Raw genomic sequence first — 72089 nt, forward strand, 5'->3', positions numbered from 1 at the left:
ATCAGACAGACAACTATACACATACAGAAAAACTCACATTTTTGCTAAAAAATTTTAAATTGTAATAAAATTATATATCATATAATACTTTAATAAAAAAAATGGTAAACATATACATAAAGTACATTACATTGAATTGACAAATAATTTTTCAATCCAATCAAAATCAATTAACGTAATAGATAATATGTTTACATTAATTTTTATTATAGCTATTATTTTTATTGATATATAGCTAACTAACTAACTAATAATAATACTGTTTTTTTAATAGACAATTTAATATTAATAATATTCAATAGTCATCATCAATGTGTTAATGAAAATGCATTTATATATTATTAATGTTTTAATTATTATAAATCACATTTTATTTTGAATGGAAAAATTATTTTTCATTACAAATTTACATAATTTCTTTTCAAAGTGTATAAAACAATAATTTTATAAATTTATTGAGTGATATTTATATAAAAAAAAATATTATTATTAAAGCCTATCAATAACTTATGACTACTCAGTTATAAATTGTTTTTTAAAACTATAAAAATATAATTTCAATATTAAATATCAGAGAAAAAATAATTAATATATATATATATATATATATATAAGGATATCATTTAAATAATAAATATAAACTTATTATAATGTTATTGTAATGAGAGAGTTGTTATTTAAAATTAATGTTTTGTAAAGTATGTAATTGTTTATAACATAATAATAATTATTATTATTACACAATGCATATCCTAATTGGCATTGTATCAAATATGTTGTGTGTTTGTTATAATTTAAATTAAATCATAACCCCAAAAAAATAATGTCAATATTTATTTTCAATAAACATGATATATATATATATATACACTAGAATTATCTATTTTCTAATATATATTTGTTATTATTATTATTAGCTAACATAAATAAAAAACATAAAATTGTTTTAACAAAAAATTTTAAGCTAATGTGATATCAAAATTTTATTTTTATAATGAAAATATTTAAAAATTTTATATATGCAACGTGTACTTAAACTAGTAGAGTAATGTACAAATATGGACATGTACAATTTATTATACACACAACAAAAATTTGTAATTGTAACTAATTTTTTATGAATAACTGTATTATAATTGTATTAAAAACTTGGGTGAAAAATTGCAAACAATTTTAATAATAACAACAAAATACAATTTGTTGTTTGTTAGTCTAATAATAAATAATCTAAATAAATATACTATTATTGCAATTTTTAATTTATATAAAATATAGCGCCATTTTTTAAGCCCATAAAATAACTTTTCTAAATATGTATTACATATACAGTATATTTTCCCCATTATTATACTATATATCTATGATTTTAAAGGGTTAGGGGGCTATGTGTTGTCTATCTCACTGGACATGTATGCATATTAACCGGCAATAACCGGTCAATGTATTTAAGAGAAAGAGATAAAAGGGTTGTCTCCCTAAACACACATACCATACATGAGTTTCTCAACTAAACTAAAATAATTTATTTCTAGTTTTTATTTCACAACACATTGTATATGTAGTGTTGAATAAAACTAATTATAAAAAAAACAAAAAAAAATTCAAGTTTCATAATATTAAAAATAATAATATAAATATATTCACATAAACCTAACTGAGCCGATGTATTAATAAATATACATTTATATCATATATATATATATATATATATATATATATATATATAAATTTATATAGTTGTTTACCATAAAATAATGTTTTTAAAAAAATGTTTAATTGCATTATAACATGAATAATAATAATACAGTAGATTATATGATAATAAATTAATAATAATAAACATATAGTCTATAGAAAAACATGTTTATATGGGTATAATAATAGACAATACTGTATCTATTTAAATGCATTAGAAAATAACAAACAAATATATAATTCATTGTGTTATTAATAATATATATGTATATTATTATTATAAAAAAAGACAATACATTTATCATGTTATCTAACTATATATATATATATAAATAATATATGATAAACATTTATATACAATGTATTGTATGTGTTTATATGCATTTACATTAATATATCCTATATATGGTATAACAATCCTTTTATATCATATATATATATATATATATAAATATACATTATATATATCAATAAAATCGGGTCTCAACTTAAACAGTCGGTGTCAAACCATTTACGTCAATAGATCCGCGAAGTGTCCACCAAATAGATAGACATACATACAGTATATTACAGTATGTGTATTACATAACCATTTTTATACCATTAAAATATATATATAGCAAAAAATATATAAGCATTTGATTATAACTTATATACAGTACATGTATATTGAAAACTGTTGGGCTATTTATTAAAAACTATAATCAAGAATAAAATAAATAGCCTATGGATGGCCTCAATAGACATCATATATATATATATATATATATATATGATATGATATATAACCTAATAGTTATGTTATATAATAATAATTTAGTAATTTTTATATAGCATATATGGGTTTTAATATACAACTGTATATTGTGTTGTCAATTATGTCAGTTATTATTATTATATAATATAATAAAAAATCATTAATAGGATAGCAAGCAAGCAAACAAACAATCAATCAATTAATATATAATAATATGTTTTTTCCATGCATTTAGCGACAACAACAACAAAAAATACCAATAAAATAATAGATTATATATGATAGGTATATATCATATATAAAATATTTAGATAGATATCATCAATACATATGTTAAATAATAATATGATATATCATTAAAACAATATGTTATTACTTATACATTATAATAATAAAAAATCAATTAAGTTATAATAATGCAATCAAATGCATACATACCTTTAAAAATAGTTTTTACAAAAAAAAAATTAATAAAATAAAATTTTGATGACAACGAAAATTAATTAAAAAAAAATTGGTCTCAAAAAAAACTAATTATTAATTATAAATATAATTTGGACTTCAAATTGGTTTGTAGTTTTCATTTGGTTGTTATTGTTGTTGTCGTCGATGACAATGGCATTCAAAAAGATGATGAAGAATAACAAGAAGTCATATTAAACCACATATCAAGAGACAAATTGTTTCCAATTGTCGCCACAATTGTCGACATATATTACCAGCAGATGTTTAGTCCGTTGATTAGTAGCCATTCATTCAGTTATTTTTGTCACCAAAAAAAATTTATAATAAAATAAAGAGTCAAAAATCACATTCAAAATTGTTGACAGACAGACAGTCAGACAGACAATTAGATAACAATTAATAATAAATCTTAAGTGATTTAAATACAAAAATTATTAACTACTAAATCAATGAAAACGTTGCCTACAATTAATGGTACGGTATTATGAAAAGCACACCTTTCCCTCTCTACTAATAATAATAATAATAATACAGTACTAAAACACAATGCCTTTCCCTCCTCTATAGTACAACAATATAAAGAGCACCAATAGTTTAGCAATAGTAGTAGGTTTGGCTGTTGTAATACCAGTGCAATGCCTTTTCCTCTACAGTACTACTACTACTTGTAGTTAAACATACTTCAAGCGCATAGGCTTGCATTCACTACTCATATTTGGTATATATTAAAAACATTGTATTATATATATATATTATAGTTTTATAGTGCTATTGACTATTTTTACTGCAGTGCATAACACACACACACACTAGCATTTACTGTATGATTGTGAGTGTGATGTATTGCACGCACACACACACATACACACACAAACAGTACGTGTGTTTCACTGTACGACAGACCATACACTGTATAAGTTTATTATTATTATTACTATTACTATATAACTGTCCTCTGGTGTGTCAATATATTATGATATAATTTTTTAAAAAAAAACAGAATATTCTGTGATGTTATTGATAGTAGTAATAGTAGTATTGATATATATTGTATATAAATGTATGTATAAGTAATTTATTGAAAAAATTCATTTATCTATTCAATTGTATTACTACTGTATTTATATATATATATATAATAAAATCGATTAATTTATTATTTGTTTTTGTTTTTTCTCTACTTTTGTTTGTTTGGTTAATAAAGTTTAATACTTTATATATATACATAAATGTAATTTTTATTTATTTATTTAATCATAATTTATTATTTGAAAATAAATTGAGTTCATAAAATATTATAAAATAAAAGTTTTATCTAAATAAATATTTTTTGTGTATACTTAAGTGTATGATTAAGTTTTTTTTAAAAAAAAATTATTACTATTACTAATTTAGGTAATAATTTATTATTAATATTTTTTTCAATTATTAGTTTCGATCATTTTGATACATGTTTTATAATATACCTATAAATTAAATTTGTATTTATTTTTTTAGTAAACAATATAATTATAATTAGCTTTTGAATATTATTTTTAGATTTTTCAGTATAACTGTTATAAATATTTGATTTTTAATTATAATTATATAACTATTTTTTTATTCATTTAGTAGCATCAACTTAGAAAATTAATTATCTGTTTGAATAATTAAATATAATATTAGATATAATTGATTAAAAAAAATTAATGAATTTTTAATGCATGAAAAACATTGTGATATATTCAATATAAATTGTCAATTAAATTACTAAAAATCATTATTAAATTGTATTGAAAACCAAAAACAAAAAATCATTGCACGGATAACGTGACAAATAAGTGTATTAAATATTATCAATAATTTTAGACAATAGGATAATATATTTGAGTTAAATTTATATAAATACATAGACACACACACACACACACCCACACACACACACACACAGTAACTATAAATAGAAATATATTTATTTATATGATAATTATTTAAATTTCTTAGAAAATTTCATAAAAATTTTATTATTAGAAATTATCTAAGTAAATGGTTTATAATGAAATTAATAATATGATTAGCATGATGATTTTTCTAATGAAAATTGCATAGATAAATAAATAATATTAAAGTAAATAAATAATTAATATTTAAAAGATAAATAACCTTGCTAATAATATTTTTAAGCAAGAAATTTCCAATTAATTATTTTGTATTTTATAAATAATACAGTAAATATGTATATCTATAGTGTGTATGTGTGTGTGTGTGAGTGAGTGTGTGTGTAAAAGTGATTATAGTCTATCATTTGATGTCAACTTAACTATATTTGTTTCTTATGCTTAATATTTTTTTTGGTAAGACATATCATAAATTAAATATGAAATCAATGTGACTTATTTATTAAACAATTTACTATAGTTTTATTACTATTAACGTTATAAATAACTTATTTTGGGCTTCACATCATTAGCCATATATATATATATGATATATACTGTATATATTATTTGTTTAGTTTCTTATGATTTATATTTTTTAGTCTATTTAGTATCATTATTACGCAACACTTAAATTTACAAAAAAACTTACTTATTATACACACTTATTGTATTAACTTTGTGTGTGTGTGTGTGTGTGTATGACATTTGTTTGTTTACTAAAGTTTTAAACGATTAAAAAACTTTTATTTTTAAAAAAAAATGTGTTAAAGCTATGCTAACTATTTTTAATTTTTAATAAAAAATATTAGTGCATTAAATATATACTGTATGTAGATTGTGTTGTTGATTATTTGCACTAAATATATGTACAAATAAACTAAAAATACAGTAATTAAACTGATTTAATGGCATATATATATATATATATATATATATATATTAGTATCTCATATGTATTGAATAGTATTTGTATAAATATATAGGACACTAGCAATTGTATAGTAAATTATTATAATAATGATTAAAAATAAAATTTAAATGGAAAAACTAAATTTGTCAATAATGTTATTCAAACAATAATATTAATAGTAATGCTAACAACTATAAGTTATTATTTATTATATATATATACATTTATTTGATGAAAACATAAAATCATCACATATTAAATATAAATATATTATACAGTATTATATCTATATATCAAATATATATATTATTTATAATATCACAACATTTAATATCCAATGGTATCCAGTAGTGACATAATGACAACATAGATATATATATAAATATAATTATATATATATATATATATATAATTTTTTTAACAACAATTATTCTCATATATGTCAAAATAAATATGTGTGAGTGTATGTGTGTGTAAAATGTATGGAAATAAAATTATGTAATATTTTTGAATAATATAAAATCTATAGATGTATATTGAATATTGTTTATAAAAAAATTAAATAATCAAAATTTTTATAAATTAACCACAAAAAAATGTTTATTTAAATCAAACTGTATTATATACTCAGTTATTATTATTATTTTTATATATTATAAAGTTAATTATATACTATAAAGTTATTTGAATGTTTAATGATTACTGAATGTTAATACTTTAATAATAATTATTATTCAAAAAAATATGTGCGTGAATATATGATATTAAATGTAACATTATAATTATGTTATAAACTAATAATATTAATAATAATGATAATATTAAAAATATTATCAATGTTATAGACATCATGAAGTTATGGGCTGTCAATTGGGTAAACCATCAAAAATAGTGGCCATAGAAGAAATAACAAGTAATTACATACACATAATAAAAATGTTTTTTTTATAAATAATATAATTATTATTTTATAATAATTGTATATATAATAATAATAAAAAAATAATAATATTTTTGGATTAATTTGATTGTCTAGACTCTAGAAATCAAAGTGAGATCAGCAACACTGGGAATGATATTGTAATTATTGATATTATTATTATTATAATATTTTTTAATTTATTATATTTTATTGCATATAATTATTAAATATGTTTATTATTATTATTATTGTATATAATATACAAACCAATATTGTTTATATTATATTAAATATTAAATTATATGAGATTTTCTTTTTTTCATTTTTTGATATAATAAAAATATATTATTATATTATTAAGATTTTTTAATTAACTTAAAAGTAAAATTCTAGTTTCAATGTCCAATAAATTAATTAGTTTTATACAAAACAAAACAAAATTTAATTTACTTTTAGCTTTTTTTAATCATATATTTTTTTAAAAAACAATCTATAGTATAGATTCTATACTAGCATTTGTATGTATGTATGTATGTATTAAAATCAATTTTTAATGACACTAGTTGTACAAATGTAACAAATAAATGTCACTGTATTTCCATATAAATTATTATAAAAAAACATTAGTAATAAATTAAAATATGATAGCTTAGGGATTTAGGGTTTAATTCAATCAAATTTTTATGTTATAGTATAAGTTAAAAAAAATTGTTGTATAATAACTAAAGCATGAAAAAATATTTAACATAAACTTTGATAATATTCAATAAAATATTTAGATTTACTAAAAAACTATATATTTATAATTTAATAGAAATTGCATAATAATTTTCAAAACACTAGTTAGTGTGTGTGTGTGTATTACATGCTTGTTAAACAATTAATACAACAACAAAAAATAGTAATTTATAAATAGTAATACATTAAAAAAAATACAAAATAATACTAATAATATGTAAATTAATGTATAATTAATTTTTGTTTTCAATAATTTATTTTATATAGACTAAAAATGGTCAGGGTACTAATATAACTTTGAATGGTAGCACAACTATTAATAATGGTAATAAACGTAGGTATGTAATAATAATAATAATAATAATAATACATTAAAAATAATAATTTTATAGCTTTTTAAAAATTAAATTTAATAAATATCAACACAAATACATCAGCAATTTATATAATTAAATGTGTATTTATAAAGATAAAAATTTAATTATCCTAAAAGTATTTATTCAATAATATTAATAATATATAGTATTACATAATTATTCGTATAAATTACTATATGATATAAATTAATTTACTGTAAATTTAATTTTATCTAATAATTAAATCTTGTTTTTTAAAAAATTTATTATTAAATTTATTAGAGAAAGTGCTCGCATAGCTTGGAGAGAGAAATCTAATGGTAATAATAATAATAATAATAAAACTATTGGTGTCACCAATAAAAATAATAGTAATAATGATGGTATCGGTGCTACCGGTGCTGGCGGTGACCGCAAGTTACGCACAATTACTCCAATCTTTAAGAACGTGCCATCAATTGTATTGTAAGGAAAAAAATAATTGTTGTATTTATTTTGAAAAAAATATATAATTAATTAAATTAATAAATTTTTTCAATACTAGGTATAGAAGTAAAAGTCAAATTGAATTTTTTGAACGTTTGGATAATAAAATAAATGATGTAATTATTATTATTATTATTATTATTTGTTTTGATGTTATTGCTAATATAATTAATATAAATTGTATATATTTTTTATGTCATAAATTAGGTCAAAATTGATAATTGTGAAAAAAACAAATGATTTTTTTAAATCAGAAAAATTGTGATATAATTTGTATAATAATTTCATTGAACTCTCACTGGTCTCTCTCTCTCTCTCTCTCTCTCTCTCTCTCTCTCTTTCATCATTGGATTATACATTATTACAGTAGATATCAATTTGGTTTTTATAACAAACAAAATCTAAGTAAATATTTATTTAAATCATATATTAAATTAAAAATTAAAAATTTAAATTTATTATTATTATTATTGAATAGATTTGCCGCTTATTAACTGAATCCGATGCAAATAATCATAACCTACAGTATTGTACAATATATTAAAATTTTTATTAAAAAAAATGTTTTAATCAGTAAACTAAAAGTTTGTATTTTGTATTATATTTTTTATATATATATTTTTAAAAATTAAATAAAATTTAATAAAAATTGTTAAATATGTATATATATATTAAATCTACTGCATAACTAAATTTATTTAGTTATTATTATATCTAACAAAAATTATTGATAAAATAATTATATCATAATCATAATAAATTTTTTTTAACAAAATTATATCATAAAAATTATAATCTAGCTAAATATATATATACTGTATATATATAAAAAAATAAATTAATAGGTCAAACATTTGAACACACCTAAAAATAAATTGACGTTTTATTGGATTATTATTTTTTTTAACGATACAATCATGATTTATAATGATAATGAAAATATTTTTACTATCATTTATTTTAGGTCTTTACTCTTAATATATTTTATATACAGTGTATATACAGTGAATATACAGTGTATATACTGTATATACATATATTTGATAACACATTTTTTTATTGGTAATAGATTTGTCCTAAAAATAGAGATATCATTATTAGGTTTGAACCACAAAACATAAATCCTGGTTTGGTTTTGTTTGGTTATAACTGGCAATAATTATATATATTATATTTATATAGATAAATATAAATATTTATAAATTATATTTTAAAAATCTTGATAATTTACTCCGAAAAAATTTCCTAATTTTTATTTATAAATCAATATAAAATTTATATATATATATAATTTATATTATAATATTTTAGTTATTGAATTACATTACTATTGAATTACTAGTTATTTTTTTAAATAATAAAACAATGGCACTAATTAAGTTGAAATTGTTAAATATGATGTATTTTGTTATATAATAATTGTTTTTGCATTAAAAAAATTAATTACAAAAAAATTAAGTTAATGATTGCTAAATACTATATAATTATTAATATTCAATATAATATATATACTGTATATACAGTATATTTATATATTGATGCCTCTTTGGTACAAATATTGTCCAATTAATTAGTATTATAGTAGTAGTAGTAAATAGTTTTGTTTGTAATCCGTAATATAATTATTATATAATATGTATGTTTAAAACACAGTTACATAATATTCATACGACTAACCAAAAAAAATTATTTTTTTTAAATATTACAAATTTTGTTACACATTTCAAAATAAAAGATTTAATGCTATGATAGTAAATAGCTGTTAGTTTTTTCAAAAATTATTATTTTTTTTATAAATTATAACAAAATATGGCAATCGCTTACAACTTTTTTTTAGATGACATACATATATGTTTGTGTAGATAATACACTAATTATTAAATTATCATTAAATATAGATAGAGAGAAACATTTAAAAAAATAAAATAAAAATTAGTTATTTCAATAACAACATGCAAATGATTTTTTCATAAATACATTTTTTATACTTTTAAACGACAAATATTTTAAGTTTTGTAATTTTTTTTATTAATTTATTCATTTGATTATTATTTGATTAATTAATTAAAAAAAATTGAGAAAATTAGTTGTGACTGACATATATAAAATGTTTTTTAAGTATGTTTTTTATGTGTGTATATATATATGTGTGTTTGATATAATTAATTATATATATATATATTTGAAATTATGAACAAACAAAAATAGTTGTCAATAAAATTAAAATAATAATAATAATATAATTTATGTGAAAAAAATTAACAATTAATATATATATATATTCAATATATATATATATATAATCAATCGATGGTATGATTTATTTTATTTTTTATTATTATTAATTTTTTTTGTTAGTTGCGTCCGCCGTCTCTCTGAAGTTTTTTCACTTGTTTTGAGTCAAGATCTCCGTAATATTTTTCACTAATAAATTAAACAAAACAAAAATTAAACAAAAATTAGCTAGATAAATTATAAATGGGGGTGGGTGGGGGTTAGAGTAACATACCATCCAGGTACGTTTTCGGGATCGTCACATTGTAGGGACTCGACATTGAATACAGTTCCTATACTACAACCTATTTATATAGAAAATAATTTTTTGTATTAGTTATATAAAAACTTTTTTTTTAAACAAAAATTATTTATAGTGTAATCAGTAATCAATGTATACCATAGGGACGGGCGACTCCTTCAATGCAGACATAAAATTTGCGACAATCAGTTGGGTGGGCGTGACGGGTGTAATGGCCTGGTTGGTCAGTTTCTGTGGGGTCTTAATCAAAATAAGACTGTTATTTAGTAATAAAATCATTTAAATAAATATCATAAACATAGTTGTATTGATAATATGCGGTTACATACCGGGGCAGACAAATCCATCGCTAATTTCTAGAATAAAAAAAAATAAATACAATTTAAATGTTAAAAAAATTATACAATTGGTATTTTTGTTTAAATTACATAATAATGTGTATCTAAACTAATCTATAATTTATGTATTAATTAATTAATTTTGTTTGAGGGGTACCAATATATCAAATAATATATGATATCAATATATATTATGTAATTTATATTTATGTAATACATATTAACGACAAATTAGTACATCATTTTTTTCAAAACATTATAATCTAGTTTTTTTCATATATTAGATAATTTCAAATAATTTTATTTTATAATTAATTCAACAGATTATTTGGTATATATATTATTTCCTAAGGGCTCTAAAGTAAAAGTTAGAGATAAATATATATTGAAATATACAGTATATATATATATATATATATATATATCATTATAACTGTATATTTACACTAATTTTTTGTTGTTGAAAGAATGTCAGATAAAAAAAAGTTTATATAAAAAAAATTTAAATTTTTGTTGAAAATCTAAGCTAATGTTTTGTGTGTGTGTGTGTCGTGTAATAGTCAATGGGAGGAGAGGTTATACTGTATATCAAAAAAACTATGGGATCGCCTAAAAGCAAATTATTATTTTATTTATTTATTTTAAATCAACACAAAAAAGTCAGTCAAAGTTTTCTCTTCCCTCGAGAAAATAGTTTTTCTCAAAAAAGCCATTAAAATATATATATGTGTTTCAAATAAAATTAAAAAATTATATTTATTTTATTGTATATACTGTATATCTTTTTTTATTTATATTGAAAAATGTCTTATTTTAAAATTAAATAAATTTATATATACTGTATATGTATAGCAAAAAAACTACTTGTTGTTTAAGTAATGGCACAAATTGCATAAATTGTAAATTATTATTATGGGGGGAAACTTCCGTAAACTTTTTTTTTATTTGAATTTTTTGTTGTTTGATGTGTGAAACAAATTAATGGACAATTTGTTGTTTTTATTTATTTATTTAATTATTTTATTTATTAGTATAGCTATAATTGTTATATAATTTTTTGTTATTTGTTTGGTTAACAACAACAACAACAACACTTACCCGATGAGTCGCATCGGTCGACATGATCGGCCCAAACGCATACACGTTGGTCGGCATCGTAGGCCAGGCCGGGCGGGCACTCGTATTTGGATGCCTCACCGTTCCAGCATGAATAAAACACCCGGCAATTGGTCGGGTCGCTAAAGATACCGTACAATCGGGGACAGTGAGGTGTCGATATGGGTGGCTCTGATATATATATATTTTTTTGATAGACAAACCATACAATTATTAATTTAATTAATTTTAAATAATTTTGAATTACATAAACACATAATAATAGTAATACAATAACATTGTATAGTAATTGTCTAATAAAAATTAATTTTTTTTATCACCTAAATTTAATATACAAAACATTGTACTGTATGTTATAATTTTTTTAGACTAATTTTTTTTATTGGGAAAAAATTTTGTATAATTTTTATATTAAGATATCTCTAATGAACTCTAAAATAATAAATTGAGGTTTCATTTCACAACTTCATTAGTACTGTATATATATTTATTATATTTAATATATATATATATATATATTAAATATAATAAATCAAATGCATCACTGAATTATGTGTGCAATCAATAGATTTATTTTTCAATATATATATGCATTTTAAAGCTATTAAACTAATTAGTAGTTTTAGTTTAAATGATAACTACATTTTTATTGTTATTACTATTGTTACGACAAAAAAGTCGCGAAAATTGCTATTATTATTATTATTATCGTAAAAATTATTTATTTATTTTTTATATTTAAGTCATCAGACAAACAACTGTTTCTCACAGACACTCAATCAGATGACATTGTATTGTACTGTATATTAATTGATTTGATTATACGATTCAATACAATTATATATAAATATTTATACAGTATATATATATTATAAATAAATAAAACACTATATACTGTATTATAATATGTATAGTAAGTGACATACTTTTTGTTTAAAGAATTTTTTTTGGTTGTTATTAAATATTTATATATATTATCATCATTTCAATCAATTTAAGTAACAAAAAAAATTGTTTTAAAGCAATTAATTTTCATTAAACAAAAAATATTAAAATTATTTTTTATTTGTTTGTTTGTTTTTTTTGAAAGACAAACCTAAATCAGCTCTTTCTCCACAATCAACTGAGAAAGGATAGGCACAGTTCTCTCGTTTGGCATCCGAGTCGTCAAATACCAGTCCATTGCCGCATGTCTTCAGACTACTGGTGCCTAAGAATACAACAAAAAATGTTTGTATTGATAGGGAGCACAGGTAGCCAACAAACAACAACCAAAAAAAAACACTTACCATTATCGCAGGCCCAGTACTTGTCGCAGCTTTTGCCGTGCGGATAGAAACCGAAATCCTGGGGACAAATAAAACTGCCGGCATAGGTGGCCGCCGGTCGCGGTGCGGCCTGCTGGGCCGGTTGCTGTGGCTGCGGCTGTGCCGGCTGATAGTTAGGGTTGGCATTTGAACTGAACGAAAATTGTGGCGACTGTCGCTGCGACCATACTGTCCCCATACAAACAAACAAACAAAAATTATTATTGTTGCAATATTAGTAATCACATACAGTGTATGTGTATATATATAAAAAAATTTGTTAATTGTTTGTAATGTATTGTATGTTTGTCTGTTTGTTAATTAGTTTTATTTAATTAACCAAATATTAATAATATTTATAAATTATTGTATATATATTTTTTTTAATTAGAAAGTTTAATAAGTACTTTAAAATTATAGGTTTATTTTTTTAAATAAAAAAGTCATTACTTATAATATTATAGTAAAATAATTTGTATATAATTTCGCCATCAATTAGGACTCTCTTATAGTTAGGGGGAGAGAGAGAGATAAATATTTTATATTTCACTTTAATATTATTAATAATTAATTTAAATCAAAAACGAGATCTGAATAATTAATTAAGCAATAATAACACATATTTCTTATTTTCATTTATTTAAAACTATTAAATCTACATTTCCTAACATTTTATTTACAAAATTAAATTTGATTGAGAGAGAGAAAAAAAATGGTTATCAATTTAACCTAATGGTCAAACAAACAAAAATGTTAAGTAATTTTTTTTATTACATGTAAATGTTTGATATTTAACACCGTTTTTCTAGTGATGTATTTAAAAAACACTTATTATTATTATTAATAATAATATGACCTCAAGACCTATAAAAGTCATAACTAATTATTGTCTAATAAATAAACTTTTATATAATATATATATATTTAGTGTATATATAAATAAATATGGCATTAATTTCTCATCAAAAAAATTAAAAGGTTATTATAAAGTAAAACAAAACTAAATATATTACATAAAATCAAGGCTATAGGGATATGGGATGTATATGTAGTGATCCTATCGGTCTATGTGTTTAAGGATTTAATTTTAATATTATTATCAAATAAAAAGCTTATATATGATGGGCTTAAATATATCCATAGAAATTATTTTTTTATATATTTATTTATTAAAAAAATATTAACAAAATTGATGCTAATTTTGTATCAGTTTTGATGACCCATTTCAAGCTCTCTCTCTCTCTCTCTCTCTCTCTCTCTCTCTCTCTCTCTCTCTCTCTCTCTCTCTCTCTCTCTCTCTCTCTCTCTCTCTCTCTCTCTCTCTCTCTCTCTCTCTCTAGGATTGGGTCATCAACCTGTGAACCAATAAACTTAAGTCTTAATAAACATTTTGAGGTTTTTTATATAAAAAAAAGTTTTTTAATATTTAATAATAAAACTCATAATATTTTGTTAATAATATTCAAAAAATTTCTAAATAAACTTTTCAACATAAAAATATTTATATACTTTATATATAAGTTTTTGTAATAAAACTTTTAAACTTAGGTATAGGAAAAATAATCGTAAGAAAAATTTTGTAATATAATATAAATTTTAGTTAATTAATTAATTGAAATAATATATAGTTAATTAATTATTGAAAATTATTTATGATATTAATTATTGAAAATTTATTTATGATATTAATTAGTTAATAATAAATTATATTATGTAAAAAACAAATTAATTACATGTTTTTTTAGTAAATTAAAAATATAAACAAACAAACAAAAAAAAGTTTCATACCTTGTAATATAAATAGCGTTGAAATAATTAACTGTAAATGTTGTCTAAAGGAATTCATATTTATTTATTTATTATATAATAATAATAATAATTTATTGACTAATATTATTATTATTATTAAAAACCAATTCACAACAAACAAACAAACAAAAAAACACTGAATCAAAAAACTTTTATTTAGTTTTTTATTATTATATATATATATATATTTTTCGCCAACAATTAAATAGTAGGAAAAAAACTACTATCTCTTTCAGCGCGTGTTTATATATATATATAAATAATGATTAATCTCTACTAAAAAATTTTTATGACGGTTACAGTTGACGGACTACTAACTAAAGTGCAACTAAAATCATATTATTATCCGATATCACTATTATATATATAGTTTATTAAGTCTATGTAAAAGTTGAATCAATTGAGTGCAAGCATTAGATCCCGAAGCCTGTGGTGGTCTCTCTCTCTCTCTCTCTCTCTCTCTCTCTCTCTCTCTCTCTCATATTTTCTCATACATGAGCTGCTGTTGGGAGCCTCCATGTGCCCAAACTTCATGCCCCTGACCTAAAACATGTCTCGAAAGCAGCCAACCAGCGCTCAACAGTCGCTACCACGGCTATGAAAAGAGAGACACCTAACACACACACACACACACACACACACACACACACACACACACACACACACACACATACATACATTCACAAAAAAAACATACCATTCCTCTCCAATTGTAATATACTTAAGGAATTACTGATGAATGAATGTCTAAATCAATTATCATATATATATTGCCTAATATATACAGGTATTATATATATATATAATATATAACACCTGTTTTGTCGGCTATTTGTCGTTAGCATTGACTTATCATCATCACCAGCACAGGCCTAAAATTTGATGACAGGTCTAACAGGACAAACAATTTATATTACAGTACAGTATAGTACTGTATATGTCAAACACAATTGATAACTGTAGCTAAAAAAATAAATTGATTTTATGATATTTTTTCCTTTTATTATTTAAAAAAAATGTGGCAAATATTTATTATTTTTATTAGGGACTAAAATTAAAAAATATATTAAAGAAAACTTAATTTATTTTAAAAAAACGATTTTCAAATTCTACTCAAAACATTCACGTTTTTTCCTAAAATAAAAAAAAATAATTTTTTACAAACAAAAAACATTACATGTAATACAAGTGTTAACCCGAAAATTAATTGCCAACAATAACAACAATACTAATAATAATAATACGATAATGGGTTCAACAGTTATATGATAATAAACTTATGAAATAAATGTTTTTTTTAAAAAAGATAAATATAAATTGTTTGACTAACTGACTGATACAGTACTACTACTATAAGTCACGTCTAATTATAGTTTAGTTAAAATAAATTAATAATAATAATAATAATTAAAAAAAAGTTACGATGAGTTTAGTTGTGTGTTTGAAAAGCGATTTTCGACCTGATTTTCGGTGCGGTTTATAATCTTATTTAGTTATATATATATATACAGTATATATACAGTATATATACAGTTATATATACGGTAAATATATATACAGAGTATGTATGTCCTTGACATTCACAGACTAACCTATTTTATAAAACGGTTGGACCAAACAATGCGTGTATAATACTTGTATATAATATTATATAATACTGTAATAATATAATATATGTATAATATTGGCGCTGATCTTATCAATAAGTTTTTTATAGCTCTCTCTCTCTCTCTCTCTCTCTCTCTCTCTCTCTTTCTCTCTTAATTAAATACAATTTTTTTTATTGGAAATCCTATATAACTATAAAAAATTATAATATAAACTTAATTTCTAAATAAAGTTAAAATTTTTTGAAATAAATTCACAAACGGATTTAATGTAATTTAATGGGCACTCATTTTTAATTTATGTTATTCTGTTTTTTATTATTTAAAAAAAATAGTTTTAATTTTAATTTTATTATTATTGTTTGTAAAAATTAGCAATAAAAAAGTATATAATAAATAATAAAAATAAAAATTACAATTTATTTAATTTATTTGGGCAGTAAAATAATTGTTATTTTATTATTATTATTATTATTATTTAATAATAATAAATATCGCCCATATATTTGCTAAATTTCCAAATTTGTTTTAAAATGCAAAATTCATATTTTTATAATATTATTAACAACAAAAAGTTTTATTATAAATTTTCCATATTTTTTAAGCTAAAAAATATTATTATTATTAAAAAATTGAATATATATATATATTTTTTACTTTTTATTTTCAGTAAAAGTTTTGGTGGCAAAATGAAAGCATAAAAATATGAATTTAAATAAATAAATAAATAAAATTATTATATATTGTTTGCATAGATAAGAGAAATAAAATTAAAAAGTCGTCAAACTTTTTATGTTTCACATAAAATATATATTAATATAAAAATTATATTAATAAATGTCTTACACTTATTTGGGGGAAAAAGGGTAGAGAAAAATGTGCCGATAATTAATGTTAACGCCTGTTGACTATCACTAGTAAACCAACACTTTTTTTTAGGTATGTGCTTATAATGTAATAATAATAACAATAATAATAATAGTAAAAAATAATAATGTATTATAAATTACAAATTGAAAATAAACCATAAATGTGTTGTTGAAATTAAATTATATATATATATATCACATATAAAACACATATATGATAGTAAATGGTATTTTTACTAAATAAAGTATTTCTATATAATAATTATAAAGAAAAAGTTATTAAATAACCCAATAATACACAAATGATCGCCTATTTCGATGATATCATACTTATCATTAGTTAGGGTTGGGATTTAAAAAAAACAATGTTTCCTATTATTTATATAGAATTTAACATAAATTCCGGTAGAATTTAATAATATTAATAGTTTATATATTTTTGAGACAATTTGATATATTTTCTATTATAACTATTATAGCATTTTTTAAAAATAATTTTATGTTAATAATTTATTTGTCCGAGGACAATTTTTAATAACTATAATCATCAAAAAATACAATACGGTATGTACAGATACCAACCATATTACATAACAACTACACCAACAAAACACATAGTTTTTAATTACATTTCAAACCTATTTTCTTAGTGTTTTATATAAACTAATAAATACATTAAAGGCTTTCATATAATTCATTAGAAAAATAAGGGCTAACGACCTGTTATTTTTAAAAAATACAGTTAAATATTTTTAATATTTTATAAATAAATATATATATAATTATAGCTATTTATATTTTCACAAATAAAATAACCTTGCATATATATATATGGTCAAAATAAATTACTCATAATAATCTATAATCTAGTTAAAAAATTATCTATTTCCATGATCAAGGCTATTTCCTAGTAATAATAATAAATTTTTAACTAAATTAATAAATATTTGGCATATATATCACATTTTTATACAATATAAAAAATAATTAAAAACATTTCTATGATCAAAAAAAAAACTTATTGATTAATTTATATATACTTTATATAATTAATTAACTGTTGTACAGTAATATTGTAGAAATTTAATTATAGTTTTAAATTAAATATTGGCTACTAATAGTTAAATTTCTAAGTAATAAAATTATTATAGAGTAGATAATTAATTAAGTAATTGATTAAATTTATAAAGTAAATAAATTTTTTATTTTTAAATTTGTTTAAATTAATATAACCTTTAATAAGTAAAAATTTAGTAAAATTTTTTTTCTTGTTATAAAACAAACAAACTTTTTAAATTTAATTATTGAACTTTTATTAAATCAATTTTGTTGTTTAAAAAAATAATAAACCCATGTTAATTTACATTATAATTTTACATTATTTGCTTTACAATCCAAAAAATATTATACTACAGTAAAAATCAATTTGTTATACAACAACAACAACAACAACAACAAAATTAGTGATAATTAGCACAAATAAATTTAATGATAAAAATCAAGTCCAAATCGATGTTTATTATTATTATTTTTTAATCTATTAATAACTCAATAATTATAATAAGTGATATATTATGAAATACTAGTATATAAAGTATTTAAATACATAAAATAGGAAATTATAAAAAGTTTCTATTAAAATAAAAAAATATTATAAAATATAGTTTTTTTTAAAAACTTTAATTTAGATTTTACTTGAATATTGTCGATATATTTTTACAATTGCCTACGCAATTGACTGTTTGTATGTGTGTGTGTGTGTGTGTGTGTGTGTGTGTGTGTGTGTGTGTGTGTGTGTGTGTGTGTGTGTGTGTGTGTGAAAATATAATTAGATTAATCGAGTTATTTATTATTATTATTTTTTTTATAAATATAACTATATTTTTAAATATATATATATATATATTTATTATTTGACAGTTGGTTTCCGGTGACACCCCATCTCAACCGTAATGGTTGTGAAATAAAATTTAAAAAAAACTTAAAAACACTTACTGTGTGTGACATTACTTTTACCCCTAATTTTCTCTCTCTCTCTCTCTCTCTCTCTCTCTCTCTCTCTCTTTCTATGATTATAGACCCCATAGGCGTTACCCGTGAGCACCCAAAATATAACCCATTTTTTCATTAAATAATAAAAATATTTTATTAACAACATTTATATATTGAATACATAAATATAATATATTTTTTTTTTAAAATAAATGATTATTATTATAGATAAAAACTTGAAATGCCCAATTAATGTTTTCGCATTTTATTATTATTATTATTATTATTAATTTACCGGTAGACTATTTTCTAAAAAGCTAAATATAGTTTTTTCCTATGTGTAGTATTAAAATAATAAAAAATTAATTTTATTATTATAATTATTTTTAATATATATATATATATAGTATACAGTATAACTAGTTTATTATTATTATTATTATTCAAAACACATCTATTGATAGTTTTAAAACACACAAACATTAGAAAACCAACAAAAAAATGTGTGATAAGCCTTCAAAATATTTAAATTTCCTCAAGTAATACAATAAAAAAATAACAAAACAAAAAATATATTATATTATATATATATTTAATATTAACTTTATTCAAATACATATCAAATGATAAAACTTTTAAAAAAACATATTTCTAACTTTTTGTTTTGTTTTTATTTTTAATAAATATATACTATTATACAGTATATCTTTATAATAAGTTTTAAAAAATTTTGTTTAAAATCACGTTATAAAAATAAAATTATTATAACTTATTTTTATGTTTAGAGTATACAATATTAAGTAAAAATTCGGTAAAAATATGTATTTAATAATATAACAAATATTTAAAATTTAAAATTTATGCAAACAAAATGTTACTACTAATTGTATAATAAATTACAGTGTGTTTCCATACAATGACTATTTGATTAAAAAATGGTATATATTATAGTTTTTATGTATGCTATGATATAATTCATTAAAAAAAATTTTTAATAAAGTTACATATAGTATTTTTTCAAAATATTTATTTAAATAAAGCATTAATAATTTTTTTCATTAAATAAATAGTATATACTGTTTATATAAATGACAGAAACTAAACAAAAAATAAACTAAAGTATTAGTTAATAATTACATCATTTTATGTTAATATTATATGAAATTTTTATATTATTATTAATATTACTGTATATATTTGTTTTATAATTATTTATAAGTTATATATATTATATATATATATAGTGAATATAATTCTATGTAATTATTATTTATACAATACAATAATAATAATAATATTGATTAATATTATTATTAAATATTCATTACTAAGCCACAAATTATCATAAATTAATTAATATATACTATATGTACTGCATATTAGAATTTATTTATTATTTTTGTTTATTTTGCTAACAAACACACAATCACATTATATGGTACTATAATAATACCTGTATTATTATATGATAAATAAGTCAAACATTTTTCCATATTTTTATTTAAATTTAAAAAAAATAAAATCTAAATTGTATTTTATATGTAATTGTATAGACATGAATCTGATGACAAAAAATAAATAAATAAAATTTTACTAATAATTTGTAGTAATGCCTATATGATGACTAATACAGACATTAATAATAATTTCCATAATATTATTAATTTATATTTATTTGATTCACTAAATGTTTTATTACCAGTTATAGTATATCGCATAATAATATTAATAATAATTTATTTAGTTATATATCTACTGTTTTTTTAAAACCTATAGTACTTTTGGTTGTTGTTGTTATTGAATAATATCCAATAATTAATTAATAATTCAATTTAAATACTAATTCATAATTCTACGAAAATAATAATAATAATAATTAATTGCTAAATTATTTTACATTGAAATTTTTTTTAAAAAATTATTCAAAAAATGATACCCAGTGTTAATGTCTTTAAAAATATATAATTTTAAAAAAATCTACCGGTAGTGCAAAAACTTAAATTGATTTTTTTTATCCATTTAATTATAAAGTATTATTATTTAAAACAAACAAAAATAGTTTCAACTATTTTGTGACTTATTTTTTTATAAATATATTTTATTTAATAATATTTCCGTAAATTTACCAAAAAATACGATTTTTGAAAAGAAAATATCATATATTATAGTATAAAATTTATCAAGTGATCGAAAAATAAATCATTTATTTATTTAATTATTTTTTTTTGCTTAAATATTTCAAATTACAAAATATAATTTTATTGAAAAAAATGTTTAAATAATAATATTTGTTTTATATTACCAGTTATTAAAATCCTAAATAACTTTTTTTGTACTAAAGTATAATTTTTAAAAAAAATCAAATTACATATCATTTTAAACCCCTAAAAATAATGATAATAACATTTAAAAATATTAATTTTTTTGATATTAATAGCTAACTAACAACTCATTTAAGACTTGTCTTCAAATCATTGATTATTTGTTCAGCTTTTTCCAGTGTTTCGTCTTTTTTGATAAAACAAAATCTGTAATTCATTTTATAATTAATAATAATTAATTAATTATTATTATTATTATTATAGAGTAATTACTAAATTAAATTTTTAAATCAATAAAATATATATATTTTAAAATCATAGCAAACCTAATCAAATTTTCTGCCAGATGTTTGTGCTCTTCTGAATAGAAAGCACTGGTAGGTATGCCCTGAAGTTTCTATAGTTTAAAAAAATAAATATTTATATATATATTATTAATTACCCGTAATTACCGATAATTTGAATATATAATAAGTATATTATATATATATACTGTATATATACAAACATACCTTATTTTTTGACAACCATCTGGCAAACTTGTAGTCCCGGGTTCCCGTTTCGGACGACAAGTCCAGCTTATCGGCCAATTTGGAAAAGTCGGCAATCATAAAATAGCCGCCCTCGGGAACGGTCGGATTCATCGATACTGATGACAAAAACTTGGCCATTCGGTTGCGTTTCGGTTCCAACATATCCGGCAATTCTTGCCAATAGGACTCGGGTTTACCGAATCGTTGTAATTCTAGTTCAAAACCGGCGGCCACTGCCTCCTGAATGGGTGTCGCACAGGTATAGACACTGTTTTGGTGAACCATACGCAACGGCTGTAGTAGATGTTCGGGTCCTTCAAATAATAAACATTTTTATAATCAAAAAACTATTACATAACTATTTTGTGTGATCTATAACTATCAAACAGACAAAAAATGTTGACTTACCGTAAGCCCAGCCCAACTTCCAACCGGTCACACTAAATGTCTTACCGGCGCTTCCTTTATATATTATTGATTGATAAAAAATACATAATTTTTATAATAATTAGTTAAAATTAATTTCTCCTAAAAAATTTCCTAAACCTATAGTTATGGTTCGGTCCCACATATCTGGCAATGATGCTAATGATTGAAACAAAAAAAATGTATATTAAAAATAAAATCAATTATTAAATAATTAGGTGTAATGTCTCGCCAAAAAAAACCTACCCATCCGTAAGTGTTGTTCTCCTTTATAGGAAATCCATTCGTAGACTTCGTCCATAACGGCTATTGTATTGTATTTTTTGCACAAATTACCGATCATTTGGAGCTCATCTTTCGTATAGATCTTAATAATAATTTTTTTTTTAAAAACAAGTCATTCAAACAAACTGATCCATAAAATCTAACTGTCCTCATAAAATCTCATATCTACAGTATACCAGTATAGATTGACAGTACATACCTTTCCTAATGGATTGTTAGGTGTATTGACAACAATCAGTTTGGTTTTCGGGCTAAACTTTGACTCCAATTCTTTGGCATCCAGAAGCCAATCTTTGCTGGACAACGGCCGGTCGGTTATCGGTTGCGGCCTTAACGGTATGAATACCGGTTTACCGCCAGCCAAACGGGTCATCGGTTCGTAACAATCGAAAAACGGTTCAATGATAATAACTTCGTCGCCCGGATTGATTAGCGACATAAATGTACAAAACAAGGCCTCGTAGGCGCCAACCGTTACCAGTACTTCCTTTTGGGCATTCAGGTCCCGGCCTAACAATTGGGAGTACAGTTTACTCAGTGCATTGACCAGTCGAGGATGACCCTATAAATATAAAAACAATATATATACCGGGGGGGGGATGTTATTGATTTGAAAAAATAATATACTGTATATTATAGCTTACAAATCCACGGGTATATTGATTTAGTAGGACATTGTCATCGTTGAGTGTGGCCTCGGATAGTGCGGTACAGACATGTCTCGGGGCAGCAAAATCGGGAAATCCTTGTCCTAAATTCAGTGGCTTATAATCGATCGCCAATTGTATGAATTCAACCCTTAATTTATTATTATTATTTTGAAATTATTAGTACATTATTATTAGATAACAATTAGATATATTTTATGCTAATTTTTTTAGTTATATATTTGTATTCATTTTTTTTGTAATTACTGTCTATATATTTATGAAGTGTTAAATATTTATTGATATTATCTATAATTATAGTATTGACAGTAATTTTGTTAAGTATTACCATATACTGTATATAAAATATATTAATATTATACATAAAATATATACATTTAAATTCAGCATAAAATTTTATCCATAAGTTTATTTAAATTTTTTGACACTTAAAGTAATAGCAATTTATAATTAAGTGTAACATTACATAAATTAACTAATTTGTAACAACTATTATGACACAACTAATTAACACATTTTTTAGACATTCAATAAAAATAATTATATTATACAGGTATAAAAAATTCAAAAAAGACCTATTATTTTATTTATTTCTATAATTAAAATCATATCATATAATTTGTGTAAAATTACATACAATTTACACTAATTAATAGTTAATAATAATAATAATAATAATTAAAAAAATACTAACCAAACACTTTCTTGACTACCTTTGATACGGTCGGCGGCAATATCTTGAGTGGCCATCGATGACGACATGACTGCTAACTACAGATATAATTTTAAAAAAATTAACAATTTTTTTAAAAAACTATTATTTTATCGATAATTGAAAAAACATATATTTAAAAAAACTTTATACTATATTTATTTTTTATAAAATATTTTATACATGATATGTGTAAAAGTTATTTTTATATTTAAGTAAATTATTAAAAACAAAAAAATAATTTATTTATTTACATATAAATAATTTGAAAAATATAATTATAAAAACCTGTGATATTTTTGGCGATAATTTCAATAAACTATTATTAAATGAATTATTGATGAAATGAGATCTACTAATGATGTCTACAGTTGTCTTAAACAGTCTATTCATTGAATGGTTTTTAAAAATAAAAACTATTTTATATATATATTTGAGTATTTTAATAGTAAATTATTATTATTATTAACACTGGGTTTAATATTTTTAGGTACAAAAAAAATGTTATAATATGGTGTGTGATATCAGTTAAAAAAAAAAAATTTTTTTGATGAATAAATTGATTAAAAAAAATATTTAAACAATTTTTTTTATTTAGGGGTCACTTAATGTATTGATAGCTATGGGGTCTATAATATATCACACAATCATATGGCAAGTAATAGATATTTAAATTTAATATTTATTTATTAAAATCTAATATTAAATATCTGTATAAAAATCATGTGTTTTTTGTTGTTGTTGTTGTGTTGTATTGTTTATAACAGTCAATACATTAATATAAAGATAATTTAATATATAAATATAAATAATTATATTGTTAAATATAGATTTAAAATATTTTTTTTTAAAAAGTAAAATTACTTAATTTTTTCTAGTAACTCACCTTGATCAATTTGTTTTTAAATACTACAATACAATTTTTTTTTCTCAATAAAATGGTATCCTATAGCGATAGTATACTGTATTGTATATGATATGATAATATTTGATAATTCCCATACATATAAAACATAGACATTTTTAAAAATTTTATGAATTTAAAAAAAACTATTTTTAACTATTAGTTAATTTTTGAAAATATTTGAAAACTAACATTATTAAATGGTAACTTTTTAGCTAGATACATTTTTTTAAAAATATTCAAATTCACATTTATATATATATATTTTTTAAACAATGTATTTATAGCGTATATATACAGTAATAGGATATGACTTTCCGGAACACTTAAAAAATTTAAGTTTTAATTTTTAAAATGTCATTGATACTTTTTTTTAAAAATAAATTTATAAACAAAATTTATGGTAAATATATATATAATTATTTATTTTTCTTTTGACAATAATTATTATATAATAATAAAAAATAAAATACCGATAATTGATTTATTAATTTAGAGACACAAACATAGCAGTGAATGAATGATAAGTAATAAAATTAAATTTAAAAAAAAAACTAATAATAAATTATTTACAAAATGATTGACAAACTATAATGATATGAAATAGAAATTCAATGAAAACAAATCAATTGATTGTTTTTTTAAGGAAACAGTTTAAACCAAACATAAGTGACAAAACAAAGAGTAAAACTTATTTTTTTTTGTATAAATATGATAATAAATGTTTGAAAAAAGCAATTTCTTCATCAATTTTTTTTGGCCCATCAATCGTCATCGTCGTCGTCATCATCAGCCGTCTTAAGACTTCCGAACACTTCTTTGGGAACCATTTTTTGTTGAATTTCTGTTTAACAAAATATAAAACAATATATATATATATATATATTATAATCATTGAAATAATAAACAAAAAAAATATTCTAACCTTTTTGCGGTTCCTTTTTCCGGGAACCACTTTCGTCGTCGCCATCGTCATCCTCTTCATCATCGACCTCCTCGTCGTCGTCGTCTTCATCGATATCAATTTCGTCGGGATTAGCCGTTTTCTGTAACGCAATAACAGCGGCCTCACTGTCATCCGGAACCAGTTTAGCAGTTGTTTGGGACTTAACAAACAGTACGGAACTCTTGTTGGCGCCTATTATCGGCGCTTTCAGATTAGACTCTTCGTTCGTAAGCTTCAAGTCTGTCTCCAATTGGCTCATAGAAGTCGGTTCCAGTGCTTCATTACTACGGCCGCCACCGTTGACTGCGGCCAACATCTGTGCGGTCATATAGTTGACTTGTGTGTTGAAAGTCGCGGCCACCGATCGCTTAATACGTAACATTTCTCGTATGGTGTCTTCGTTTCCGTGTTTAACCTCAAACTCTTTCCAAACGTTCCAGAAGTTGGCCGAAGTTCGCGGATCACACATTTGACTGCAGTGGCCATAGATGGCTCGGGCTCTGTCTATTTCGCCCAACTTTCTCTCCAATTCGGCAAACTTTAGACACATATCCTGGGCCTGGCTATCGTTCAGGACATCGATAGCCTTCTCGTAGATTTGTCGCGTATGAGTAACGCCAAACATTTCGGCCGCTTTTCGGACAAATATGCTAAACAATTCATATCGTTCTTCAGGTAGAACTGCTTGTACGGCCCGATCATAGATAGTCATCGCGTGTTTAGCTAATCCGTAATCTTCTTCGCATTTGGCGTACAATAGATAAAAATTTTTGGCAAATTTTTCCGGACAATTGGCCAAACATTGTTCAAATAGATCTCTGGCTCTTTCGAGTTTCGAGCCTTTATAACGTCTCAAAAATTTCGTTAAATAGGTGTTCCAAATATCGTAAACATTTGGCCACCGAAACAGTGATATACCTTTTTCGTAGGCTTTGAACGCCTCCTCATAATAGTTAAGTTCTTCGAGAAACAGACCGTAATTCATGATTGTTTGAGGTGTGGCTATCCTTAACTCAATAATACGGTCGTAGACGGCTTTGGTTGTGGTAAACGTACCGAAACTTTCTTCTAGGTCGGCATACATGGACCAAATCTTCAGAGATTTGAATAATCGATTTTGTACCGGTTCCGTGTGGTCATGATAGGACACTTTCTTGGCCGACGGCGGCGGTGCTGCCGTAGCCCTGTACATAAGCTGTAGGGCCTGTTTCCAGTTGTCGTGTCGGAGCTCCATCTCAACCCATTCGCACCAAACAGCGGCCAAATCATCAACTTTGGTAAACGCCGCTGTAGTCGCCTTTTCGAATATCACTCGGGCGTCCTCTAACTGGCCATTTTGGTCGTAAAATTTACCAAAATTAATCCACAGTGTATGTACTTTGCCGACAGCCAACTTTGGATCTACGGTTTGTACGGCTTCGGTATAGACTTCGACCACTTGTTCGGGTTTTGACTCTAACAGTCCGACTCGTTTGTGCCATTCATCGACATTATGCGGATTCTGTCTCAAGGCTACACTATTCAACAGCAGTGGTCGCCTATCGATTAGATCCTCGTAACGGGCTATTCGTAATTCAAGATCAATATCGTCGTCATCGCTCAGATTCGTCATATCCATCGTTGCTTTGATCAGCTGTTCCTCACTCTGTGCGTAGGCGTCAAAAACTTGCGAAAAATCTTTGATCGTCGTTACCGACAGTAAGGCTTCTTCATAGATATCGCGTGACTTTTCAAACAAACCGCTGCGGATGTAGTACTCGGCCAACGATATCCACAGTATTCCCTGTTCATCGGCATATCGTTTGATACCTTCGCGTATAATGGCGTTGACGTTAAGCGAGTGTACTTTATCGGGATTCTTGCAAATCAATTCACTCAATTCGGTCCACAACTGGTGCTTAGATTTGCCGGCTTTCGATAGAAAGTCGTCTCTGTTGACAATATCGGCCAATTTGATGGCCGCTTCGTCCAAACGATCGGCAGTAATCAAATACTGAATAAATTCTTCTGCCTGTTCCGGCTGTAACTTCAAATATCGTTTGTATACCCGAACGGCTGTCTCCGGAATATCATAGGTCTTAATGAGTGTCAAATATATCGGCCAAATACGGTTGTGTTGTGTAATGGGCAGAGCCTGTAGGGCCCGATCCAGTGTACGGCGGCATTTGGTGATAGCATTTTGTGTCAATAAAAACTGGCAAAACTCTAACCAAATTCTGGGCATTTTCTGCATGAAAACCAACGAACGCTCGAAACAGTTGTTCACATCGCTGACCTGCGGATCGATCATCGGATGGCCAGTAATTTGTTTGACCCGAAGCCGAAGATAGGCGATCCATAGTTTATAACTACCGGGAAGCTCTTTGAGCGCCCGCTCGTAGACCATGTTTACCGCTGCAGCTGATGATGTCGACACCAATGGCGCCGATGATGATGACGACGACGACTGTTTGGTCTGCGGCGGTAGCGATTGTTGTTTCTTATGGTCAATATATCGGAGCCAGTGTTTTACCGAAAACGGATTTCGGAGAATGTCCTCTTCGAAGGGCAAGTCTTCGGTACTCTGGATTTGGTTTATAAAAAGGTATTATTCGGTAAATTTTTTCGGATCAAACTTATTTTACGGGTAATATATATATATACTAACGGTAACAAAGTATGCGCTGATGTCCATCGTATCCATCGTGGCGTAGGTCAACAACAACGGCAATATCACCCGTCAATTGATCCGTTAGTTAGTTTAGACAATACAGTAGACTGTCTTATAATATACGGTATAATAATAATAATAATAAAAAGCAAACGTTTTGTTTACACACATAACACACGTGTTTATTGTGGACGTCATTGATGAACAGTTAATTCAAATATAATGATTGTTACCAAATGCATACATTGATGATTCACCTGGACATTGGTTGTGAAAATTTAATCTAGGTTAGTTTTTTGTTGTTGATATGATTATAAAATAAAATTTACTAATTAAATAGTTTTCATAATAAAATGTATTTGTATTAGAAATTGTTTTTTTAAAAAATTATTTTTTTATAATAATAATAATAATAATGTACAGGATTTATCTGATTATATTTGTGTGTTAGTGTTTGGTCACACTATACATGTAGAACACAATACATGTATTTAAAACAGTAATAAAACTATTCAATGATATTATTATTGTAAAGCCAAACAATAATGAGAGCTGTCTTATTGGTATATAAATATAAATTTGTATTTAATTATGTATTTAATTTATTACATAATTTTTTAAACTAGTATAATCAGTAGTAGTAGTAGTAGTAGTAATTAATTAATTAATTTTATTATTTTTTTGTAGAATTTATAATATTCTAATTAATAATAAATAAAAAATAAATAATAATTATAAAAACTTATTACATATTATTTCTCTATTGCCATAACATAACATACATTTAGTGGTGATATCTAATGGACAGCTTTTATTGGTGTTTATATAATACTATAGAAATAAAAATATGTTGTTATGGTTTGTATTGAATATAACAACAATAATATTAATAACAATAACAACGAGTGTATTGTACTATCAATTACACAATGAGTGGCTATTATTATAATAATAATTGTGGCCAACATTTTATCGGGTAATAGTCGGCAAGTGTGTGACTGTAGTCAAATATATATGATTTTGTGGATCAGATTACCAGTGACTGAGAGAGAATTGCCGCCAATTGGTGACCATCATTGCGATGACCACACCGCCGACGGCCAACAACAACAACAACGGCAGCGCCAACAACAACAACACCATGGCTTACATGCCGTCCATATCGGGCGTACCGCCGTCGGTAATGTGTTCGCTACCACCCCCTGCAGCTGCTGTTGGTGCTGACCAATGGTCGGCCGCAGCCGCCGGTATTTTGGCGACACCGCATGCGGCCGCCATTTATCATCATCATTATGGTTATCATCAGTCGATGACACCATACATGATGAATGGTTTCAATGGTATGCCAATGATTGGCGGTCCGCCGCAAATGAGTCCATACTTTACCGCTCCCGCACCCGCCACTGCTGACATCAATGGTATGGTTAACGGACATCAACAACAACAACAGCAACAACAGTCAGTTGTGCCATCAAGTCATCAACGATACGGTTCAAACAATTGTGATATTAATGGTGGTATCAGTGGTTCCCAACAACAACAACACCAACAAAGTAGTCAACAATACAACAGTAATAATAATAATAATGTCTTCAGAGGTAGTGGTAATAGTAGTGGTAATAGTAGTAGTAGTCATCACTCGACTAAGTCTTCTTCACGTCATAACAAGTCATACACTAATGGCAAAAGTAGTCAAACAATTAATAATAATAATAATAATAATAGCTCTCAACGACATCACGATCGACATCATAATCATCAACAACAACAGCATTATCAACACAATAGTAATAATTATAAAAATAATGATAACAATAGAAGATATACTAATAATAATAATAGACATCGAAATGATAGCCGAATTGGATCAAAGTATAATAATAATAATACTAATAAGTCAATCGATAGAAACAACGATAAAAACGAGAGATATAGAGAATCAGTGGATCAGTTGTCTGAAATACATCCACCGTTGAAGAGACAACGAGTCAGCAATAATACTAAGACGACGACAAAAGAAAAGGATGAAGAAATTGGCGAAAATTCTGGTAAAACAACTCAGAAACAAGAAACAACTCATCCCGTTGTCAGTACCGGCAGCAGCGGTAATGTTACCACAGCAACAACCGAACAGGTATTGACACAACCGGTCGAATGGATGCGCTGTTCGCCGGCCGATCTGTTTTACGAACCTCAACGTACTGCTGATGGTAACGATTGTTCTGTTGGAACCAAACGTATGCAAGATTTGAGAGACAAGTTTCGCTACGATCTGTTGGAAAGATCGCGACGGGCTATTCAACTGAAGCCTAAAGTGGAACTACCGGCCCGTACTTTGAAGTTAAAACCTTCGAAAACATGTTTAGGTTTGCAATTGAATTGTGTTTTAATGTCTTATTTATATTTTTATTTGGTTACACAGCGTCGAGCAGTGATTCATCTTCATGTTGTGACAGCGATTCCAACGATGATGATGACGACGACGATGATTGTGAAGATACGGCATTTGAAGAATTGCAACGAAAGAAAAGACATCCACTAAGACTTCACGAAGAGCTGTGGTATAACGATCCGGGAGAGGTATGTTGTGTTTATATTCGTATCTTCTCTATTGATGTCATTTCTGATTATTATTATTATTGTAATTGTTTTGATTGTATTGGTTGTGAAAGTATTTGTGAGCGAAAGAAAAAAAAATTAATTATTTTTTTGAGACCAGACTTTGATGTATGATGTGATGTAAAAGCCGTTTATTGAATATCGCAATCAAAAGTGTTTTCAAGTTATTTGTTATTTGAAAGATTGTGATTTGAAATCTCCTTTTGTTTGCGTACTATACTATTATCTACACATTTGTATGTATAAACAGATGAACGACGGCCCACTGTGTCGGTGCAGTTCAAAGGCACGCAAGACGGGCATCAGGCACGGCATATATCCGGGCGAACAATATCTACCCGGGTGTAACCCGAACAGTAACAATCGTCATCGGCTACATCACTATCGTATATCAATAACACCGCAAACAAATTTTCTAACAAAATTTCCGACAACCATCGGACACGATGGACACGATTTTATATTTGAAGGCTACTCACTATTGTCTCACTGGCCACTGACCAATCCGATTGCTTGCAAAGTTATACGATTTAATATTGAATATACCGTAACGTTTGTTGAAGAAAAATTTCCCGACAATTTCAATGTCTTGGATTTGGATTATTTCCAGCGATACGTGTTCTTCGAGATACTCGAATTGGTTGATCTTGACTTCAAGGCCTACAACAACGAGTCCACTGCCGACAGCAGCGGCAATGATTGTCCGCGGTTTCACTTTATGCCACGTTTTGCGCGTCTACTTCAAGATAATGGCAAAGAGCTATTGTCGATGAATGTTGTACTTCAGTATCTGCTGAATCAAAGCAATCTGGTCATCGATGACAATCGACTAGAAGAGTACAAACAGATGGCGGATGACCAGTGGACAGATTATGCTAAACAATTGAAAGGTATGATAGTTACCTGTCCGGGAATGAAGCCATCATCGCTAAGAGTCGATCAAATAGATCGCGAATCCGATGATTTGATCGATAATACTAATAATAACAATCAGAAATCTAATGATAAGGACAGCAACAGTTGCAGCGATGGTGACAACGATGAAGACAAGAACAATAACGACAGTGACACCGACGGTGTAGTCGACGACGACGGCTATCCTGTTATTGTTCACTTTGGTATACGTCCGCCTCAGTTGAGTTACGCCGGTAATCCTAAATACCAGAAAGCGTGGCGCGATTACGTAAAATTTCGTCACCTATTGGCCAACAAGAAGAAGGTTTCCTATACTGATAAGCAGACACTACTTCAGAAAGAAGAAAAACTCCAAGAGATGCGTATGAAAAGTGATCTGAAACGTGATGTTACGGTTGTCCTCAACAGTAAAGGTTTCTATACGACTGGTCTTCAGTGTGATATTATTCAACATTCGCTACTACTTCCAGTACTTGTATGTCATTTACGGTTTCATCAATCGCTTCAGTACTTGGAATCCATTATCGGCTATACATTTGCCGATAGATATCTACTACAGCTGGCGCTAACACATCCATCATATCGTGAGAATTTCGGTACAAATCCTGATCACGCCCGCAATGCACTGACCAATTGCGGCATTCGGCAGCCACAGTACGGCGACCGACGCGTCCATTTTATGAATACCCGCAAACGCGGTATCAATATGTTAATCAATATTATGTCCCGATTCGGTTGCAATGAGGAAACTGTTTCCAATATCAATCACAACGAACGACTAGAATTTTTAGGCGATGCCGTAGTCGAGTTCATGTCGTCCATACACTTGTACTTTATGTTTCCCGATCTGGAAGAAGGCGGTCTGGCCACCTATCGGGCAGCGCTGGTCCAGAATCAACAGTTGGCTGTATTGGCCAAAAAATTACAATTGGAAAAGTTTATGCTCTACGCTCACGGCTCGGATCTGTGCCATGATCTGGAACTCAGGCACGCAATGGCCAACTGTTTCGAAGCACTAATGGGTGCCCTGTTTCTGGACGGCGGTATCGAAGTGGCCGACCGAGTATTTTCCAATACATTGTTTGCCGATGAAAACCAGTTACTAGATATTTGGATCAACTATCCCCGACATCCGCTTCAGCGACAAGAAGTGAACGGCGATCGGCAGTACATCGAAACAATTCCCCGACTAAAGGAGTTGACCAAATTTGAAGACATAACGGGAATCGAATTTACACATATCAGACTATTGGCCCGTGCGTTCACCCACCGGTCAGTCGGATTCAACAATTTAACTTTGGGGTCCAATCAGCGTATGGAGTTTCTCGGCGATACCGTACTCCAGTTAGTGGCCTCAGAGTATCTGTACAAATATTTTCCCGAACATCACGAAGGTCATCTATCGCTGCTGCGTAGTTCATTGGTCAACAATAAGACCCAGGCAGTGGTATGCGATGATCTGGCCATGACCTCCATTGCCATCTATAACTTTGCCAAAGGCGAGCTCAAAACTAAAGATCGGGCCGATCTGTTGGAAGCATTTCTCGGGGCACTCTATGTCGATAAAGGACTGCCGTATTGTCGACTGTTTTGTGAGGTTTGTTTTTTCCCCCGTTTGGAGCACTTCATTATGAACCAGGACTGGAACGACCCGAAGTCTAAACTACAACAATGTTGTCTAACTCTGCGATCGGTCGATGGCGGAGAACCCGACATTCCTATCTATAAGTATGTGATGTATTTTTAATCAAAAAAAAATATATAATAATTTATTATTTATAGTTTCAATTATAACTGTCTATTGCTATCCTATACACCTGTTATAAAAATAGACTGTTTTTTTGTCATTTCATTCAAATAACATATCATATATACAATATATATGTATATATCTACCGGTAGTTTGTTATATACAGTATATATTAATGATTGATTGATACAAATATTTTATTTTTTATTATAATCGATATTTAATATAATTTTTTCTTTTGTTTGTTGAGATATATTTAGCAAAAAAAATATTGTGTATTATTTTTTATACAATTACTGGTACTATAGTATACTGTACACCGGTTTATATAATTTATATCATCAATAGTTTGGTATTTAGCTATTACTACCATATACTGTATGAATAATAACCTATTATATTAGTATTAAAAGCACTGTTTGCTTATTATTATTATTATAGCTAATAATGTTAATACTATAGTATAAGTTATAATACTTATCGTAATATAAATTACTAATATAATTGGTTTGGATTTCTTGAAATTAAAATGATTTTTTTTGTTTTGTTTCCAGTGATTAGTTTTTGTATTTTCATTGTCAACGATATTCACTACAGTATATATAATTAATTTGTAATAAGATTTCTAATTAGAGTCAAAATAATTTATATATATATATATATATATATATATATATATATATATATATATATATATATATATTATTTCATTGTTGAGATTATTAATTTTCTTTATACAATAATATGTTTTGTGATTTACTTGTTATGTTTAGACAGTATAAGACAACTAATAATCTCAAGAATATTCTATTATATTATTAGTATTATTATTATTATTGAGAAAAAATTCTTTAAATTCCTATATAAATATTTTTTTCTAACTTATTATACAACAAGAGGTTTCCATAAAATATTTATTATTATATTAAGTATATTGTTATGCCTTATACTTTATACCGTATATAAAATATGCCCGAAATTTAGCTAATTTAATATCAATATAATACATATACTTTTTTTGTATATAATAATAATCAGAGAATAGATTTATAGTTATTTGTTTTGTTTTTCTTATCTAAATATTCACTACATAACAAAAAAATGGATAAATTTTTAAATCATATTTAAAAAGTTAGCCCAAAAAATATGTTTCAAATAGGAATTGAAGTTAATAACAGTGTATTTACTTAATTACCTACTAATGTAAACATATTATCAAAAATAATTATTGAATAATATTTTTGTCGTATTTATTGTTTATATTTTCTACATTATTTTTACTTCAAAACTAATATTTGTTTTATTACGTTAATACTATGTAAATACAGTAATATACTTTTTTTTGGTATTTAAATTATTATAATAATTAGCAAACATTATGTGACAATTATTTATGAAAGTTTTAAATCAACAATATGTGTGTTATTCAAAACAAATAATATATAATATTTAAACTGATTATTTAGTTTAAGTAATTTAGCCTGACAATAAATGCATAGTTAAATCAATATATAATTTATTAATTTAAGTTAAATAACTATCAAACTATTCTCTAATAATAATAATACGGTATAATATCTATACCTAATCAACAACAAAAATACCTCAAAAAAATATTTGTTTGATATGTTTTATGGCTTGTAGTAGTAGTTATTGCACATAAATTTTTCACATACACTAAATGTCTGCCTCGTGTTGTTATAAATTATATATAATTTATAACATATTTATGAATAAAAATATTTTTATGTAAAATAATTTTATACAAATTTTTTATAATATATCATAAATAATATAACATATAATATAATCATATAATATTAAATTTATTTACAGTACAATGACTTATATTTTTTTTATTTAGTAAAACTATGCTAGAGTTTAGGTATTTTTTATTTATTTAATATATATTACTAAAAATTGAGAATCTATTTTTGATACTAAAAAAAAATGATAACTATTTTTCCAACAAAAACAAAATTTTTTGGAAATATTTTTTTTAATAGTGTGGAATATTACACTGAATAATTATATTTTAGAAAATTGCTTACTGTATTATAAAAGTTATTTATTTGATTTGTTTTGTTTTTTATTACTTACTATTGAACCCATACTGTATGATACTATTACATAGCGCCTATAGTTTTTTTTTGCACAGTTAGCTTAATATGAATTTGTTTTTGTTGTTGTTGGTGTCTCTTATGTATTGAAGTGGGTGTTATTTTTTTGTAGTGAGAGATTATTATGAATATTTTAAATTTTTAAATGTATTTTTGTTGGAAATGTTTTAAATTAGATTTTTTTTTTAAATTTTGTTTTTTATTTAAAATCCGTAATAAAATATTCATATACTATATATATATATTTTTATCTAAAAATGTTTTTCAATTTTAAAGGGTCATTGAATGCAGAGGTCCGACAAATACCAGAGTCTATGTGGTGGCCGTCTATTTTCGCGACCAACGATTGGCCACCGGTACCGGTCATAGTATACAAGAGGCCGAAATGAGTGCCGCATCCAATGCATTGGAATCATCGAGAGGTTTGTTTTTTTTACTAATTAATTAAAATATTATTTATTAAAAAATAATAATAATAATTAATTTTTGTTATTTTTTTCTCCCCTCAGAATTATTCCCCCAATTGAATCACCAGAAGAAAGTGATTGAACGAAGTGTCAAATCATCGATTAAAACGCAGACAACAAAGTCATCGACAAAAGACAACCACAACAAACACAGAAGACATCATAAATATAGAGGAAATCATTGTAAACGCGAATCAATTGAAGACATTTGAAGATATATTATATATCATATTATATAGAAAACAAAAGACACACAAAATTTAAAAAAAAATGATTTATTTTTTGTGATTAGTTTAATATATAATTATTTATTTACAATTTGTCTTTCAAATATACATTATTATATCATGTATTTATGTGTTGATAATAATCATAATTACAAAATCGAAAAAAAAGTTTTGACTATAATTTTTATTTAATTATTTAATTAATTATTTACAAATTAATATAAAAAAAAATCTATTTGAAGATAATAATAATAATAATGCTATTTATTGATTATTAACCCTATTTTGTATTTTGTGACCTATTTTGACTATCAATGATTGATTGACTAACTAAAGTAATTAACTAAACAAACAATATATGATTTTTTAGTCTAATTTTTTATATGCATTATTAGTATTACGATGATGATGATGACCCTGATTAGTCTTAAAAATTATACAAAAACAATAACAAAAAATGCAATACTAATCAAGACAAACAAACAAATAAATTGTTGATAATTTTCTATTGAATCACACAAATATTGTAATGAATTGATTATAATTTTTTTGTTGTTGAAAATATTTTAATAAAGTCCTAATTAATGTCTTATATAATAATAATATTATTATGTTTTTGTTGTTAATAACTTGTGTGATTGAAATTGTCATTTATTTATGATTTTTAAAAGTTATTTTTGATGGACAGTTATATATATGTTTAGATAGGGGTTTGAATATATAAATATATTGTAAAAATAATATTATTTTTAATAACCGTATGATAAGCTCTCCGTATGAGATGACATCCCAATCCAAATACTGAACAACAATGGGTATTGTATTTTGAGATTCTTGTCGTGTATTTTCTATTGAATATATATACTGTATATATATATAAAGGATGTAATATTCAGTGAGATATATATTGAATAAATATATTGTATATAAAAATTTTTTTATATACATTTCTATCATTGAAAACGCAAGTGTATAACAACAACCACTGTAATGTTTAGAGACAATTGACGTCAATATCCACTTTTCTATGTGTATCCCTATGTTACCAAAACTATAGCAAAAATTACAGCTAAAGCGCAACCGTTTTCCAACACAGAAAATAAAACCACCAGCAAAATGATGGCTATGAAAGGCAAAATCCAATGGAAAATAATAGTGTAATAATCAAAATGTTAAACTATAACCAACTCTCTCTATATAGTATATCTCTCATTGAATAAAATACAAATATATATACATATATATATATATATACTTTTTTTAGGTGATAAAAATGGTGGCGCAAATTGATTGAAAGAACTGGTAGTTTAAAAAAAAAGTAACTGTGCAATGTCATCATCAACAGTTAAATACCAGTCTAAATAGTTGGTTAAACTGATCCCAATCATATCAATCAATTTTTTTCAGCGGACAATGATTTGCCAATTTCTATTAATTTTGTTGGCCATAACTTTTTTATTGTGTCCATACGCTTACAGTCAGCCACTACAGCAACAACAACAGCAATGTATGTTTGATTATATAATAATTTATATAATATATAATTTATATTTTTTTTATTAACCTAATTATTCCTAACCATATTATTATTATTATTATTATTAATATTTTACATACATATGGCTAATATATATACTATATATATTATATATGATAGCTCCAAATCATAACTATGATATTTATTCAAATATTATACCATATTTTTTAAAGTTATTATTGTTGTTATTATTATTGCAATTAAAGTAATTGTCTCATTAATATTAAATGACATTTTATTTGTTGAGTTAATAATATTTGTTTGAAAACAAATACTATATATAAAAAAAATTTTGTTGTTTGTTTTATTTTAATTATAACTAATTGACAGGTGTTTATATACAGTATATAATTTTATTTTTGAGTATTAGCTTAATTATTACAGTATTATTGAAAACAATAGCAAAAACCAAAATAAAAATCTCATTAAGTTTTTTTTGTTATTAAAAAAATACGAAATCTTATATATATTTATTATTATGTGTTGAAATGATATTGAAATAGGATATCTTAATAATTATATGGTATATAATATATTTTATGATAAAAAGTATTATATATATATATAATATATACGATAATATCATATAATTTATATATAGGTAGATATGGTTTGATAATTATATTGTACATTATTTTTTCACACTATTATTAATTATGTGTAAATGATATATGGATATAATGTTATTTACCCTAAATAAATATATTACAAAAATTTTTATTTTTCATTATTATATATATATTTATTTATTAACTCATATATACATTATATAGTAAATTAAATACACACTCCATATATATATATATATATGATGATTACATATGACATTTAATAAAACAATTTAATAGTATAGTGTAAATGTATAATATATTAATTTAGAAATTTGTTTATCAAATATGTTAATTTGAGTGCAATTTCTTTAATTAAGGACACAAAATAATAATTATTATTAATTAATAATAAATTTTTATTTTCAATGTCAGATATTAAATCATAATTATATCATTTGAATTAAAACACTTTTATGTAATAATATTTATATTATTATTTATATAAATTTTTGAATATATTTGATATAATAATAAGTACGATATTTTTATTTCTATACTCTATAATTAATTTTTCTAGATTTACAGTACTTTTTGTTATTTATATCAATATATATATATATATATATATATATATATATTATTTTTTATTTAATTATATTAAAAGAAAAATCATTTTTATTGTTAATATTGATCTATAATCACACAATTTATGACATTTTTATTATCATTTAGAGAGTTTCCAAGAGATTTAAAAAATTTTCTACTATTGTTAACTTAAAAAAAATAAAATATTAAATATTATTGTGTTATATACTGTATATAATATTTAGAAAAAGATTTATTAATCAAAATATAAAATTATTAATATTATTTAAGTACATAAATCTTGAATTAAATTTCAACAACAAAAAAATCTTCTAAATTTTATTACTGTATTATTTCATTATATTATTTCATTTATACTATATTTATATATAATTTATATAAAAATCTCATTAATTTATTACTAATGCTATTCAAATGTTAATTTAATATAAAATTATATATAAACTATAATATAATACAATGAGTGACTCCTTATATTATATATATATATATATATATATATATAAATTTTATTATTAGATTATCAATAATTACATTGCTGCAACTATAATATAAAAAACCTTTTATTATATTTTATTTAGTTAATAAAATAAATAAAAATTATTTACTAATTTTTCTGAATACTAAACTAAACTTTTTTTTCAAAAAAATAAAATTTAAATTTGATTTTTCAATTGAATTATTCAACTATAATATGATGTATATTGTTATAATGTAAATATGTGTTTATCAGAGCATATAATTTTTGTCAAAAAATTATAATATAATATTTAGCTATTTTTTGAAATACATTTATATAACTTATATAACAGGAGATTATTTGAGTTTATTTTAATTTAATCTAAAATTTTACGCTAGTATTCCCTATATATCTATTGTATATCATATTTACATTTGACATCAAAAATGTTTTTAAAATCTTATTATTATTATTATTGTTTAGATGAGAGCAAACAATTTGTTAGCTTTTAAATAACAAACAAAAAGAAATACATTATCTATGATAAATAATATTAAATCATATAAAATTCATGATAAATTATATAAATAGTTATATACATATAAATTACTGTATATTATACTATAAATTATTATTATAAGATTTTATGGGACTTAAGTCGACCCGATTTCTATATATATATATTGTAGACACCATTTAGTTTGTTATTTGTTAAAATTAATTGTTTTATTACAAGATTTATACATTAGGATATTATATATATATATATATATATATATATAGGTATAGGTATTATTAGGACTTTCAATACTTAAGACTATATGACTATCGATTGATTTAAAGGTTGGTTTCTTATATAAACGTCTTATTTATCTATATATATGGCATAAATGAAAATAAAAGTCTATGTATTTACCGGAAAATAAATGTTATTTGTAACCATATATCACAATTAAATTTGATTTATATATATATATGTATATACAGTATACCGTATTTTTAATATAATACTGTATCCAACGTTTTCTATTGAAATCCATTAAATTGTTACTAAATTTAGATTTTATTTTAGACGACACTATTGAAGTTTTTCATATAAAAATTTGAGATATATTTTTAAATACTTTTATAAGAAAATGTCTACATTAATACCATTTAGATATATGATATATAAGTAAAAAAATTTTTAATCCAATACTAATACTACTAATAATAATAATACTAAAATCACATATTGATAACAACAAAAATAAAGTGTAAATAAAATCTATAAAAATATAATAAATATGATAAATAAATTTTATTATATAATAATACATTGATTGTAATCTCAAATAAAATCTTATGTAAAAGTTATTATTATTATTATTAAGTTAAGATAATCAGATTTTACGTCCAAATTATATAATAATGGATTAATTTTTTTGTTTGTTTGTTATTTTCTCAATTAAGATATAATAATAATATTATTATTATATACTATACCAACATTTCGTTAGTGTTTTAAGTTTTTTAGGCCATAGTTGACATACAATTGACACAAATTTAATTACTTTTTTCTACATCAACCTAAAAATTTGTTGAAACAATTTTCTAAATGTTTTATATTAAATTTCAACAATAAAATTGCAATAATAATAATAATAATGAAAATTATTTTATTTTATTTTTTTACTTATTATTATTACTTATATAGTTATCTGAAAATAAAAATCATGATTAATTAAATTATATTATCATTTATTGCCGAAATCACACATTCAATTGTATTCAATTACTTATGAGTTAGTTATATCTTATATGTTATATATTAAACTATAAATCAATATATCTTATATAACTTTATACTGTATATACAGCAATATTTATACACTTACATACAGTATATGATTGTCATTTAATAAATATAAGTTAATATCAAATATTTATATATATATAAATGCCAATAACTTTTTTATTTTTCTTATATTAAATATAATATAATTTATTTATTTGTTTGCCAATATAACTACATAAGTATATATACAATACTGTATATACTATATACCAATGTTACACAATAAGTAAGAGTACTTTAATTTACTGTAATATTCAGTTACTAGTAATATATATATATATATATATATATAGTAATTGTATATTTATTTATTGTATTTGCACTCAAACACAGTGTATTGTGTGTCAAGAATATATAAATGTATGAATATATTTAATATATGAAATATAGATCAATATAAAAAACTCAATTATCATAGTATTAGTAAATACAATGTTTATATATATATATACTTGTACTACAAGTTTAATAATTATGAATATGTATATTTGACCATGTTAATTTTTTTTTTGTTATTCATCCATCAATTATTATTAATATTTACTATACAGTACTAGATCCTGGTTAGAAATTATTGTTTTCTAAGTATAACTATACTTAAGTCATAATGATAATTAAATTATATATATATAAATATATATATATATATATAATTATATTAGTATTGATTAAGTATACTGTAACTCAAGTAAGTACATGTGTGAACACCAAAGGCTTAAGTGTACAAATTAATGAATGTAACTATACTTTAAACTATACTTAAGTCATAATGATAATTAAATTATATATATATAAATATATATATATATATATAATTATATTAGTATTGATTAAGTATACTGTAAATGTACAAATTATAAATGACATAACACTGTGTATAAATTATATATATATATATACAGTATATATAATATATAATTAAGTGTTTTTATAATTAAATTTTTATCAAATAATATTAATTACAAATTAAATATTTTTTTATATGGTTAATATAAGAAATAAATTATGTGTTTTTATTTTTTTTTAAAAAACTAATTCATAATAATTATTGTATATTTAAAAAAAGACATAACATATAAAAGACAAATTAGTTTTTTGAATGTTTTTACAAACGCCTACTGAATATTAAAATTATTATTTATATAGTATTTAGTGTTTAAAAAATCGTAATTTATATTATATAACGACAAAAAATTATATACAATTACATAATACTGTATAAATACTGCTAATATTAAAAAAGCATTACATTTATAATTATTAAATAAAAAAAACTATGAGTTTATTGACTACCAAAATATCATATCCTTTAGGGAATTAGAAAAATATTAATTTTCTCAATAAAAACTATAGGATTTATTTAATAATGAAAATATAAATTAATATGAATTTATATTATTTTTGCTTAACATGACATTTGCAATTATACTAAAAAAATTTTTTAATTACAAGTTAGTAATAATTTTTAATTAAATTTGATTAAAAAAATGAAATATTAAGTATATGTATTTATATATACATGTATATATAAATGTATAAATCGATATTAAAAAATTTTTAATTAATTTTTAAAAAAATCTTTAATTTTTTAAAAAATAATTTTAATTATCATTAATTATCAATTAATATAGTTAATAATAATAATCAACAACAACAACAACACGATAATAACGATAAAGTTACTAACAATAATAATAAAGATAATAAGCCGGCAAACAATGTTAGGACTGGTAGTCGATCAGCAGCTTATGTAGGCGGAGGCCAACGGGAGTACTATATTCCCACTTATAATAATCCTCAACCATATGAAAGATTAGTAGAAGAGGCAGAAGAACCAGAAGTTTTATATAATACTAACAATTTTGGGAATTCATATCAATATAATACCGCCGCCACCGCTGCCGACTATAATGTAGCCGACAATAGACAACAACAACAACGGCAACCGCAATGGCATTTGACGCCAACGTTAGGCCACTATAGTAGACAACAACAACAACAACTGACAACAACCCGTCAAACATCAAATAATAACCGACTGAATAATAATAATAATTACGATAATAGTAATGATAATAGTTTTAATAATTATAATAATCCCGACATAACTACTAGTAGTAATAGTCAACCAATTATTATTAAAAGTCAACCAAAACTAAGTCACAAGTCTTCTTCTTCTTCTTCATCATCGGCGTCGTCGTTAGCTAATGACTACAAACACCGACGGCCATCACAATACCCGATCGGACCAAATGATGAGATACAGACACCATCACCACCAGCTGCTGCTGCTGTTGGTGTTGATGCTAATGATGGCACAGTCGACGATAATAGTCGACAACGATTACGATCCATAACTAATAAATTGATTCAATTCAATGACGAACAGCAACAGATAGCCAACAGACACGGCGCCGGTGGACAACATCACCATCGAAACACTGGTGGTGGTGACATCCAAACCGCTGATGATAATAGCCATCACCAGCAACAACAACAACAACCAGAACAGCCGACGACACCAAACTTTTATGTTATGAGGCGTAAGTCTGCCAACAGTGGCGGCGGTGGCGGCGATTCGGCATTGCAGGTGTCGGCAAATCACCGAAACATACCGGTACCGATGGCCAGACAACAGGAGGCCACGTCTATCAATGAATCGGCTAATGGCGGCTCGTTGGGTGATGTCTATTTTGTCGGTAAGTGTGTGTGTATGTGTTTATCTACGTGTGGGTGTGTGTGTGTGTGTTATTTATAAGTTTTTTTGTTTAGTAAATATCATTTAATGATCACTCTATCGATCTCTATAATTAACGATTAACTTTGATTATAAATTTTAGTTACAATTTATTCAAACTAGTTAATTGACTGTTTGTTTGTTTGAATGTTTTTTTATTTCAATTAATCCAGGTATACTAATTAAAAAGGTTAAAAACATTGGCGATAATTTTGTTTACTTAATTTATTATAACTAAATAGGATAAATAGGAAACTAATAATAAGATATTATATATGTATATTATTCTGTAAATTATTTAACAAATCTATTGATTATTTTTTTGTGAAACTTAACTTAAATATTTTATAGCATTTTTCCAGCCTATAGTGAAATGCATTTATGGCACTATACAGTATATCTACCTGCTTATAAATTACATACCAGTGCCAGTACAGTATACTATTGATATAAATAGGTGTTTGTCTATAGTGTGTGTGTATATACTGTACTATATAGATATAAATTTTTAGATATTTATAAAACAATTTATAAATATATATATATATATATATATCTAAAAACAACAATAAAATTTTTATTAACATAATAAAACAACACAATTTTTTTTGGACATTACTGTAAATATTATTATATAAATTGTTTATAAAATTATTTCCAGTAGTATTAGTAGTAAAAAATAAAAAATGTTTTTAAATTGTTTTTACTTAAAATTAGTCACAACAACAAAAATGATAATAATTGAGGAAAAACAACATTTTCATTACAAATTTAATTTGAGATTTTCTTATTTATTTTATTTTATTTTTTTGGTATTTTATTTTCCATTTTATTTTGTGTGTTTGTTTTATATATTAAGTTTTATACTTATCTACTAATGTTAGTATTATATATAGTTAGGTATTATTTCTGCTACTAAAATATTTTCTATTGACGACTAAATGATACATAAAAAAAAATTTGTAAAGAAAACTCAATATAACTATTAAAAACTATTGTATAGTAGTATTCTGTGCAGAATATTCTGTATATCTATTGTGTTGTTATGTGAATGAATGGCATCTCTCTCTCTCTCTCTCTCTCTCTCTCTCTCTTTCTTTCTCGTTGTAGTCAAGAGAGCATACGAGTAGGTCTTCCAGTCAACCAACCAATCCCTTTAAGTTTGAAAATGGTTTTCACATTGATTTTCCGATCAATGAAAATAAAAACCTGAAACACACTGAATACTGAAAGAGAGTGAGTGTTGACTATACTAACAGAGAATATGGCTATGAGTTGTTAACCTTGAAATTCTGTGTGTGTGTATGAGTGCTAATATGTTTGACTGACTAATACAACAGTATAGTATACCTTTCCTCTCCAATATATAACCAATAACCTAACGGGTTATATATGTATATATATCAATATATTCTGTATGTTTCTATATAGCATTGGTCGCCTGTGTCAGCTCTGTCGCCATATTTGGCGTAATCGGCGCCGGTATTTGTGTCTACAAAGTTCAACAAAGTAACAAAGCAGCCGCCGATGTCGACTATCCGGCCTACGGTGTAGTCGGACCGGCCAGCAAAAAAGAGACCAATTCGACCGGTGGTAGCGGTGGCGGCGGCGGTGGTGGTGGTGGCACTGGTGGTGGCGGTAATGTATCGCCCAGTGGCGACCGAAAACTGGCCCAATCGGCCCAAATGTATCACTATCACCATCAGAAACAGCAGATGATTGCATCGGAAAAGTTAGTTTTTTAATATATATATATATATACAGTAGACTATTGGCTAAACAATTATTAATACATACCGTTCCCCTCCCTTATAGAGCTGTTACCACTAATCGACGCAATTCGGCCTCAGATGTCGAATCCGATGAAGAGAACGAAGAAGGAGAGTATACTGTCTACGAGTGTCCCGGATTGGCGCCGACCGGCGAAATGGAGGTCAAGAATCCCCTGTTTCACGACGATATTACACCAGTATCGTCACCGCCGGTGGTCACCGGCGGCGGCGGTAATAACTCAAAGGACAAGTAGTTCTTATAATAAATGACAGACAATTCAACCAAACAAACAAACAAATAAATAAATGTACCGACGATTAAAATCAATGATATTGAATGACAAATATAATAATAATAATAAAACACAAAACTAAAACACACACAAAATTAATCTCTTTTAGCAAAACAAACAAACATTATTATTAACTAATATTAACTAATAATTAATTAACTATAATTAATTATAATTAACAGCTGATTATAATATTAAAAATACCAAATTGAATGTAAAATCTAAAAAAACATTCCCCGATATCTCTCTAGTCATTTGAGACCAAATAATTAATATAAGTAATTAACTGACAATTATTTTTTGTGATTTTATAATTTTTTTAAAGTTATTATAATTAATTTTTATTAATTTTTTTTATTAATTATTTTTTATTAATTAATTTAATTATTAATTATGTGATTAGGCTTTAAATTTTGTTGTTGATTTAAATAGTTAATTAATTAAAATGTTATGAATATTTATTTTAAATAATTATTAATTTAGATTAATTATAATCAAATGAAAACTGCATTTATTAATTAAATAGCAAAAATTATTAATTATTAAATTATTAATTTAATTAAGTTTAATAATATTAAATTAGGCACACAATGCTTAATGTGTGCGAAAAAATAATTTAATTTTTTAATTAATTAATTAACTCAAAAAAATTATTTGTTTAATTAATTAATTAAATTAATTAAATTATAAATTTTTTATTAAAAAATACAAATTTCTAGTTAATTTTATATTGCTTATTTTATACGAAATTTTAGTTAATTTAGTTTAAATTTATTTTTGATAGCCAAGAAAAATGATAAAGTTTTCTAAGTGAGAAAAATTGTTATTAAAAATATTAATACTAATGATAAATAGTAATCCTTAAAAATTTTAAGCAAAAAAAAGTTAAAAATATTTTAATTATAAATTATGTTTAAATTTATGTTTTTGTTAAATAATTATAATAAAAGTAAATTATATACAGTATATATAAATTACTGGTAAATACAATATAATTTATGTTATTATTTATAATTTATATATATATATTAGTTATATATTTATGATATGCATTTAAATTACAGTATTATTTTTAAATTAAAATTACTTAAAAAATGTTATTTATTTTTTTAATTTTTTTTTGTTTATAGAAAATAATAATTTAAATATCAATATATATATACACCCAGATATAAATTATCATTTTAAATAAATTGTTACTGATAAAAAAAAACAACAAACAGTACATTAGATTAATGTCAATCAAAATTAATAGATACAATTACTAACTACTAAACTACAACCTGATAATTAAAAATTAATAATAAAATTTTATATATTAATATATATATATATATACAGGTATATAGCATTTTGTGCAAAATTAAAAATCAAAAAATATAGAAAATTTTTATTAAACGGAATAATTAAAATCCAATTTTTGTAATAATAACACACACTTATATTTTTCAGTAATTAATAAACACACAAACATTTTATTGTTTTTTTAACAAATTTAATTTAATTAATTAATTGTACAAAAATTTTGCGAAATGTTTAATATCCTAATAACTAACCAAAAAAAACCTAACCAACCAATCAATCCAAATGAGACACTCATTTATATGATGCATATACTTCATGTGTATATCAATAAAACAAACAAAAAATATTAATATTAATTAATATTACGATATTATAAATACTGTAATACATTATGTTATTAATTATTAATATATATATATAGATAAGTAACACAAAAAAACCCCTTAATTTAGATATTTATTTGTTATTATTATATATTAAAAGCGTATAATTATTATTTTATAACAAAATTATAGAAATGCTTAAATTTAATTTAATTTATCTATATATTAATATATTGATATATAAATAATTTATAAATAAATGTTGTTATATATTTTTTGTTGCTTTCCCCAATAATTTATTATTATTATAAATAGTGTATTTATAAATGGTGTGAAATATTGTAAAATTTATTTATTTATTTATTTATTATTATTGTTATAAATTGTGTAAATTTTATTACAAATTGCTGTAAAAAATAAACTTATAATTTTGTTGAATAAACCAAATGTTTAATTGTATTTTTGTTGTAGTATTTTATTTATTATAGAAATAAATTTTTATTATTATTTTAGGTAATATAACAATATTATTTTTTTTGTTTTTAATTAATAAAATGCAATAAATTATATATTGCATCAATATCAATTAATAGTATGCAATTAAATTTTTATCAAATAATAATAATCATAAATTTTAGTTTTTTAATTGACGTTATAATACGTGTGCATTGAATACCAATGTTCTGCTAAAATAACAGTTAAAATATAATATTTATTTAAAAACTTTTTTTTAAAAAACAAAATATGTTTTAGGATTTATATACTTAATATAAATTAATACTGTATTAAAATACATTTTATATCACAAGTCATAAATCAATTTGAAACTATCATACTATTAATAACTATTGAATTTGATATTATTATTAATACTAACAAACAAACAAAATTAATTGTTATTGACAATATAATATCAAATTATTTATTAACATTTAAACATATCAAAAATAACTAATATACATTATAAATATATAATTTTATTATTATCGCTAATATAATATATACTGGGTATATTCAATATAATGTAAATTCAAATAATATAATTTATTTTCACATAACTTAACATATGATGATATACTGTAAATTACCTAGGTCATATATGTTTTTAAAAATATTATTATATTTTAGTCAATATCCATATCACTTATAATAAATTTATAAATTGCAATAAATGATAATTATATATAATAATAATATTACTAAATAATAATAATAATAATGATAAAACACTTTAACTAAAACATCCTGTTGTTGATTATTACACAAAATAGTTAAACATATCATAAGTAGTCTTATCTACAAAAAAATATGAAATATATATTAATATATAAATAGTTTTATCATGCTCATTTTTGTTATTTTGTCTAAATGCAATAGTATGAATCATCCATCAAGATTATCATCATCACCATCATCATTGACATAGACATCAGGTGTTATATTATATTATTTATTTCAAGGTTTATATAAATACATATATATATGATATAATAGTTAAGTCTATCTAATATTTATTTATTTGTACAAATTTATCACATTTCAAATGAGTCATTGAAATTCTTAATAATTGAATCAAAAAATGATAATAAAATAAAATAATTATTTAAGTAAGCATTTAATTTTGAAACCAGAAAAAAACTTATTTATTTATTATGTAATTTATAAATATGAAAGTTAAACAACAATGTTGATAATCTAATTTATAATTATCCAGTAATGTTTAATTAATTAAATGTTTAATTTGTATTACTGTGAATTGTATCGAATTAGTACAAGTAGTTTTTTTAATTAATTTTATTTTTTACAAAATTTTTTTAATTAATATAGAGCTTTATAAAAATATGATTTTTTCTAAGTTATGTCAAATATTATGCTTACACATAACTTATGTAAATAGTGAGCTAGCTTATTTTTTAAATATTTGAGTAAACATAATAATTGTTAACTAAATTATAATGTTTATATACATTATCAATAACTAATTATAAATATATCTATTTATAATAATATATAATTTATTCGGCAATACCCGATTTATTTGAATATTTAATTACAGGTAGTACTAATTTTATTTATTTAAAAAAATAGACTAACCAAATTATCATGGATTCAAATATCCTTGAAAATAATATTATCATCACCTTTAAAAATCAATCAAAATTATCAGGGCAATAAAAATAATAATAATTAGCCCAGAGTCATTTTTATACCATATAATTAATAAAAATAGTTATTAACTAATATATATATATATATACCGGTAATATATATATATAAGAAAATTAAGATATATATAATATTAAAAATTATGTATTTTAATCAAATTATTTTTATTTTAATAATCAATAGTTAAAAGATAATTACAATAGAAAAATAATATTTATTATTATTATTATATAGTAATAACTTAATTACGTTAATGCATAATGAAATGAATTAAAAATTGTGTTTTTATTAATGAAATTATTGTATTAATTAATTAATTAATCAAAAAAACAGACACACATATATATGATAGACAGCAACAACAATGTGGATCAATTGAGTCCAAGAAAGTCGTCCATCAGTGTTCCGATGGCAAAGATATCGGTTGCGTCGATACGGGTGCCGACAATCTTAAGACGAATCTCGTCGTCCTGTTGTATCACAACATCTTCATCCTGTGTCTTATAGCACGGAGGCGTTGAATTGGCATCGAAGGTCATATCGGCCGGAATCGAGTGTCGGCTAATGAAACACGAAAGCGGACCGATTTCGGTAAATATCCCCACTTTGTTAACCTGTGTGACCACACCGTCGAGGACTTCGCCTTTGAACGGCCTGAAGACAATAGCTTTGTATTTGATCGGATAGGTAACAAATCCGGTACCCGATTGTATTAGGCCGGCACCGATGTTGTCGATAGTGGTCACGGCAATGACAAAACCGTGTTTTCCCGTACAGGTGCCCTCAACTTCGTTGAACAGTTTCTGGCGGACAGTGTCCAGTAGTTGCGAACCGAAATATCGCGGATGTAATTGGATTTCATGTTCGAGACTCATATGAAAAAACATTTTTTTTATCGATGTTGTCGGTGATGATCACCAGTAGCTGATCCACACACTAATACACACGTGATATATGATATCAACTGTTTATTTGTTTGTTTGTTTTGTTTGTAATATTAATCGATTGGTTATTATGTTTATGATTAGTATCACTGGTTTTAATGCAGTGTTTATTACTGTAATGTTGTTTATTGCGCGCGCATAGAGTGTCCAACTGTCTCTCTCAATGGAGTTAATCGGTATTTTTTGCAAACAATATGTTATTTTATGTTATTATAGAATTTAAGATTTTCAAAAAATATAATTTAACTAATTTTGTTATTTTGTCAATAATTGTCATGAAAAAAAATTGTTATTTTTAATGTATATATATATTGTTTTTATTATTTAAGTCTACTATTTATATATGCATGCATAATGCTGTTATATAGCAAACTTTAGATCAGTGATCAAAATTAAACTTTATAAAACTAAATTGTACAAATAACCTAGTACATATTAAATGAGTAAGTGTTTGTTTAACTTACTCATTGTTTGTTATAAATTATGAAAATTACTATTAAATATCTGTTAAATTATATGTTATGTTATATATGTATCACAAAGTTATCATGATAACACTTAATTGTGATCACTGCTTTAGATTGTCCTGAATTATTTAATAAATAAATCTGGTCACACTATACAATTTTTTGAAACATACATACAATACATTACATTACTAGAGAGGTACCCCCACCCCCACCCCCCATTTCAATACAAAAATTAGTATTAATAATAATAAAATTTAAATTATTAAAAAAAACAAATAACAATATATAGATATATAAATGTAGATAGATTATTTTTATTTATTAGAATATTTTTAAAAATAAATTAAGCATGCTGGAAATATTTTTTGACTTTTTTAACTTAACACTATTATTATTATTATAATAAATTATATCGAATATATATAAAAAAAATGTAACGACATATTTGAACGATTTGTTTGCAAAATTTCTATGCAATAATACATTAAAATAAAATATAAAAAATACAGTATACACTGCATATATAGTGTGACGTCAAGTACAGTATGTATTAAATATACAGTATATCTCTAGTATTAATATGTAAGGCTCTGGTTATACTGTATGTACAGTATATACGATTAAATCAAACCAAACATATAATTGCAGTAAAAATATATATCTATTTTATTTTTTTGGGTAATCTATTACTACATTAATATTATTACTGTTTAAATGCAATTGTGTTTACTATACGCTGCTTATAGTCTATCGAGTACTGTATTGACACTGTATTTACTGATTATATATTAATTTATATATTAATTATTATTATTATTTCCACACTATATATATACAGTATATATACTATGAGATAATGTATTTAATTAATTATTAGTTTAGTTTTTAAAAACAAATTATTATATATTTTGTATTATTTTTGTATTATTTAGTTGTATTAATAATTAAATAAATAATTTTCATGTATTGATTGATTAATAATAATAATATCAACGAAAAAAACTAATAATTAATTTACTATACAATGTCTACACAATTATTATATATTGAAATGCAATTCAATAATTGAATCGTTGTTTTGATTAATAATCACTTAATATAATTGAAAACCCATTTGTATTGTTATTATACAGTATTTTCATTGAATAATAATAATAATAATATGATAACAATAATAGTTAATAATAATTAATAATAATTAAATCAATCAATTGATCCAATCATTGATTGATTGATTGTTGTGTTGTTGACCACAAACAACAACAACAACAACAAGTGTGACGACAACAGCCATCACAACAACCCGTCTCTTCACGCGTGTTGTCTCTTAGTGTGTGTATTGTCCACAACATCGGTGAAGATCACATCCAACTGTCTGTGTGTGTGATCATCACCTAAATTGGATCCCGTCGTCAAAATGATGGCATCCATTGAAAAACAATTGCAAAGCCTAAGACAGCGGCTAAATATGGAGAACGAGACGGCCAGCAGCGGCGGCGGCGGTGGTGGTAGTAGTAGTAGCGGTGGCGGCGGCAGTGGTGGTCAAAACGGGTCCCAAAGCGGCGGACCGAACAGCCAAAAACAGTCGCCATCGTCTGCATCATCGTCACCGCAAGCAGGAACTGGTGGTTCTCCAGGCGGGTTTCGGGCGCCACCAGCCTTGGCCACTGCCAGCCATCATCATCGCCAGTGGACACCACAACCGGTCCAACAGTTTCCGAGAAGACAGTATTCGTTGAGCGCTACTCAACGTCAGAGTAATACTAATTTACAATTGAATTTAAATCAAGACGTTTCGGCAGCCGTCGCCGCCGCCAACCGTAATAATAATAATAATAATATTCGCCAAAATGGATCCCAATCGCAGTCACTTAACGCTCAATGTCTTAGTCCACGGCCTCGTCCGCGAAATTGTCCGCTTTGTTCCTCACTTTTTATTCATTTTTTCTAATAATTGCTGTCAAAAAAAACTAATTTATAACTTTCTTTCTCTTTTGTCTTCTATTGTCAACTTTATAGTACTGATTGGCAGCAACTTTGGCGGTGATGGTAGACCTGCATCGCCGTCGCGTAGTGTCAAACCGCTAAATCTTGGTCAGCCCAGCGGTGGTGACCATCGAAATCAATGTCCGCCAATGCAGGTGATCAACGATTCAAAGTTTAACAATACTAACGACGACCAGAAGCTCAATGAGATGTTCAGGCAAAACAACTTTGTGCTTACCATCGATGGCAAAGTATATATATATATATATATATATATTTATTTGATTGAATTGATTTGTTATTTTAACTGATCTCTCATTTGTCTATTATTTATATAAACAAACACAGAAATATGCCGCACAAGACACTGAACTCGACTATCTTGACGAACTCGGCTCAGGTAGTTGTGGTCATGTCGTCAAAATGAGTCACAGACCGTCTGGCAAAGTGATTGCCGTTAAGGTCAGTAACTTTGTTGTTGTAGTTGTCTTCAAATTACTTGAAATTAAAAATATATATATATTTTGCACCAAAAAACAACAGCAAATGAGAAGAAGTGGTAACAAAGAAGAGAACAAACGAATTACAATGGATTTGGATATACTGCTCGCCTGTCACGACTGTTCCAATATTGTCCAATGTTATGGCTATTTCATCAAAGACACTGAAGTCTGGATCTGTATGGAACTGATGACCACTTGTTTCGATAAGATGTTGAAGAAGTTTAAGTCGCCGATACCCGAACCGATTTTGGGTAAAATATCAGTAGCTGTAAGTGATGCCTAAAAATGCATTTATTTCGTTAAATGTCTGTATTATATATCAATACTTATTTATCGGTAAATTACTGAATCGGTTATATATATAGACTGTAAAAGCGTTAAACTATTTGAAAGATAATCACGGAGTCATCCATAGAGACGTTAAGCCATCAAATATATTGATCAATGAAAAAGGTGTCGTCAAGCTGTGCGACTTCGGTATCAGCGGTCGTCTTGTCGACAGTAAAGCCAAAACCCGATCGGCCGGTTGTGCCGCTTATATGGCCGTATGTGTTCAGATAGGATATGTTTTGTTAATATACCTATTAATGACTTTACAATTGTTTACTTTTATTTTAAATATACAGCCCGAGCGTATTGATCCACCCGACACATCAAACCCATCATATGATATCCGAGCCGATGTAAGGCCACACAAATGTGGTGTTTATGTTAAATGATTTTTTTAACCAATTTGTTTGTTTGATTTGGTGTTAAATATATAGGTCTGGAGTTTAGGCATAACATTAGTAGAGTTAGCGACCGGTAAATTTCCATATCACGAATGTATTACCGATTTTGAAGTACTAACAAAAGTGATCCAAGAGGATCCGCCAACACTTCCAGCCGATAGAGGATTTTCACCAAACTTTTGTAGTTTTGTTAAGTCATGGTATGTAATACTTTTACCGGTAAAACGGATGTATGATATATGACTGTATGTGTGTGTGTGTGTGTGTGTGTTTGACTATGATTTTGATTGATTCCCTATATATTTTATAAGATATTTATATAAAAAAAAATTATAATTTTTTTGTATTTAGTCTAACAAAGGACTATAAAAAGAGACCCAAATATAAGAAACTATTGGTAAGTAAATGAAAATCAAATTATATCTCGGAAACCAACTCTCGGCGAATCTAATTGAGTGAACATTATATTTTTGATTTGATTGATAGGAACATCCATTTATCAAGTATTACGAAAAAGTTGAGGTCGATGTCGAGCAATGGTTTACTAATTTGATTCGCATTGAAAAACTAATTGAATCGGAATTGAGTCCAATGATTGACAATTGATTGACTGACTGACAGATACAGACAGACACACACACACACACACACACACACACACGCAAAGCATTATGTAATTAATAATTAATTAAATAAATTAATGATTTGGTTTTATAAATTTAAAAAAAATGTTTGTTTGAATTGATAGATAAAATCCATATATTATTGAAATTAATTACCGTAATTATTATTATTATAAAAATATTTTTTTTAAATATAAATGTTTTCATCGCTCAATTTTTATGTGTTTAATATCGATATTATGATATATATATTTTTACCGGTAATTTTAAAATTTGTTTTATTTTATCTCTATAATAATAATAATAACAACAAAATTATTATTTTTTAATTTTCTATTCTATGATATATATTTAAATTTTCCAAAAAAATTATTTATACTATTTTATCCATTTTTWAAAAAATAATTAATTTCTAGTTTTTAAATAATATTTTACCGTAACACCTAATAATACGCGGTACTATTAATAACTTAATTTAATCTTTATTTTTAAATTAATAATTTTAATCTTCAATTTTTTTTTAATTTATGAAATTGTATAGAATTTATGTGCAATTTTTTGTGTGGGTTTTGAAGTAATTTTTAAAACTTTATTTTAAACAAATTCACATCTAATATGATATTTACAATAGTTTTAGATATAAAATAGGTTTAAAAGCAAATTTCAATGGTGTGAATATCAATTTTATATTGTTTTTAATATATATTTATATATAAACTAAAGTAGTTGTAGTAATAATTTTATTTTAAAAACAAAAATTTTGATCAAATATTTTATTTACTTTAAGATTCAGATATATTTTTCAAAATCTTTTTTATTATTTATATTTTTTTGTAGACAACTCTATATTGTTGTTTAGTTAGTTGTTTTGACTATTTAATTATTACATTAGTTTATTTCAAGTGTTTTAGATACACACTCACGCTTTGCATCATTTAATTTAATTATAAGTATATTTTATAAGTAAATTTCATGGATTTTCCCATTAATTATCGTTTAATAGTCATTTTTGATGTTATCTTTCAAAAAAAAACTTTTTAATGACTTTCAATATATATATATATTTAATCTTTAATTTTTTAAAAACATTATCACAGTTTTCATATTATTAGTTATTTTTTGTTTAAATTAAATTTTAAAAAAATTAAATTACTCTAAATTTATTAATTATATTTAAGTGAGATATAAAATATTATCAAATGATAGGTTTAATACAAACAATGATAAATAATAATAATAATAATTGCTTTCAATTAAAATGTGATTTGTTTTTTATTAATAATTTAATTTTTAAACTAGCAAACAAATATAATTTATTTATAATTATGACATAAAATTTGATATTTAAGTTTAATTGAATTATATTTATTATTTTATATTTAAATGTCATCATGGTAAAAAATTTAAGTGATCTATAATACTTTTTTTTAAATATATAAAAAATTGTTTTTATTATTTATAATAGATTTGATTTTTTTGTCTGTATTTATTGAGAGACACTTTAAAACAAACAATTGTTTTTGTTTTGTGTATTACTGTAAAAAACATAAAACAATTGAATGGCCACTCAAAGCACATATAGATTATGCCGTCCTTTAAAAATTAAATAATAAATAAAATATATGTAATATTTAAAAAAAATAAATAAATATGATATAATAATAATAATAATTCAATGTTTGTGCTAGGCACTTTTATTAAAAACACATACATACACACACACAATGATGTAAATATTGTATTAAAATAATTAATTAATTAATTATTTTATTATTATTATTGTAATTTGTTTTTATAATAATAATTATTATTTTTGATTATAAATTTATTTTTACATCAATAGATATGTTTTACACACACTTATACATACATAAAATTAAATGTAAGATAAATCATTTGAATGTATATATAAATCTATAATTTTCAAAATAATAGAATATTCTGTAAAATAAATTTATTTTCATTAACTAAAGTTTATGATTATTATTCCACAATTATATATATATATATATATATATATAGATTTATATATTATATAATATGTATAGTAAAATATACATAAATTGAAGTGTGATATTAGTAATTAAAAAAATAATATTATTATTATAATAAAATAAAAAATAAATGCAATCATTGTCTAACTTGCCTTAACTTTGATTGTGTAAGTAATATAAAGAGACAGAGCATAAAGTTTTTTATTTAATTTTATTTTTCATACAATAATTGTTTAGATAAATTGTTTTCAATGTTAGAGAGTGTATGTATGTATGTATGTGTGGTATAACTTGATTTACACGTCAATGATTTACAAGTCCGGAATCGGTGTGTATGTATCTATGTGTGTGTGTGTGTGTGAGTCTATGATGCAATTATTATTTCAATTACTTGGGAGAGCCTCTGAATGGATGATAATATAATCACTTATATGTATATAACAACAACAACAACAAAAAAAACAATAATAATTTGTTGTACTATTTAATAGCGTTATATACTAAACATATTAAGCTATCTCTCTCTCTCTCTTTCTTTCTTTCTCTCTCTCTCTCTCTCTCTCTCTCTCTCTCTCCATTCACTTACTCACTCACTCACTCACACATTCATTGATTGACTCATTGAATCAATCACTTCATTCACTCCCTTCAATAATATCCGCCAATTCTTCTACTTATATATTATTATTATTATTATTATTTGTGATTTCAACGGCCAATTCTCTCTCCATTTTTGTCTTTACTTTTTTATATTTATTTAATGTCTCACTGAATGGTAGTTATAGTGACCGCGCATTACATCTGTGTGGCGGAGAGGACACACACACACATACATACATACATACACACACATACATACACACACACACWYACACACACACACACACACACACACACACATACACACACACACACACACACACTTACACACACACACACACACACACACACACATACATACATACACACACACACACACACTTACACACACACACACATACACACTATCGCAGTCTCACACCAACTAATCAATAGATTTGATTGTCAGCACTGCCAGAGAGTGAGTAAGTAAGTAAAGAGAGAGAGAGAGAGAGAGAGAGAGAGAGAGAGAGAGAGAGAGAGAGAGAGAGAGAGAGAGAGAGAGAGAGAGAGAGAGAGTACTGGGTTTTTTGGTCACAAAATGCTGAATAAAAAGCTGCTAAGAGATGGGAAAAAGGTCTGCCATCAAGAGTACAGACTCGAAGTATACGTTACGCCACAACATATATATACTGTACTCATAGATACACACATATATAGATAGATAGATACCGTATATATATACTCACTCACACACACACATAGAGAATATGCTATATATACACAGAATATTCTTATATACGTATAGTAAATATATATATATTTAATGATATATATATTGTATATATATGTATATTTCTGGTATATATATATATATATTTATAAATATATATATGTGTATATGATATCTGTTGGCGATTGACTGTAGGAAAGCGCGATTCAAATATGAGTCGCCTTTAGATCTCATTTTTTTAAAGGACTTATATATATATATAATATTAATATATATATTATATATATATTAAACAACACATATATATATATAAACGATTATTAATATTATTATAAGTTTAATAATAAAAACGTTAATATTAAAAATTAAAAAAAAATCCAAATATATTTTGTAGTTATAATATTAATAATTATTATATATTGATAGATGTTTTTGTGTACTACTAATACTACTAATAATAATAATAATCATTGTTTTTTTGCTACCAAATTGTTGTTGTTGTTGTTGTTGTTAATGTTGTTGATGTTTTTGTTATATTTATAATGATTATTAATACTACTAATTAATAATAATAATAATAATAATAATGATTATAATGAATTTAAAAAAAATTAATTTATATTATCACTGATTGATTTTTATACATACACAGAAAAATTTGATTTAGTTATGGCATAATTGATTAGAAAAATTGTGGAAAATATTTTTTTTATCCAATTTTTTTTATTAAAAAATAAAATAATTTTTTTCAATAAATTATTATTTGTCTATAAGAAAATAGAAACAATTTTCATAATTTTTTTTATATATTAATTGTTTAATTGTTGTCTTCAATTGTTTGAAAAGTGCAGCGATTGTGTGTATATGTTTGCTAAACAGTATATATATATATATATATATATATATATATATTTCGTATCTTACTATCCAAATGGTTGGATCCAATGGTTAATTCATATGATGGCCATCAACAACAACAACAACAAAATATAAGATATCTCTATTAACAACAACAACAACAACAATACCGATGAGTGACCACTAAATATTTGAAAGCCATGTTCAGCAACAACAACAACAACAACAATAGATTCTTAAGCCAACAACAATATACTGATTATTATTATTATTATAATTGTCACCAAAAAAAATAAATTAACTGATAATTAGCTGCTGTTGTGATGAAGTGTTTGCCATCAACTTTGAACAACTCTTTTAAATGTGATTTGTCTTCAGTTATATACATATATATATATATATTTGATGAGTGATATCTATTTTTCTTCTTCTACTTCTTTTACTTCTTCTACTTCTTCTTATTCTTCTTCAGTACCAATAGTGGAGGCCTTTTAGCTTAAAAACAAAACAAAAAAAAAAAATAAATTCAAAAATTATATAATATTAAAAATTATTGCAATTATTTAGTTTATATAAATTATATATATATATATATCTATACATATATATATCACATCACGAAATCGCATCTAATGTTTTGTCTTCCAATTAATTGGCATCACTTACGGACAGCAATTGATTTAATTATAATAATAATATATAATAAAAATACTACTAATAAAATAAATTACAAATGCATCGATAATACTAATACTACTACTAATAGTAATAATAATAAATCACACAATTTATTATTGTGTACAACAATTATTATTATTATTATTATTAATTTAATAATATTATACCACTAAATGACCGATTTGGCCGCCACTATGATGGCACCGACAATGGGTGGCCACCAACAGCAGCAGCAATCGGCGTCGCCGTCGGCCGATATGCCCGATCTGAGCCATCTGACCGAAGAGGAGCGACTGATCATCGAATCAGTTATGATGAGACAGAAGAAAGAAGAGGAAGAAGAAGCCGTTGTCTTGAAGTGAGTTGTTGTTGTCGTCGTCGGACAGCAGATAATAGCAAACAATTATTGCAGTCTTTATCATCACATTATGTTTTTTTGTTTGTTTGTTTGTTAATAGCTTATTGAATAATTTAAATTCAATTATTTTTTTTAGATGATATAAATCAAAAGATATTGAAATACAATTAATAATTGTTACAAAAATAATCATTATTTTTAATATTTTTTAAATTTCATTAATTAATTGTATCCAAACTGATTGATTGATTGATTAGGAAAAAACAGGACGAAGTAATGATATTAGAGAACGCCATTCGTAAGCGAAATGAAGAACAAAAGAAATTGGGTTTAGAAATGGAGGCCACGTGTCAGATATGCCTGAAGACCAAGTTTGCCGACGGTATTGGACACGTTTGTAACTATTGCAACACCCGATGCTGTGCCCGATGTGGTGGCAAAGTCACTCTCAGATCAAACAAAGTATTAGTTATTTATTTATTTTACTAAATAATAGTTTTAATTAATTAATTAATTATAAACCACAGAATATATGGGTTTGCATATTGTGTCGGAAAAAACAAGAGTTGCTTATAAAAACTGGCCAATGGATCCATTCATCGATGGCCAATCGTCTACAACAATTAGAAGCTGAAGCCGAGACACCGCTCATGGAACGAATGGGCAGATTCGGTGTCGGTGGCGGCGGCAAAGAAAACTATATGAACTCTGTCTATCAGTCCGGCATTGGTGGTGGTGGTAGTGGTGGCCGCCGAAGTTCACTGAGCGGACTGCCCCAGAATCCGCTAACACAGCAGCCGAACAAAGAGTTGCGGCGACAGTATTCGCACGAGAATCAGTCGTCAACTGTCCATCACCATCACCACCATCAGCAGCATCACCAGCAGTCGCCAATCGTATGGGACGGTCGATCAGCAGCTGCACAGCCTTTAGTTGAACACATATTGCCATTTAATTCAATAATGCAGTCAAAGATGATGATGAAGACAGGGTCTGCTGCCATCACTAGTCAGCAGCAGCGGCTGATGCCCGAGATTCCTATTATCGGCAGCAGAAAGTTGGACCAATCGACAGATATTTCCATATTCCGCAACAACCATAGTCGCAGTGTCGAACCGCCGATGATGCCATCGTCGGTGGTGACCACTATCGGCGGCGGCGGTGGTGGTACTGGTCGCAAACTGCCGCCTCAAAGACAACGAAGCAACGAATCCAATTGGACGAGTGGCGTATCGGACGTGTCTTTCGGTACACTATCCGATTCAACAGTTCACGCCGAGACTACAACATCATCGATGACCGCCACTACCACTACTACCCATAGTAGTGGCCAACAACACCAACAACTGCCGGCCAGCAAACAGTTGCCCCGTATAACAGCACAACAGCAGGCAATCCTAAGGGAACGGACGACAACTACGGCGACCACCGCCTCGACGACTCATATGGGCTTAGTTAGCAATTTTAATACCGGTGTGCCTTGTATTACAAACTCACAGCAACAACAACTAATAGACGCCATACCTCTCAATAATCAACTATATTCTTCAAATAATGGTTTTTCTAATCAACAACAACTACAACAACAACAACAACAAATGACCACTCATTTAGTAGATCCGACATCTGTCACATCACACCTGTACTCCACCAACACCGGCGGCGGCGGCACTGTCATCGGCGTCGACATTAACCAACAGCGACAGTCATTTCATTACCATCAGTCAGGTAATCATCGGCGAAGAAGTACAACAGATAGTGTCATCCGAAACGATTCGTTAAGTTCGGATCAATCGGAAAGTGTTGTCCGGCCGCCGCCGCCCAAACCGTACAAATTGCGTAACAAATGCGGCAAAAAGTTGCGTCCGTACAGCAGCTTCAGTAGTTCCGACGATGAAATCCGTTCGACACCCGATTGTTCCACTGAAGAAGACTTGGACATCGAAAGCGAAAGTATTAGCGAAAAAGGCGAACTCATTGACCATAATCTTCATAATAAGTGCCAAAAAATCATGAAACCAGAGGAAATACTTGACGCCAAAATTAAAAAATTTCTCGCTGTATGTATGCCCCCTACCTATTTATCAAGCACCTACCTATTTATCTAACCATCCCCTATCTCTTATATATCTATCATTAGCATCCAATAACGTGGAAACCGTCGGCCGACGGTAGTCACCTAATCGGACATATGATACTGAAAAAACATTTAGCCGACGATACAGTGTCCTCGTCCAGTGCCACCATATTGGGACTCAAGGTAGTCGGCGGCCGGATCATCGAAGGTGGCCGACTGGGGGCCATTGTGGAAAAGGTCAAAAAGGGCAGCATCGCCGACACCATTGGCCGTCTGAGACCCGGTATATACCTTTCCCATCCCACCCCCGCACATGTCAATCAAATTTATATTTTTTAAAAACCCAATGATCTCCTCCTTCTCCTCTTAGGCGATGAGGTACTCGAATGGAACGGTAGATCACTACAGGGTAAGACCTACGAAGAGGTCTACGATGTGATCGCCGAATCCAAACAGGAACCACAGGTCGAGCTCATTGTTTCCCGGCTAACCCAAAAGCTTCCGTTGGCCACCAATCCGACATCGATACTGCTGAAGGAGGACATGCTTATACCTCCCAATCGTATCGGTAGACGACATACCGATGTTATGGCTAATATGGGACCACAGTTTAGTTACGGTATGTTTTATTGTTGTTGTTGTTGTCTAATAATTACCGGTATAACTAATATACTGTACTAATAATAATAATGTCTACTATTTATATCAAAGATAAAACATTTATGCGGGGCAGTAGCCTAGGAGCTGAACTAAGCCGATCTAACCGACCATTTTTGAAAGTGACCCGCACTTCAACTATAAGCGGCAGAATTCAGGTTAAAATTTTTTTTATTAGTATTATTATTAGTAATAATTTATTTTGTGTCTAATATCGTATAAAAGCTATAATCATATTATATGATTTATATATATATATTAAACTTTTTTTTAAAAAAATTAAATAAATAGTTGACAACTTGACAAATTGTTCAGGTATACTTACAGTAACATTACATTTAGTAATTTTTTTGTGTTTAATAGTAAAGTACAAGTTTTACAATAATTTTCTACTATATGTACTATAAAAAGTAACCCTGAACAATTTTATCAAAGTTGACTATATATTGATATATTTATTTATTTTGAATAAGTTTACATAAAGTTTATACTATACAAGTATACTGTGTATAAGTTGTGTCGCAATGTGATTATTATTATTATTAATTAAAATTAATTTTAACTATAATAATATTAATAATGATTTAAATAATTAACAAACAAATTAGGTTAAGCTCTGGTATGACATCCAATCTTTACAATTGGTTGTAACCATTATGAGCGCAATCGACTTAAATCCGCGAAAAAACGGTTTTCCACGCAATCCGTATGCGAAAATGTTTTTACTTCCCGACAAAAGGTATGTGTGTTTGTGTCGATATCGGGAAGTGTATCTTAACCTAACTGTCCCTTTCATTTGGGGTTTTTTTTAATAACAGTGAGAAAAGCAAACGGCGCACCAAAACGGCTATAAATACTGTAGAGCCGGTCTGGAACCAGACGTTTGCCTATACGCCGCTCAGGCGATCGGAAATGAAGTCCAAAGCACTGGAGATAACCGTCTGGGACTACGACCGATACGGTGCCACCGAATTCCTGGGCGAAGTACTGATCGAGCTATCGGTGGCGCCGTTAGATGACGAACCCGAATGGTATCTGTTGGCCACACACGAGGAAATTGTTGCTCAATTAGTAATAATTGATTTATAATTATATATAATTATATGATATTTATATAACTTATTATTCATTATCATCACGCAATCACTACCATCATCATCATCATCATCATCATCAGCGACTCCAACAAAAGCCATACCTGACAAGTGCTGACCGCATATCACCCTCCACTTCCTCACGCCTTTCCGATAGTGATATATCCGAATTAGACTTTGATGACGGTTTCAATACTTCTAGAGGTATATATATATATATAGTAAAGATATTTAGTTTAACCATTGATTTATCTCATTTAAAAAAATATCTATAGAGTCGTGGAGGGGACTACTGGCCGATACCAGCCAGAGCTCGATTGGCAGCAGTGGTAGTCCGCCGCTCATCAATACTACTACAGATCCAACCAAATCCCATAGTTCCCGAGTTTACAATTATTTATCGCAAGACATGGATAGACGCGGCGGCGGCAGTGGTGGACGACATGGATTAGCTAATGAAGGAACGACATCATCGCTTCCACCCTATTATATGCTTAACGAACACGAAGTACTCAGATATCGGCCCGACTTTCGCAAAAGCAGTTCCCAACCAACTCGTTCACTATCGCCGCCATCGTTGCGGTCGCGATCGCCGTCAGCATCGCTGGGAACGCCGACCAGCAGTTCAGTTGGTTTCAATAAGAAACGCCATTTACCGCAAGTGCCGGCCATTGGTGGCCGAAGCAACCGAGTTGGCGGCGGTGGTGACAGTTTACAATCGACAAGTTTTGATAGACACCAACAACCACATCAACAACAACAAGCAAACTGGAGACCGCATATACCTCAGCGGCGATCGCTTGACCACCGAAGCGGCAGTGGCGGCGGCGGTACGTCTTCGGGCATGTATTCCGATAGTGAGATAACCACTCGGCCTGTATTCGGCAATCGACAACTGTACGCGCATCCGATCAAAGACCAACCACAACATCATCATCACCGACGGGATAGTGGTCGCCAATCGCGGCGATCGGCAACTTTGGACGATAGCCACTCTGGCGGTGGTGGTGGCGGCGGCGGAGACGATAGTCATCATCATCATCACCAGCGAGAGTATCAATCGGAAACTGAAGGCCATCATCATCACCGACGTGACACTGTTGAACGTCGGGACAGTTATCGGGATAGAAAAGACAGGGATCACAGGGATCAACGCGATCAACACGATCAACGGGATCAACGGGATCAACGGGATCAACGGGATCAGCGGGATCAACGGGATCAACGGGTAGTACGCGACCAACGACGAGTGTCGACCGGCGACCGCGGTAGACATGGTGGCGGTGGTGGTGGCCATCAGGACAGCGGCGATGAATCGGAAAGTAGTCTACAGTCGAAAGCTAGTGTTCAAAGTGCCTTCTCTACACTATCGGATAGACCCAAACCCAGTCGTACACTTAGGTATGTTGTGTCCAACTCTAAGATTTATTTTTTTTTAAATTACGGAATTTTTTTTATGTTTGACCGATCAGTTTGAGAGCTCAAACAAAATATGCTTTCACTTTCCACACAATTATTCAATAAGTTTTATGTTTTACCCAAACGACTCTGCAATGATAGTAATAAATTGTGTTTAATTTTGTGTGTGTGTGTGTGTGTATGTGTGTGTGATTTATTAGAAATTTACTAAAAAAATTTCTAATAAAATTTCCCTACTATTAATCGTATAATATATTAGATATAGTTATATATTAATAAATAAAAAGTTTCATAAAATTAGAGATTTCATAATATAATAAATATAAAATTTATATATTTTTTATTCTTAATAATTATTATATATTTTATTTTTAAAAACTTATTTATTTTGTTATAATAAGTGATTTTTTATTTAAAAAATACTATACTGAATTTTTAGTTAAATATTTACCCATTATTAGCACTGTTAGTAATCTTAGCTAAATAAGTTTAATGATGTGTTTATACAAATTTACTTAATTTTTTGAGTAAATTAGTTTTATTTATTATTATAAAATTATATATATATATATATAAAGTGTGATATATCACATTTGGTTGAAATTTATTTGGTATTATTACACATCACATAAAAATATATTTATACAGTACATACAGTATAACTATAATATAAAACAATATGAAACTTAAAAATAGATTAAATTAAAACTATTTATTTTAAATAGATTTTTAATTAAAAAAAATAATTAAAAAATACTACTTATTAAAAGCAAAAATATGCACCAAAAAAATTATAGCTTATGTTTATCTAAATATCTAAATTGCTTACTGTATATGAAATTTGTTACACACTATTATTATAAACAATACCCAAAAAATTTACATCAATATATCATATAATATCAATATATAATTCATGTAAAGTAAATATACCAATACTTTAGTATTATTATTATTATTATTATTACATATTATTATTGAATACAATTATGCATAATCATAATTGTTTATATTCAATGAATAAATAATTATTATTTTTTTTAAAAAGGTTTCATTATAAGTTAATAATATAATTGTAATAATAATAATAATAATATTTACACAATTGTCTTTAATAACTATATAAATATTTACTTAATGTTAGAGAATAATTTTAAAAATTTCCGTTTAATACTTAATTTATATAATAGTATTACAGTATTATTATTATTATTATTATTATTATAACATTTTTGTTATTATTAACTATATATGTATCGAAACATGGGTATTATATATTAAATTATATATACAATATGGTTGCCAATTGTCAAAATTGTTGTCCCATAAAAAATAAATAATTAAGTTTTATATATATTTTTCTACAATTCTACAAGTTTTCATATAATTGCTAATATTATAGTTTTTTACAAAAGAAAACAATATTTACTTTATATATTAACTATTGATTTATTGATCCAAAAAAATTAAATTGCTTATATAAACAGTAATATCTTTTTAAAAAAAAATTTAAAGTTATCTAATTGTTTATAATATTGTTAATCCTATTGTCTGTCTGTGTTATGGCAACTCTACCTATAATTTCTGATCGTCCTATATATCTGTTAACAACATATATATCAATATATGTATAAAACTAATGATAGTTTTTATATTTTCTCTCAAAAAAGATATTTATAACTTATATTTTCATATACTATTACTATCACTTAAAACACACACAATTTTTATGACAATATTATAATTGTATATACAGTAACTTATAATAAATAAGTTAATGTTATATAAAATCTATGCATGAATTTCAATGCCAAACATTTTTTAAGTGTGTGTTTTTATTATTATTAGTAGTATTTAAATTTTTATTTATAAAAATGTGTTAAAATTATGTTAGTTGTGTGTGTGTATGGAAATATTTTATTATATTTAATTTATTTATCTGTTAAATTTTTTTGTAGTGTTTTCTATAATTAGTTAAACAAAATTCACAGTCTAAATAAAAGTCAATTCAGTAAAACTAAAATTTTTGTTTTATTTGACAGTTAGTTAGTTAGTTAGCTATACTGTCTATAATATAAATATTGTGTTTAATATACAGTACTAGTACTAACAGTATATAATAAGAAACAGTGAAAATGTTGTAACTATTTTTTTAATTACTAAATATTATTTTTTAATAGTTTTTAACATAAATTAGTCTCTTTTTAAAATAAAAGAGAGATATATGTATATCTATACACACAGTATGTGTCGTAACAATCATTTAATAATAAAATTCAATACAGAATATTCTGTGTGTAGAATATTTTTGTAGTTTTTATTATTATTATTATTAGTCGTTAATTGCTATTGTATTTTTGAAATAATTATTATTTACAAAATACTGTGTATATACAGTAATATTAATAATAATAGCAACAAAAATGCTTTAAAAAAATCTGAAATATCAATAAAACTAACTAAACACATCCCTATCCTTATTGTATTTGAATCAATCAAACAAACAGTGAGTTTACATCAAAGATGCAAAGTCATGGACCCGTCCATCCGGCGCATCCGTCGCGTACATCAATAGCAATAAGTCGGTTAAATGAGTTGGACTTGAAAGACGAGTCCAGTTTATCTGATACTGGTATTGGCGGCGGTTCTGACGGTCAACTAGATTTGTCGACAACAACGATGCCGACAACGGGAGCGGCCAATCAGCCGCACCAGACCGGCAAATCGTCGTCGACGTTGACCAAGAAGAGCAACAGCACATCCCAGCTCAGCGTTTCCGGTCAGTTATGTCTAATCTAATTGTCAAAACTTAGACTAGTTGTCCGCACTTGTCTCTCTCTCTCTTGAGAGTTGTCTCTCTCTCTCTCTCTTTCTTTCTTTCTTTTTCATTGTTTCTCTCAGTTTATAATAATAATTAATTAATTAATTAATATAATTTATTGCAATTTTTATAAAGTATTTTTTAATATTAATATTATTAATTTTTTAATTATTTAAAAAACTCTATTTATGTTTCAATCAATAGTCCTATCATTATATGTATATAAAACTTTATATATATATATATCAATATCATTAGACTCTAGTATTATTATTAGTGTGTCGTTATTATTATTATTATTATTACATATACTATAGCTGTTAATTATTGTGTGTTGAAATATCCAACAAAACACGAAAAAAAGTGTTCAAAAAATATTATTTGCCGCAAAAAAATCAATATTATTATTATTATGATTATTGTTATGTATATTAAAGGCACAAAAAAGAGGTTAGGTTTCCGTCGAAAGCAGGCGACGTCTTTTAGTGTCCACCGAAGCGAAGAAGTAGTTCCCGACGAAGTCCGCTATTTAGTCAAACAGTGCAGTTCGGCGTCCAGTGATGGAGAGGGAAGTCTGAGTGGGGATAGCTCTCAGACGTAAGTGTCGTAACCAACAAAAATAAAATAAAAGCCTAAACCCTAAGCCCTAGGGTTTGTGTGTTGGCATACAATTCCCGGATGCCATACAAAAACCTCATAAAAATATCATTCACTCACAGACAGACAGACACCTAAACATATGCCAAATAAATATTGATATAAATAATACATTTTTCTATAAAAAAAACAAAAGTTTACTGTAATTACCGGGTATTTTAATTTTGTTTTTTTTGTTGTTGGGTTAATTGTGTATACAATTAGTTTATATGAAATTTATTGCTTACTATTACAGTATATATACGGGTATATATATTATATTACACTATTCATCATCATCGGGTAATTGAATTGGTATAATACCCGAAATATGTATCAATTGAGAAAAAAACGATTGACCAGAAAAAACCGCACGTTTAATATATATATATATATTAGATATTATTTGAAATTTTATCAAATCATATATATATATATATATACAGTATATACGGTATATATATTGATCTATTAGTATATATATGTCTGTTGTTGTTGGTGTGTATGTGTGTGTACTCGACTAAGAGCTTATGTATCATAAGTTATATTTTATTAGATTATATATATATAGTGTATATAATACCACACGATTTGTGATAGATTAGCAAAAGAAATCAATTTGTTTTATATATAAATTATATATATATTGCTTATATATGAAGAATATTATTGTGCATTGATTTTTAGTAGTAATAGTTGTAGTGGTAGTAGTGATCCTCTATTTTGTTGTTGTATACCTATTGTCGTATATCTATCTAATATTTATCTATTAATACATATATATATATATAAATTTATATAGTTTACAATCGATTGCTTTATTTATATATATATCTATCTATATATTTGTAAATATCTATTGAATGAAATGAACAAACAATAATAATATGGCATTTAATTGTTTAGTAGAGGATAAAAGATATTGTTTTATTTTATTTTGTTTTTTGTGTGTGGAAGTAATGTCTTTTTTCTCACTAGAGATTAGTATATAAACTGTATAATATTTTTTTCAAAAAAAAGAAACATAAAATGTTGTATATTTTTTGAAATATCAAATTTGTTGAAAACTATTTTTTTGCTATTTTTCTTTGGCATTATTATTATATTATTATTAATATTATTACTGTATTATTATAACACTATTATTATAATATTTTTGTTGTTGTTATATGATTGAATTTAAAATTATAATTTTGTTGTTGTTGTAGTTATTTTTATTTAATATATTATATATTGTAGTATAACTGTAGTATGTATTGCTTATTAACTTATTATAAACTATATAATGCTATAGAATTTATATATATATATATAATTTTTTGAATTAAACTTTTTTTTGTTAATTTTATTATTATTATTAATATTATTATCAAATGCTTTATTTTTCTGCATGTTTTGTTTGTTTGTTATTTTGCAGATACAAACCGTAGTAAAACTAACCATAAGTCTAGCCGTAATAGCCGTAGCCGTAGTGGTTGTAGTGGTATACACCGTAGCCAAGAAGTATTGCCCAATAATATAACCCAATTAATAATAATGCATTCAAATGTGTCCACTGTTAGACAACTGTCCAACAAGGAGGATGACCATCAGCATAGCATGAACTATGTTATTAGCAATGAGTCCTCCCTGTAAGTGGACTCTCATTTATATATATATATATATATAAATTTATATATCAATATACAGTATAGATATGCTGTATTTTTCATAATAATAATCTATAACATCCTATACCTAACACACAAAAATATCCCCAACCCGGGTACCCGTAGCATACGTTAATACCCGCACTTGACCTATCCCTCCCCCTCCCCCGATACCTATCCCTTTATAAATTACAAATATGTGTATTTGGATAACTGTTTTGGATTTTTATCAAAATTGTTTGCATGTTTTTTGTGTGTGCAATGATTTCTGTATGTATAACTACCCCTTACTATAAATTTATATGTTTTGATAATATATCGTAAATA

The 72089-nt window shown here is 25.6% G+C and overlaps 8 protein-coding genes and 1 long non-coding RNA gene across 12 annotated transcripts in view; 5 read left to right on the plus strand and 4 right to left on the minus strand.

The window, feature by feature from the left end:
* The first annotated feature begins 6604 nt into the window (after positions 1-6604).
* Positions 6605-8084, plus strand: LOC128955070 (uncharacterized). Its single transcript, XR_008484494.1, has 4 exons — positions 6605-6659; positions 6783-6826; positions 7674-7744; positions 8045-8084. It is a non-coding gene; the product is annotated as an uncharacterized LOC128955070 (long non-coding RNA).
* Positions 8085-10558: 2474 nt separating this feature from the next.
* LOC128956071 (protein obstructor-E-like) lies at positions 10559-15391 on the minus strand. The gene is made up of 8 exons (XM_054301754.1): positions 15334-15391; positions 13528-13734; positions 13335-13448; positions 12221-12409; positions 11114-11140; positions 10923-11024; positions 10758-10827; positions 10559-10672 (listed from the first exon to the last, which is right to left on the minus strand). Exons 1-8 carry the CDS (start codon positions 15389-15391, stop codon positions 10603-10605), a joined length of 837 nt encoding a protein of 278 aa, XP_054157729.1. The 3' UTR covers positions 10559-10602.
* A 6815-nt stretch (positions 15392-22206) lies between these two features.
* On the minus strand, positions 22207-25713 carry LOC128955058 (kynurenine aminotransferase-like). Of its 2 annotated transcripts, none has more exons than XM_054300692.1 (10): positions 25654-25713; positions 24750-24826; positions 24032-24185; positions 23587-23949; positions 23349-23469; positions 23223-23261; positions 23085-23138; positions 22656-22990; positions 22470-22540; positions 22207-22350 (listed from the first exon to the last, which is right to left on the minus strand). In XM_054300692.1, exons 2-10 carry the CDS (start codon positions 24815-24817, stop codon positions 22272-22274), a joined length of 1284 nt encoding a protein of 427 aa, XP_054156667.1. In that variant the 5' UTR covers positions 24818-24826; positions 25654-25713; the 3' UTR covers positions 22207-22271. The 2 variants fall into 2 exon arrangements, with proteins under 2 accessions (XP_054156667.1, XP_054156666.1); XM_054300691.1 differs by lacking the exon at positions 25654-25713 and adding an exon at positions 25056-25160.
* A 722-nt stretch (positions 25714-26435) lies between these two features.
* LOC128956072 (pre-mRNA-splicing factor syf1 homolog) lies at positions 26436-29444 on the minus strand. The gene is made up of 3 exons (XM_054301755.1): positions 29265-29444; positions 26597-29180; positions 26436-26515 (listed from the first exon to the last, which is right to left on the minus strand). Exons 1-3 carry the CDS (start codon positions 29298-29300, stop codon positions 26436-26438), a joined length of 2700 nt encoding a protein of 899 aa, XP_054157730.1. The 5' UTR covers positions 29301-29444.
* A 696-nt stretch (positions 29445-30140) lies between these two features.
* On the plus strand, positions 30141-37435 carry LOC128955051 (ribonuclease 3-like). Its single transcript, XM_054300682.1, has 5 exons — positions 30141-31633; positions 31690-31847; positions 32137-34529; positions 36948-37093; positions 37181-37435. Exons 1-5 carry the CDS (start codon positions 30349-30351, stop codon positions 37348-37350), a joined length of 4152 nt encoding a protein of 1383 aa, XP_054156657.1. The 5' UTR covers positions 30141-30348; the 3' UTR covers positions 37351-37435.
* A 994-nt stretch (positions 37436-38429) lies between these two features.
* Positions 38430-47448, plus strand: LOC128954985 (GATA zinc finger domain-containing protein 14-like). Of its 2 annotated transcripts, none has more exons than XM_054300609.1 (5): positions 38430-38565; positions 38630-38872; positions 43988-45055; positions 46525-46825; positions 46909-47448. In XM_054300609.1, the coding sequence occupies exons 2-5, from the start codon at positions 38779-38781 to the stop codon at positions 47117-47119; spliced, it is 1674 nt and encodes a 557-aa protein (XP_054156584.1). In that variant the 5' UTR covers positions 38430-38565; positions 38630-38778; the 3' UTR covers positions 47120-47448. The 2 variants fall into 2 exon arrangements, with proteins under 2 accessions (XP_054156584.1, XP_054156583.1); XM_054300608.1 differs by having other exon boundaries at positions 38430-38522.
* A 3821-nt stretch (positions 47449-51269) lies between these two features.
* On the minus strand, positions 51270-52059 carry LOC128955179 (DNA-directed RNA polymerase II subunit RPB7-like). The gene has a single exon (XM_054300824.1). The coding sequence runs from the start codon at positions 51837-51839 to the stop codon at positions 51324-51326; it is 516 nt and encodes a 171-aa protein (XP_054156799.1). The 5' UTR covers positions 51840-52059; the 3' UTR covers positions 51270-51323.
* Positions 52060-53439: 1380 nt separating this feature from the next.
* Positions 53440-56297, plus strand: LOC128956340 (dual specificity mitogen-activated protein kinase kinase 7-like). Its single transcript, XM_054302058.1, has 9 exons — positions 53440-54279; positions 54386-54603; positions 54701-54814; positions 54896-55123; positions 55221-55400; positions 55482-55538; positions 55620-55786; positions 55938-55983; positions 56073-56297. The coding sequence occupies exons 1-9, from the start codon at positions 53784-53786 to the stop codon at positions 56190-56192; spliced, it is 1626 nt and encodes a 541-aa protein (XP_054158033.1). The 5' UTR covers positions 53440-53783; the 3' UTR covers positions 56193-56297.
* Positions 56298-61248: 4951 nt separating this feature from the next.
* The window catches only part of LOC128955124 (regulating synaptic membrane exocytosis protein 2-like), a 12371-nt gene continuing 1530 nt past the window's right edge, over positions 61249-72089 (plus strand). For both annotated transcript variants that reach the window (XM_054300765.1, XM_054300764.1), the window contains exons 1-12: positions 61249-61409; positions 61667-61871; positions 61937-63469; positions 63550-63769; positions 63857-64105; positions 64198-64301; positions 64752-64882; positions 64962-65214; positions 65321-65441; positions 65513-66638; positions 69164-69435; positions 69915-70074. In XM_054300765.1, the coding sequence (XP_054156740.1) occupies positions 61249-61409; positions 61667-61871; positions 61937-63469; positions 63550-63769; positions 63857-64105; positions 64198-64301; positions 64752-64882; positions 64962-65214; positions 65321-65441; positions 65513-66638; positions 69164-69435; positions 69915-70074 (4535 nt within the window). The remainder of the gene's footprint in view (positions 61410-61666; positions 61872-61936; positions 63470-63549; positions 63770-63856; positions 64106-64197; positions 64302-64751; positions 64883-64961; positions 65215-65320; positions 65442-65512; positions 66639-69163; positions 69436-69914; positions 70075-72089) is intronic.

Source organism: Oppia nitens, unplaced genomic scaffold (genome assembly GCF_028296485.1).
Source record: "Oppia nitens isolate AA-2021 unplaced genomic scaffold, nextdenovo-longstitch-racon4-pilon3 scaffold2_pilon_pilon_pilon, whole genome shotgun sequence".
NCBI lineage: Eukaryota > Metazoa > Arthropoda > Arachnida > Sarcoptiformes > Oppiidae > Oppia > Oppia nitens.

What these genes read in the sequence shown, in the direction of transcription:
- LOC128956071 (XM_054301754.1), bottom strand. Translation starts at nt 15,391, where the DNA reads ATGAATTCCTTTAGACAACATTTACAGTTAATTATTTCAACGCTATTT. An exon ending in AACGCTATTTATATTACAAG is followed by an intron (nt 13,735 to 15,333) that starts GTATGAAACTTT and finishes GTATGGGGACAG; the next exon opens with TATGGTCGCAGCGACAGTCG. An exon ending in TGGAGAAAGAGCTGATTTAG is followed by an intron (nt 12,410 to 13,334) that starts GTTTGTCTTTCA and finishes TATATATATCAG; the next exon opens with AGCCACCCATATCGACACCT.
- LOC128955058 (XM_054300691.1), bottom strand. Translation starts at nt 25,160, where the DNA reads ATGAATAGACTGTTTAAGACAACTGTAGACATCATTAGTAGATCTCAT. An exon ending in AGAACAACACTTACGGATGG is followed by an intron (nt 23,262 to 23,348) that starts GTAGGTTTTTTT and finishes TTCAATCATTAG; the next exon opens with CATCATTGCCAGATATGTGG. An exon ending in CTGGCAGAAAATTTGATTAG is followed by an intron (nt 22,351 to 22,469) that starts GTTTGCTATGAT and finishes AATGAATTACAG; the next exon opens with ATTTTGTTTTATCAAAAAAG.
- LOC128956072 (XM_054301755.1), bottom strand. Translation starts at nt 29,300, where the DNA reads ATGGATACGATGGACATCAGCGCATACTTTGTTACC. An exon ending in TCAGCGCATACTTTGTTACC is followed by an intron (nt 29,181 to 29,264) that starts GTTAGTATATAT and finishes AACCAAATCCAG; the next exon opens with AGTACCGAAGACTTGCCCTT. An exon ending in GAAAAAGGAACCGCAAAAAG is followed by an intron (nt 26,516 to 26,596) that starts GTTAGAATATTT and finishes TTTGTTAAACAG; the next exon opens with AAATTCAACAAAAAATGGTT.
- LOC128955051 (XM_054300682.1), top strand. Translation starts at nt 30,349, where the DNA reads ATGACCACACCGCCGACGGCCAACAACAACAACAACGGCAGCGCCAAC. An exon ending in GGTATAACGATCCGGGAGAG is followed by an intron (nt 31,848 to 32,136) that starts GTATGTTGTGTT and finishes ATGTATAAACAG; the next exon opens with ATGAACGACGGCCCACTGTG. An exon ending in CCCGACATTCCTATCTATAA is followed by an intron (nt 34,530 to 36,947) that starts GTATGTGATGTA and finishes TCAATTTTAAAG; the next exon opens with GGTCATTGAATGCAGAGGTC.
- LOC128954985 (XM_054300609.1), top strand. Translation starts at nt 38,779, where the DNA reads ATGATTTGCCAATTTCTATTAATTTTGTTGGCCATAACTTTTTTATTG. An exon ending in GGGTGATGTCTATTTTGTCG is followed by an intron (nt 45,056 to 46,524) that starts GTAAGTGTGTGT and finishes GTTTCTATATAG; the next exon opens with CATTGGTCGCCTGTGTCAGC. An exon ending in CAGATGATTGCATCGGAAAA is followed by an intron (nt 46,826 to 46,908) that starts GTTAGTTTTTTA and finishes CCTCCCTTATAG; the next exon opens with AGCTGTTACCACTAATCGAC.
- LOC128955179 (XM_054300824.1), bottom strand. Translation starts at nt 51,839, where the DNA reads ATGTTTTTTCATATGAGTCTCGAACATGAAATCCAATTACATCCGCGA.
- LOC128956340 (XM_054302058.1), top strand. Translation starts at nt 53,784, where the DNA reads ATGATGGCATCCATTGAAAAACAATTGCAAAGCCTAAGACAGCGGCTA. An exon ending in CATATGATATCCGAGCCGAT is followed by an intron (nt 55,539 to 55,619) that starts GTAAGGCCACAC and finishes TTAAATATATAG; the next exon opens with GTCTGGAGTTTAGGCATAAC. An exon ending in CCAAATATAAGAAACTATTG is followed by an intron (nt 55,984 to 56,072) that starts GTAAGTAAATGA and finishes TTTGATTGATAG; the next exon opens with GAACATCCATTTATCAAGTA.